Source organism: Cryptomeria japonica, chromosome 3 (assembly GCF_030272615.1).
Source record: "Cryptomeria japonica chromosome 3, Sugi_1.0, whole genome shotgun sequence".
NCBI classification, from domain to species: domain Eukaryota; kingdom Viridiplantae; phylum Streptophyta; class Pinopsida; order Cupressales; family Cupressaceae; genus Cryptomeria; species Cryptomeria japonica.
Window position 1 is genome coordinate 616716400 of NC_081407.1, and position 72089 is coordinate 616788488.

A 72089-nucleotide genomic window follows, 5' to 3' on the forward strand; every position below is an offset into this window, starting at 1 on the left:
ACACATTATCTATCCCTAATCAACATGACACATTATGGAGATGATTTATTAAATGGATATTATTGTAAATGTATTGAGCTAACATGATGCATCACATCTTGACTTATTTATAATTGATTTTAATATTCTTAATTAGCTGACGTACACATTTGGCCTTAGGTTTTGGTATATATGTAAGGTCTCATTTGTGAGATGATATAATGGTATGAGCAGAGAAGAAAAATGTTATGGTATTTTAACATGGTATGTGAGAATATTGAATATTATATGAGCAAACCATAGAGAAGGTTCAAGGAAGATTTGAAGATGATTATCAGAGCTTAACCAGTACTGAATTCAGCATTGGAGATGCTATTTTGTGCAATACCTCATCATTGGATTTAATCATCGAATTGTAGTCAGTGTGACTCCTATTTTGTGATTGAGCAATGAGCTCTAGGTGGTTGGCCTTTTTGCATGTGTAGAACCCCATTTGTATACACATGCTATCTGCAGTAGTATCATCTGATTGTGGGTAAAGTTTCCCACCGTGGTGTTTCTCCTTATAGGGTTTCCACATACAAATCTCTATGTTATGTGCTATGAATGTTGTTTCTCTTTCTATTTCATGCATTAAGTTTCACCAGTATTGATATTAACTGTTAATCTATCAACCCACATTAAGTTTGGTTTATCAGTATTATGTATCAAGTTTGATTAAGTTATATTTGGGTTGAAATTAATAGATAACTGATTCACCCCCCCCATCTCAGTTGCCTTTGGGTCCTAACAATTGGTATCAGAGCTAAGTCCTCTTTGTGCAGAAGTTTAAAAACTTGAGGAGATTCTACATATGGCAACTAACTTTTTCAGGAAGGTCAGTCCAAAACTTGATGGAACTAACTATGGTATATGGAAGATCAGAATGGAGACACATCTGAATAGCATCGGAAAAGACATATGAGATGTTACAAGGAATGGCTATGTTGGTCCTACACCGAATCAACCTAATCCACCAACATTGGGTAAGGATCAAGAGAATGATTGCAAAGAAAGAGAAGCACTCTTGAGCACCTTATTAGATCAGCAAATCATGGGATTACCAGACCAACCTACTGCTAAAGCTATTTGGGATAAATTGGAAACATTGAATGAAGGAGATACCACTGTCAAAAATACAAAACTGGAATGCTTCTGGGTCAGGTATGAAAATCTGAAAATGGAAGAAGATGAAAGAATTTTTGCTTTTATGGAAAGGGTTAATGAAATTGTTTTAGGAATAAAATGTTGTGGAGGTTCCTTAAGTGAAGATGAGATTGTTTCTAAAGTTTTAAGAGCTTTGCCACCAACATACAAAATGAAAGTAAATGCTATTAATGAGTTGAGAACAATGCCTAATACATCAGTATCTAGAGATACCTTGGTTGGAAAACTTTTAGCATTTGAGCTTGAAGAACTTGGTCATGTTGCTACAATTATGATAGATTTAGCCTTCAAAGCATCATCATCTACAACATCTTCATCATCAGCTAACAAATCTGATTGGAAAGAACTTTATGCAAGAGAACTTGAAGATATCAGGAGGGAAAATGAAGAACTGGAAGAACTTGAAGCACTATTTGCAAGGAAAATGCCTAAAGGTCCTATTGGAAGTAAGTATGAAGGTAAAGCACCATTTAAATGTTTTAATTGCAATAAAGTTGGTCATATGGCATCTAGATGTCCTAATAGACATGCAAGATTAAGAGAAGAAGCTAAATAAACATATAAGCCTAACCCTGAATATCAGAGATACAGATTTAAGAAGAATAGAGACAAATCATGTTACTATGTTGATGAAGGAGTTACTGATGGTTTTGATGAAGAACCAGTAGACAATGGATGGGATTTTTTTGTAATAAAATAATATCAACCAACACCTACTGTTCCACCAGTAGAGCAAGCCCTCATAGCTAAAATTGAAGAAAAGGATGAATGGATTATAGATTTTGGATGTTCACATCATGTGACTGGTGATAAAAGTAAATTCTTATCTTTTCAGGAATACAATAGAGGTCTAGTAAGATTTGGGGATGAAAAAGATTGTTTGATCAGAGGAAAAGGCACTATATCTTTTGATTGTAAGCACAATACTGACAATGTTTATTATGTTGAAGGTTTGAAGTATAATCTTTTGAGTGTTGGTCAACTAGTTGAAAAGGGATTTCAGTTACAATTCAAGAATGGTAAATGCAAAATCATGAATAGAACTGGTTTGGAGATTGCAACCGGTAATCAAACTAGAGGTAATATCTTTCATTTGAATAACAATTAAAAGACATGCTTGATTACACATATTGATGAAAGTTGGTTATGGCATAAAAGACTCCGTCATGTGAATTTTGATTGCATTATAAAGATTAGCTCATCTAAGGTAGTAAGGGATTTACCTAAGATTGTAAAACCTCATAATCCATTATGTAAGGAATGTCAAATGGGAAAGCAAGTTAGAATGACTTTTAAGAGTATTTCTGAGAAATCCAATAATGTTCTTGATTTAATTCATACTGACTTGTGTGGTCCAGTAAGAACAAGAAGTCGACAGTGAGATAGATACTTTATGCTAATCATTGATGATTACTCTAGAATGTGTTGGGTTACTTTTGTCGGGGAGAAATCGGAAGCTTTGGGGAAATTCAAACTATTCAAGGCAATGGTAGAGAATGGAATTGGTAAGAAAATCAAATGTTTAAGATTAGATCAAGGAGGTGAATTTACATCTAAGGAGTTTAATACATTTTGTGAAGTGAATGGAATTAGAAGACAACTATCAGCTCCCCAGACACCTCAGCAAAATGGAGTTGTTGAAAGGAAGAACATAACTATTCTGGATGTAGCTCGAAGCATGATATCAGAAGCAAATCTACATCATGTGTACTGGAGATAAGTAGTGAATACAATGGTTTACACTTTCAACAAAGTTCACATAAAAAGTGAAACTGTTAAGACACCTTATGAATTATGGTTTGGTAATACTCCTTCTCTTAAATACTTCAGAATATTTGGAAGCAAATGATACATTAGGAGAGATGAGTATATTGGTAAATTTGATCCTAGAAGTGATGAAGGAATATTTATAGGTTATTCATCTAAGAGTAAGGCATATAGATGTTTTAATAAAAGATTGTAGAAAATCATTGAGAGTGCAAATGTGAAGATAGATGAACAATTTAGAGGAAATTCAAGGTCTATGGATTCTGAACCGGCAATTGAGATGATCACAAATGAACATATACAGAGTGCATCGGTATAGAATGTGGATCCAGTCACACCGGAATCATCAGAGAATTCCACAGTGTTTGAAGAACAGTAGCAAGTAAACACACCTAGGTATGTAAGATTAAATCATTCTGAAAGTCAGAGAATTGGGAGTAAGTATCAAGGAGTTTTGACAAGAGGAAGACTGGTAAATGAGGAGGTATGTTTAATTTCTCAAATTGAACCAGCATCTGTTATTGAGGCATGTGAAGATAAACATTGGATTAAAGCTATGGAAGATGAATTAGAACAAATTGAAAAGAACAATACATGGACATTGGTTCCCCTACCTAAAGACAAAAATGTAATTGGAACTAAATGGGTATTCAGAAATAAACTTAATGAATATGGTAAGCTAATAAAAAACAAAGAAATATTAGTGTGTAAAGGATATTCACAGAAAGAGGGAATTGATTACAATGAAACCTTTGCACCGATAGCTAGAATTGAGGCAGTCAAATTATTTCTTGCATTTGCAGCATACACAAACTATAAAGCATATCAAATGGATGTAAAATATGTATTTCTGAATGGTGATCTTGAAGAAGAAGTTTACATTGAACAAATGGATAGATTTTCATTAACAAATGACAAAGATATGGTTTGCAGACTAAGGAAAACTTTATATGGATTGAAGCAAGCTCCTAGAGCTTGGTATGCTTGATTGGACAAATACCTTTTGAAGCTTGGTTACACTAAAGGTAATGCTGACAACAACTTATATTTCAAATTGACTAATGAAGACATCTTGGTTATTGAATTTTTTGTTGATGACATCATTTTTGGAGGAGAAGATGGATTGTGTAAAGACTTTGCTAATAAGATGCAAGAATAATTTGAAATGTCTATGATTGGGGAGATAAAATTTTGTTTAGGATTGCAGATTTCATAGACTGATAAGGGCATATTCATATGTCAAACAAAGTACTTGAAGGAACTACTAAAGAAATTTGGTATGGAAAACTCTAAACTAGTAAGAACTCTTATGACTACAACTGATAAATTGTCATTGAAGGATGAATCAACTCTTGTTAATCCGACAAGATATAAATCTATGATTGGAAGTTTACTATAACAAGATCTAATATAATGACTGTAGTATGTATTGTTTCAAGATTTCAGAGTAATCCTAAAGAAAATCATGAATCAGTATTGAAAAGGATTTTTCGGTATCTACAAGGCACAACAAATCTTGGTTTATGGTATCCTAAAGATAAAAAATTTGATTTATGTGCATACATCGATGCAAATTGGGTAGGAGATGTAGATGACAGAAAGTGCACCATTGGCGGGGCATTCTTTCTTGGTAGCAAATTGATTTCATGGTTGAGCAAGAAACAAAGTTGTACATCATTATCTATAGCAGAATCAGAATATGTTGCAATAGCAACTAATTGTACTCAGGTATTATGGATTAAGCAAATGTTGAAGGACATAAAGGTAAAATGTGAAGAACCTATAATCATTTATTGTGATAATTCAGCACCAATTGATATATCTAAGAACCCGATATTTCACTCTAAAACTAAACATGTTTCTATCAAATATAATTTTTTGAAAGAGAATGTTGAAGCAAAAGAAGTGAGATTGGTTTATGTGAATACTAAAGAGTAGAATGCAGATATCTTTACTAAGCCTTTGCCAAAGGAAACTTTTGAATATCTCAGAGAGTAGCTTTGGGTTATACCCTCACGGGTAGAGAATTAGACAGTTGATGATTGGCATCAAACCAACAAAATTAACAAAGAAAACCTTTTTCTGGCTTTGATGGAGGAGAGCTACTTCTCAGGGGGAGAAGTTGGATATAACAATTTATTATTGTAATTGGTTCTATGAATTGATTGTATTTGGTATTTATATTGCTTTGGCATTTGATGTCAATGGGGGAAATATATCTATGGAAAAACATTATCCTTTGAAAAGAGATTACTTATTGGGGGAGTGATATATACTCTCTGCATTTGTATTTTGATTTCCGGTATTGATCTATCCTAGAGATTGTTGGTTTTTGGCATTCTGTTTTGGCACTTAGATGTTTTTCCATCTTGTGTTTCCATCAATGCCAAAGGAGGAGATTGTTGGTATTATGGATGTGTTGCATTGGTTTTGTCATTGATGTCAACACTTATCAACACTTATCCTTCTGGAGATCTTTGGTTATGTTGAACCATCACATTATGTTCACCGGTAAGTTCAGTGACTTATGCACAGTCACCGGTATATTGTTCACCAACACTGAGGATGATTTGTTATCATTTGGAGATCACTTGGTTATGTCGAAGACATGGTTTGGACACTTGATTTTGGTATTTTGGTTATTGGTCTAATCGGGTTGACATATTTGATGTTACCGACAAATTGGTCTAGGTTATGTACCGACACACATTATCTATTCTTGATTAGCATGACACATTATGGAGATGATTTATTAATTGGATATTGTTGTAATTGTATTGAGCCGACATGATGCATCACATCTTGACTTATTTGTAATTTATTTTAATATTCTTAATTAGTTGACCTACACATTTGGTCTTAGGTTTTGGTATATATGTAAGGTCTCATTTGTGAGATGATATAATGGTATGAGAAGAGAAGAAAAAGGTTATGGTATTTTAACATGATATGTCTGAATATTGAAGATTATATGAGCAGACCATAGAGAAGGTTCAAGGAAGGTTTGAAGGTGATTATTAGAGCTTAACCAGTATTGAATTCAACATTGGAGATGCTATTTTGTGCAGTACATCATCATTGGATTTAATCATCCAATTGTAGTCAGTGTGACTCCTATTTTGTGATTGAGCAGTGAGCTCTGGGCGGTTGGCCTTTCTGCATGTGTAGAACCCCATTTGTATACACATACTATCTATGGTAGTATCATCTGACTGTGGGTAAGGTTTCCCAATGTGGTTTTTCTCCTTACAAGGTTTCCACGTACAAATATCTGTGTTATGTGTAATGAATGTTGTTTCTCTTTTTGTTTCATGCATTAAGTTTCACTGGTATTGATATTAACTGTTAATATGTCAACCAACATTAAGTTTGGTTTACTGATATTATGTATCAAGTTTGATTAAGTTATATTTAGGTTGAAATTAATAGACAATAGATTCACCCCCTCCAATCAATTGTCTCTAGGTCCTAACAACTAAAGTATATGAAGACCCCATAACTATGAGCAAAGAACTAGAGCTAGAAACTGTTGCATGGGAGAAGGAAAGAGCCAAATGGGTGGCAATCTTGACTCAAATGAATGACATGCAAAATTTTGGTGTGATGAAATTCCTAACTGAGAAACTAGTGGAAAATCTGGATGATAATGTGCTTTAGGTGTCAAGAAAGAACGTCAAATGGAGAAATTCAATTATTAGGCAAGGCCATGAGGAATCTGCTAAATTATTTAAAGGGTTGAAGGAGTTGATTGATACAATGCAGAAGGATTTAAAGTGCATTGATATACGACTCATGAAGGATGATGGGTAGACAATTGAAGCCACTGCAAATATGGCCAAGATCTTCAAAGAAAGAGTGCAACTTGTAAAAGAAACAAAATCTCTGACCACTGATGACTTTTCAAAAGTGGTGAGGATAGAGTCGATGCTAACAGCTTGCTTTGATCATTTAGAGCCACATAAAGCAAAGATTACGCAGGTGAACATGGACATGGAAGTGTGGAAGTAGTGTATCAAACACATCGGACTCCCATACTTTCAAGTTATCTTAAAATTTTCAGCAGCGCATCTGGAGTGGCGTAATGTGCATGGTTCCATGGAAAAGCAGGATTATGAATACTAAGGGGGGGGTGAATTAGTATGCCAAAAATCTCTGCACTAAAACACTTACATAGTCTAAAGATAAACTGGTAAAGTAGTCTAACAATCAAACCGGTTACCACACATGCAAACCAAAATGCGAATAAAGCACTCACCCACAAAAGCAATACAACCGTAACACAAGATATTTGACATGGAAACCCAACTGGGAAAAACCATAGTGAGATGGAACTCACAAGTCACTATCCGCAGAATAGAAACCAGACCGGTTAAGGTCTTACAATGTTCTTCACTAGAACAGATCCTGTTAGGAAGATCAATCTCAGTTAGGAGATAAGTCCGATTAAAGACTACCTTGTTAGAGGATTTTAGATTCACGGGTGTGAACCACCTTGTTAGAATATTTTACAAAGCCTTTGAGGCCTACCTAGTTAAGGGCTACAGACTTGTCAAAGATGTGAGTAATCAACAAAAGTTTGATCTATCTAATAGCACAAACTACTTGGTTAGATCCAGTGTTGCTCACAGTTAATGCATTCTGGCATTACTTCAATCTTCTCTATCTCTCTCTCAGTTGCAACTTGATCTTCTCAAATAAGATCGTTCTTACAACTCAACATCCACCTTAAACCCTAGCACAACATTAACCCTTTCAGCAACAACTTAAGACCCTAGACATGATGTCCTTTTAAAGGAATCTGATTTCATGTTAGTCCAATAGGATTACATTACAATTTCCTAGGTTCAATGAATCTAGACATACTCAGTAACACGACACAAAAAGCACCGTCAATGTGTTAGCACCATCAAACAATCGGTGGATTGGTAACTCATCACAGAGTATTACCGGTTCATACAAAATACTGGTTGCCGGTTTGACGAAAATGAAGATTGGTAAGAATGTGTTGTGCCACTTTTGTCCCTCATACCGCTTGGGATCAATGAACCACTTGGGGTCGACATGCTGCTTCAAACCAGGAAACACATTCTGCAAAATCACCACTAGTCTAAAGACTAGAATACAACATACCAGTTGGAACAAATACCGGTTGAGCTTGAGCTCATACATATAAAGGGGATCTCAATACAAATGTGTGTCCATCAATGACAATCAGAACATAAATAAACAAAAATGCCAACAATCTCCCCCTTTGGCATTGATGGCAACACTTAGGAAAATAAAATTTTGACATCTAAGTGTTGTACAACAAAAACTTGCCATTAACAAAATTGCTCCCCCTAAGCATATACACTATCCCTTAATCAACACAGTGTATAGCAATTTTGCATATATAGCATATATCATAGCATATATCAAAATTTCAAAATTTCAAAACCAGATACTTCTCCCCCTGTGTCAGAAGATCAAAATTTTAAAACCAATCCCTTAATCAACACAGTGTATAGCAATTTTGCATATAGAGCATAATCATCAGAGCACATAGCATATATCATAGCATATATCAAAATTTCAAAACCAGATACTTCTCCCCCTGTGTCAGAAGATCAAAATTTTAAAACCAAAAACCAGATATACTTCTCCCCCTTTGCCAATAATGAAAAAGTACCACTGAAAAACCCTGTTTCCATATATATATATATATAAAAGTTTATGACAATAATGAATAATACTTGTCAAAAACCAATTTATAGTCCTGCAAAAATTGTTTCATGGATAGAGACCAGGACTCAAGTAGGGAGGTTGCCACTTCCTTCTCTGTTTGCATCTGGGATACCTGTTCCCTAATGGCATCTACTGTGCTTAGTTCTTGTGTGTCTGTCAGGGCATCTAGGTTCAGATAACACTTTTGAAGAATTTGCAGTCATGGAAGTAATACCAATTGAAGCTCCTGCAAATCCCTAGACCATGTACTGATCTCTTGCTCCATCTTGGCTAACTAGATTTGGAACCAGTGAACAATTTGCCCATATGCTGCAAAGGAATCATAAGGTGTCTTAAATGTGCCCAAGTAGGACTGTAAGTCCGTTTGAAGATTTTTCTTATTGGCTAGCACATCATCACAGAATAGATGAGGTTGACAGATTTTGCTGATTAGCAAGTTTCCCTCATCTAAGGCATTCCTTATGTCCTTTTGATCTTTTAGCAGTTCAGTCCTAAGCTCATTCATCTTTTTCACTAGAGCAACATTGAGAGCCTTTTGGTGCTCTTTCTTTACATTGGCCTCTGTTGCTTCTTCCAAACTCTGCACCTGATCATCCACTATAGTACATAGAAGTTTGAGTTGTGCTAGTGATGATTCAGTGTCAGGAAGATTAGTACCGGGGACTAATCTGGTAAGTGTGTCTATAGCCGCCTGAATAATATCTTATTCCTTTTTCTTGTGAATGACTTCAAGGTGCTCTTCGGCAACCTAGATGCTCTACATAAGCTCAGACTCACTTGCAGATTGGAGATCAATAGGACTCGAGATAGCAGCCAGTTTGGCTTGGCTCCCAGTTGCCTTAGGAGTCTCCATCTGTGTGTTCTTCATTGCTTCAGCTGTCTTTTCTGCTTCTTCCTTCTTTTTCCTCTCCTTCTCTTCTTTCTCTTTCTCTTCTCTCTTTTTCTTCTCTTCCTCTTCCATCTTCTTCTTGTCTTCCTCTTCTTTCTGCTTCTGCTATGCTTCTGCCTTCTTCTTTGCTTCCTCTTCCTTCTTCTTTTGTGCTTCCTCTTCCTTCTTCTTTTGTTCTTCCTCTTCCTTCTTCTTCTTCTCTTCTGCTTCCTTCTTCTTCTTCTCTTCCTCTTCCTTCTTCTTCTTCTCTTCTTCTTCCTTCTTCTTCTTCTCTTCTTCTTCCTTCTTTCTCTTTTCTTCCTTATCCTCTTCTTCTTTCTTTTTCCTATCATCTTCTTGCTTCTTCTTTTCTTCATCTTTTCATTTCTCCTCTTCCTCTTTTCTCTTCTCTTCCTCTTTCTTCTTTTTCTCATCTTCATCCCTCTTCTTCTTCTCTTCCTATTCCTTTGCCACTTCCTATGTGTCCTTAGCCTATTCACCACCTTGTTTTGCTTGTTGCCCCTATTCAGTTCCCTCAGAAGGTATGTCTTGAGTGACATCTTCTACATCTAGGGCATCGACATCGATAGTGTCGATTGGTTCTTCCACCAGGTTTCCTTCTTCATCAAAAACCTCATCCGGTTTGGAAATAACCGGTTCTTTTTTCGCTTGGAGGTTGGCCATTCGTGCTTTGTGAGCTAGCACAACATAATTCATGTGCTGATGATTTTTTTTTTCCACATCATCAATTCTCCCCTCCAACAGCCAGTGTCTTCTTCTCCTTGTGAAGAAGAGACCTTTATTTTGATCCAATACATCAAACAATTCTAAATTTGAGAGTTTGGGAAAGTATTGTGAAAATACTTTCTCCCTAATCTCCTGTTCCTTCTCAATGGAAATGCACCATTTATTATCTAATGCTTTAAATAAAGAAGTCGGTGTCTAAGATTTAATCTCTGATGGTGACCAGTCATTCTTGCACAAATAAACAATGATTTCTTGTAGTATTTCCTCCTTCTCCTCATCACTGAAATCATCATAGTAATCTACTAAATCATGAAGTAATTTTCTCCTAATATTCTTAACTTTCCTTTGAAAATGTGTCAAAGGTTTGTATGAGGAGATGTCAATATTTACCGGTGTGGATGCTGTCGGTTCATTCTTCTTCATCTTCTTTGTCTATCTTGCCTTCTTTGGTTTTTCATTAGACTTGGTTTCTTCGGAGTCCGGTTCATTTGTCTTAGTCTTCCTCTTTCTTTCAAAGACTTTTTCCAGTGTTACTTCTAGTTTCTTCTTTACCAGTGACCGCTTGGTCACTCTTGGAGTTGCAGTGGTAGCTGGTGCCGATGCTGTAGGCACTACCTTGGCTTTCTTTGCTGCCGGTTCTTTTCCTTTCTTGACTGATGGTTCTTCAGCAAGTGCAATCCTCTCCAAGTAGGTTCCGGTCCTCTTAGCCTTTGGATCAAGAGCCAAGGCAATAAGGGTTGAGGCATACCCTTCCAGCATGTCATACATAACTTCATAGCCCATTGGCTCTACTTCCTCCATTCTAGGCTCAACAGCCTCCATTAAACATTTGTCCACCTGAATGGTGAAACAGATGTTATCTTCGTATTTCTTCACTATGTCACCTGAGATTCTTACCCTCTGACTCATCTTTCTTCTGAACTCATCAAAATATTTGTTCAGTACTTCAGGGTAGCTAGTTCCAATGGCTTCTACGCTTTCCTTTATTTGCTTGGTTACCAGTTGGTTAGGGGACCACTGGACATCTCCTACACCCAGAAAGCAGCCTTGGAAATAGAAGAACAACCCTACCAGTAGTTGTCCAAACTTAAACCTCAGTGAATTGTCCTGTTTTATTGCCTTAAGATTCAACAAGAGTTGCCTCTGCATACCTATGCATAAGTCAAAAGATGCATCCTCTTTTATCATCCGGTAAGCGACATTTACCGCTGCAGCAGATACAGAATTAATCCTGCTGGCTGAAAATGTTCTGTAGCCTATCACCATGCAGGCGTATTTCACCAGATCATCCTTGATAGGATTAACTGTCATACCCCATGAGTCACTGGTTGAACCGGTGAGCTTGGCTATTTTGGTTTCGCTCACCTTTCTCAGGGCTGGCACTTCCCTTGTGTTGCAAAAGTCGGTGACTGCATGAATTGCCTGAGGCGTAATATCATGCATCCTCTCTAGGTACATCTTGTCACCATGGACTTTGCTCAAAATAATTTTGATGTGATCCTCCATGAAATTTTCTAGAAAATATACTGCATTATGGAATTTCTTCTTCTCTAAGACACTAAACTTCGGTTTGATCTTTTTGTCCTTGCCGCAAAATAGACCTAACTGAGTGTGAATAGCTAAAGACCCTAGGTCTTCTATTTTGCAATCAATATAATTAGAAATTCCCTATTCAACTATGACTCTAGCCAGAACTTGTGACAAAGCACTATATTTGGACTTCCTCTAGATAAAACTTTTCGACTCTATGGATGTACTTGAACTGGTATGAGATACGGAAGCCATTGTAGAGTATTTCAAGAACACGAAAAATACCTTTTCAAATGCGAATTTAGGGCTTCCTGACTCTGCTTCACTCCACTCTCCGTCGGTTGCCAAATCACTGCTTTGTGTTCTCCACTACCGCTTGCAAACTAGATTTGAATCTCTTTCAAGGTTTATCAATTTCTTGAAATCTTAGCTCAAATCACCTTTTCTTCGCTTTGCACTTGAAAACTTTTCTTCACTCGAAAACAGATAGTGAGAAATGATTTGAAAAATGCATTTATACATGTCTCTCACCTACCGTCATTAATGCTCCTCTATTAGGGTGTAAACCCTAATTTGCCTTTTTACCATTTCCGGTCTTCTGCCAAGCAATAGGTATCGCATACCAATTAAGGTCTTTTACCAGTGTAAACCGGGGGTTCGAAAGCATTTTGCCATTTGCTCCCCCTAAGCCTTTGAGGCTTAGTTTGCCAGTTCTAATATTTCCACACTAGGTGCAGAAACTGGTTCCTCTTCCAACATTGTTGGTTTCTTCCTCTAGGTTTTGTTCAAGTCCGTTTGAACTATTTCAACATTAATTTCTCCTTCCTGAGTGATCGATATATCATCAGATATACTTTTTCCGCTTCTGCAAAATCTTGCAATGTGACCCGGTTTGTTGCAGTGATAGCAAACAAGTCCAGGTGCTCTCCAAGGTCCATTGTACATGTTTTCATTCTTCCTTCTACATGTTGCAACTGTGTGACCATGACCATGATAGATCATACAATTTTCTCTCCATCTGATTGCCGATTGATGACCACCACTTCTCGATTGATGATTGAAGACATTAAACTGGTTGTGGTTCCGGTTCACAAAAGGTTCAGGACCAGTTCCTTGGGTCCTCTGAGGATATCTTCCAGTGTTATCCATCACAGACCTGCATTCAAATGCTCTATGCCCAAAGTTGTTGCATGCATAACAATGACCATTGAACTTATTGGATCTAGGTACATTGTTGATAAAATAAGGAAAATTATTGTAGGCTTTGCTCATACATACATTGGGAGTGTGTCCTTCTTTAAGACAGTTAAAGCAAACAGGTTTGAATTTTTGCTTACCTTTTCCTTTGAGTGTCAGTTGCTTCTTTGATGCTTCAGCATTTTTTCTTGAGGATTCTCCTTCCTCATGTCTAGAGAAACCAAGACCATTGGTATTCTTTGCCGGTCTAAATGACTCGAGCTTATGCTCTAGCTTGACAGTACTTTTGCCAAACTTAGCAAGTATTTCCTTTGACTCAAAGAGTTCTTTGGAAATAGCAGTGTTTGTCTCCATTAGACTTGCATTTTCTGAGATGGCTAGGTTTAGTTCTCCTTGCATGTCTTCTTTTTCCATTCTGCTCTCATGAAGGCGAGAAGTCAGTGCACTAATCTCTTGTTTCAACTTGGAGATCTCATGATCTCTATCCTTTATCTGATCTTCAGCTTTTCTCCAGTTCTCAAGCTCTTGACTAAACCGAATAGTTAGTCCTTCCAACTCCTTTCTCAGGTTGGAGTTTGATTCATTCAACTTGTTTACTTCTGCTATCATGGCTTCCATATTAGCTTCATCTTCAGAACTACTTTCAGATAGCTCCATCATCTTTTTTGCATGTTCTCTCCTTTTTGCTTGAGATGCCTTGTATTTGACCTTAAGATCATCATAGGCTTTCTTAGACTTAGTAAGTCGTTGAGTAAGTTCCCTCATGGTGTATTCCTCCATATCTCTTTCCAAGTGGTTAAACTTATAGAAAGGTAGGCTCTTATACCAATTGATGAATACTAAGAGGGGGGGTGAATTAGTATGCCAAAAATCTCTGCACTAAAACACTTACATAGTCTAAAGATAAACTGGTAAAGCAGTCTAACAGTCAGACCAGTTACCACACATGCAAACCAAAATGCGAATAAAGCATTCACCCACAAAAGCAATACAACCATAACACAAGATATTTGACGTGGAAACCCAACTGGGAAAAACCACGGTGAGATGGAACTCACAAGTCACTATCTATAGAATAGAAACCAGACTGGTTAAGGTCAGACCAGTTAAGGTCTTACAATGTTCTTCACCAGAACAGATCCTGTTAGGAATCTCAATCTCTGTTAGGAGATAAGTCTGATTAAAGACTACCTTGTTAGAGGATTTTAGATTCATAGGTGTGAATCACCTTGTTAGAGGATTTTACAAAGCCTTTGAGGCCTACCTAGTTAAGGGCTACAGACTTGTCAAAGATGTGAGTAATCAACAAGTGTTTGATCTATCTAATAGCACAAACTACTTGGTTAGATCCAGTGTTGCTCATAGTTAATGCATTCCAGCATTACTTCAGTCTTCTCTATCTCTCTCTCAGTTACAACTTAATATTCTCATATAAGATCATTCTTACAACAACTCAACATCCACCTTAAACCCTAGCACAACATTAACCCTTTCAGCAACAACTTAAAACCCTAGAAATGATGTCCTTTTAAAGGAATCTAATTTCATGTTGATCCAATAGGATTGCATTACAATTTCCTAGGTTCAATGAATCTAGACATACTTAGTAACATGACACAAAAAGCACCGTCAATGTGTCGGCACCATCAAACAATCGGTGGATTGGTAACTCATCACAGAGTATTACCGGTTCATACAAAATACCAGTTGTCGGTTTGACAAAAATGAAGACTGGTAAGAATGTGTTGTGCCGCTTTGCTCCCTTGTACCACTTGGGATCAACGAACTGCTTGGGGTCGACATGCCGCTTCAGACTGGGAAACACATTCTGCAAAATCACCACTAGTCTAAAGACTAGAATACAACATACCGGTTGGAACAAATACTGGTTGAGCTTGAGCTCATACATATAAAGGGGATCTCAATACAAGTGTGTGTCCATCAATGACAATCACAACATCAATAAACAAAAATGCCAACACAAGACAAATCAACAGTCGCTTCTTCCACGATGGAGTCTTGATCCGCTAACGGATGATCTATCATCCTATCTGAGGCTTTTGATTATTTAGTTTCATAAAGTTCAAAGCAGACGGTTTCTTTGACTCTAGGTTAGAGTGAAAAGGTTTAGGGTTAGGGTTATTTTGTAACAAACTATTGGCCTGGAGACTATATATGTAGAAAAAGAAAGCTTTGTTAGGGTCTGGAAAACTTTGATTCGGAGGAACAAATTTGATTTTCCTTGAATTTCTCAAAACTGATATTTCTGGTACTTGAATGAAATGTTATTTTGAAGCAATCTTTAAAATCTATGTTTGAAGGATTAGCGATCTTTGTTGAGATGTATGTTGTAATTCACCTTTTCACCCAATGTAAATAGTTTTAAAAGTAAGGTAATTTATTAATCATTTAATTTACTTAATGTAATACTAGATAAGTTACTCACAAATTATATTAAATAAACATTAAAAACATAACAATATATTTATGCAAAAAATATATTCAAGAAGGAACTTTTATAAATATCAATTATATCAATAATTTAAATAGTAAAGCATCAATAATAATAATAGTGAAACATTAGGGCAATGACTATAAACAAAATTGATAAATATATATCTGTAAATCATGGAGAGGCTGTTTTCCTACACGCAGAGAGAGGATTAGTTATAGGTATAGGGTTTTTAGGCAAGGGAGCACTCCAGGAGGACATGATTCTTACACAGAACCCCACATGCCTTCACGGCATGAAATAAACATGGTTCTTACACAGAACCCCACATGCCTTCACAACATGAAATACACATAGCCCTAGCCAGGACACTCTCAGGTGTACGCTGTACCCCGAGTTGGACACACATTGTATGCCCCTTCTCCAATTCCCAATGCCCAACCACGAGACCTTAACTACCCCCTCTCTTGTGCTCCTTTCAATTTATCCTTCTCTGTATTCTTCTCCTGTGCCTCCTCCCCCATTCTCTATTAATTTATGGGTTTTTAATAATACCCCAAGGTTGGTTACAAAAGTCACACCCTTTCATTATAATAATGTTTCTTAATTACTTTGAAATTTATATATTCCTTTATTACAAATTCTTTCATGGGAAAAAGTCCCATAACATTTCTCCCCTTTTAATTAAGCTATTATCCTCAATAGAAAGAGATGCATCTGCATCACAACTGAAAGAGAAACATGTAGTTATTAACTGAATATTTGCATACTTGATTAATTTTCTGTTTATATTTTAATTTACCTACATTATTTTCATCATTTAATTCACAAAGCTTCTTTTAAATATGCTTTTTGTTCCATCTTTAAATATCATGCATTTGGAGAACTTATTATAGTTTATGTGTTTAATCATTTTACTCATTCATGTAACTCCTTTTGTGAGCACACAACACTTACCATGCATGTCTTATATATATGGTCACCCATAATTTATAAAAATACAATCTATAGACTCAACATACATTCCAAGATGATATGACAATATTCATGCATTCTAGCCTACATGAATATCCTTCATATATCAAACAAAAACATGTACAAAGTTATTGGGTTGATCAAGTCCAATAAAAAAGTGCAAAATAAATTAAAATATAGGAATCTTACCAAGCATCTTAAAAATATTTTTAAAAATATCAAATTATTAAAACATAATATTGGGTTTAATCATTCCTTTGTTTTAATCCAAGGATGTTTGATGAGATGACACTTGACAAGGATATCCCTAGTAAGATTTATGATTCAAAGAGACCATACACACTTTATTTGTTGTTTTTCCCATTTCTTTCGAAATGTAGTACAATATTTTTTTTAATTTGAGTATATAACTATTATCTACCAAAATATTATTAAGCTTGAGATGGATTATAACTTGTGAAGATAAGCCAAGACCTTGCTTATATATATTTTAATTCTAAATCTGGTAAACTATTATATCATTTTAACCAATGTACTCTAATAGCAAAATATTTGACTAATTTTAGGAGAAAAGCGATCCTGGGACCTAAGGGTTATGGGCCCATGATGTAACCTATAGCTTCATGTATATACCTTATGCAAAGAAAAAGGTGGGAGGGGGGGGGGGGGGCGTTGGGGGGTTTCAAAATGTGGAGCATCTACTAAGAAGATACAATTTGTAATTTCAATTTGGGTAGGACAATTTACTTTGCTGAGTGATTTATACTTTCATAAATGTTACCATGTTTACATTACCCACTACTACAACTTCATGCACCCTTTATATACAATCAATTAAGGGGGATTTATATATGTCATTAATGTTCCATTAATGGGTTATGTGTTGGCATGATAGTTTCATAGATACTTCCATACTAAACGGAGTTTAATCAACCATTTTGAATAGTAAGAACCTTAAAGTCTCTTTCTTGATTTTAATTGTATTTTATTAAGGGTATTATCCAAGCAAGTTATAGTTATTTTCTTATTGTGTAATATGTTCTCTTTATAACATTATTTTATCTTTTACAAATTTCTAACAAAACACTCATTTTAGAAGGGTAAAACACTTGTTCTCCACTTGTTTTTCATCTTTGTATTCTTAAATGTTTTCCATGTTGATTGTTGGATTTATATATATTCATAATAATACACACATACATCAATATGGGATAAAAAATATATATAGGTGAAAATTTCAAACTTGTATAATTTTTTATTATTATTTTTAGCTATCATCACTCATCCATAAAAATTGATTCAAATCTTCCATTTGCTAGCCTAGATAAGATTTGCATGTGGAAATACACCTAGTTGCCTCTACATGAAAACTTGAACTTAAAATTTAAAAATTTCAAATTTCAAATTAAATCCCACATCAACCTTTTAACTTATGTTATTGTACTTATGACTGTTCCCTATTCTATTTGCACACTATCATAGTATCATCATTGAACAATAATAGCATTATGAAACCCTTCATCATCTTATACATTTCTATATGCTTATCTATTGTCTATAATCATTGGATTAGTTTGCTTAAAAGTTTGATAAATTAATACTAATGTAAGTAAATTTGTGCCTGAAAAATTTATTATTATTATTATTATTTTAATTATTTTAAATACTACCCCACTTTAGGCACAAACTCAATGAGGTAAAACACACTTCCATGGTCATTTATTCCTTATCAATTCACTTCCTGTCTTTGTTTACATTCCACTTGACATGTCATAGCTTTGTATGCAGAGATTCAAAACCATAGTGAAGAATAATTATTAATTCTAAATCCTCATATATAGAGTTCTCATCTGCTATGATAATGTGGACATGTCTTCAATAAATTTAAGGAATGGTTCAAGCTGCACACATCTATTTTGTTGGCCAATTAATTCAATAATTTCTAGCCGCATTGTTCAATTAAACCACAAAAAAAACTAGACTACGCACAAAAAAAGAAAGGATTTTTTAAATTTTTTTCCTTCTCATAGCACCAATTGCATCAATGATCAACTCCATTTCTGCGTACAAATATCATACTATTATCTTTGTCATGTGAACACCCCGTCAAATAAATAACTTCTATTCTAGCTTCAAGGCGGTTTGGACATGTGCAACTTAATTTTTACAAAATTTTAAATTAATGTGTTAATGGTGAGTTTGTGACTCATGAAGAAAGGAATGTACCAATGTTTGAATAGCTATTTCTCAGATGAAATATTGGCTGCAATTTTGAATTTTGTTCTAGACTTTGCTCATTTGTGTTTGTCTTAGTTTTACACATAAGACTCCAATGAATTTCATTTGCTAATCAACACATCAAATATTCTATGAGGTGAGTAGATCACAGTTTGCTCAAATGTGTATTTTTACTGGACTACATTCATTCGAAAAATAAACTAACACAGTAGAAAATATTGATGGATTTCATAATTCTTACCGATTTATAATTTTTCTTCATTGCTCCTTCCTATATATCAAGATCTTACTACTATGTTATAATTTCTAATGTTTCACATGTTAGTAAATTTTATCACTCCGACCAATCCAACTTACCATATGTACCAATAGGGTTGTAGATTTAATATTTAGTTTCAATTTTTTGCTTCAAGTTTCTTTCTGTTCAATCTTTTTTTTTTGAAATATTAATTGAAAATATTTAATTTATCAATTTAACATGCTAACAAAGTTTGGCAAGTTTAAATTGTAATTTCTCTTCAAGGTAAAAGTTGGCAAATTTAAATAGTGATTTCTTTTCAAGGTAAAACTTATCATATGGTTATAAGTAAAACTTTTAAGATATATTAATCCTATCATTTATGTAAATCCTATTGTTTGCCTCTAAAGATCACTTTGGCTTTGATACCAAATGTAATTCACCTTTTCACCCAATGTAAATAGTTTTAAAAGTAAGGTAATTTATTAATCATTTAATTTACTTAATGTAATAATAGATAAGCTACTCACAAATTATATTAAATAAACATTAAAAACAGAACAATATATTTATGCAAAAAATATATTCAAGAAGGAACTTTTATAAACATCAATTATATCAATAATTTAAATAGTAAAACATTAATAATAATAACAGTGAAACATTAGAGCAATGACTATAAACAAAATTTATAAATACATATCTGTAAATCATGGAGAGGCTACTTTCCTACACGCAGAGAGAGGATTAGTTATAGGTATAGGGTTTTTAGGCAAGGGAGCACTCCAGGAGGACACGATTCTTACACAGAACGCCACATGCCTTCACGACATGAAATAAACATAGTTCTTACACAGAACCCCACATGCCTTCACAACATGAAATACACATAGCCCTAGCCAGGACACTCCCAGGTGTATGTTGTACCTCGAGTTGGACACACACTATATGCCCCTTCTCCAATGCCCAATGCCCAACCACCAGACCTTAACTATCCCCTCTCTTGTGCTCCTTTCAATTTATCCTTCTCTGTATTCTTTTCCTGTGCCTCCTCCCCCATTCTCTATTAATTTATGGGTTTTTAATAATACCCCAAGGGTGGTTACAAAAGTCACACCCTTTCATTATAATAATGTTTCTTAATTACTTTGAAATTTATATATTCCTTTATTACAAATTCTTTCATGGGAAAAAGTCCCATAACATATGTTGATATGTGTAATATGTCATTTCATTACCATTTCTTTCTGTGTTTGTGAGTTCATTGATTTTCGTTGTTTACAAGAAGTTTCATTGTTGTTTAAATGACACTGATCCCCCTTGTCCTGTGAGGCATGAGTGAGAAACGATCAACATTTACACTACTTTGAGTTTACTTTATTTTGAGTTTATTGAATGAATATATGCAGAAGTAGAAGTTTGTGAGCTCTACACTTAAAATAGATCTTTGTAGCATTCTTTTGTGTTGATGAATGAATGCGAAATCCTTTCGCACTTTCTAGTGAAAACTATATTTGTTTCTAAATTAACTACATAAAAATTCATTGTAAATCTCACGAGGATCTTCCCTCTAATGCAGAGGATGAACCTTAATTTGGTTCACCGAATTCTTGGTTCATTTTCTTTCCTTTCATAAGGGGTGTGCACAAGTCAACATTGTAATATACATATATAAATTAAAGAAAGGACAAATATGTTAACCAACAGATTGATACAAGCCTATTCTTTGGATATGAGCTATTGTTTGTTGATAACAAAAGTGTATGTTTGTGTCAAACTTGGAAATTCCAAGAGAAACTAGACAATAAAGCACATTGGTGAAGTTTCAACACTTTGAGCAAGCACGAGATAAATGGGGGCCTAGATTAACCTAGATTTGAACATAACAAGTTTCAACAATTGTAGACACTTGAAGACATACAACTTAGGCCAGAAAGAGGAATTTACTTGTTGGATCCCCACTTTGATTTTTCCAAATACCTAGACAAAGCGAAAAGATAGAGATCTGATAGCATTGGCTCCTCAACCACGAAACTCACTTCTTGGGCATACTAGAATCTCATACCCAGAATATCCAAATATCTTATGAACTGAGGGATATCTATCTCCACTTTGAAAATTCCCCATAAGCATACCAAGATGGGAACTTTATGAAAAAGTTTGGACGATTGAATATTTAAACCATCTACAAGATTGTAGACAACCGAGCATGCCAAATGTATCATCATTAAAATAATTAGGAAGATTAGTTATCAACATAAATCAAACCATCTTAAAGAAATGTCAAAGAAGAGAATTAGCCCAAACAAAACATAGATAGAAAACATAAACCTTTTACCTCCCTTATGCTCCCTATGCCATTGATCTCTTCCTTTTTTCCCTTGTCTTCATGAACCTCATTGCTCCAAGGTTGATGAATGAAGAGTGGGAGAGATAGATGTAGTTAAATGTGGGTTGCTCACATTCGCATAATAAACTAAGGATGAATAGATGTGGATATGGATTGGGATGCAAACTAAAAGTATAAGCTTGCTAATGGAGTAGATTTCAAATCAAAAGGGCATTATAAGAGTGCAATTAAAAGTGGATGATTTAAGATGAGTGAAGGATTCAATTTATAGAGTTTGGAGATACGAAATAAACGATGAGGATTGGAAGGATGATAAAGGGCTTAGATTAAAAGGAAGTGTGGTCTCAGATTTGAAGGATTAGCCTTGTGACAAGTGTCACAAGAAGTGGGATGCAAGGGCAAGTGTGCTCACACATGTGTGAGCACACATGGAGAAGTTCATGAAAGGGACATGTGTAAGAGGTAAGGTGGCTATGAGGTGACTTGTGAGTCACATGTTGAAAAGGTAGATGGCTATTGAAAGTGACATGTTTACGGCATGTGCAAGAGGTAGGGTGGCTCTATTGGGAAGAGCATTCCCACACATGTGTGAGCACCCAAGGGTCAAAGGTGAGGTGGAGAGGTGAAATGACTTGTGCATGTAAGTCATTTATGAGGGGAGTCACATGTGGAGTCACATGTAGACTTGGGTAGGTGTGTAGTATTTAAAAATAACATAAATGTTAATAGGGATTAGGCTTAGGTTAATTAGATTAATGAGGGGGATTAAAATGTGGGTTTGTAGGAATCACAAAATTAGCTTATTTAATTATGAATTAATTTGGCTAACTAGGATTAGGAATAAAATTAGAATATTTCATAAGGCCGAGTTTGATTTATTGAAATAAATGAAACTTTAGGAGAAATTGAGACATGGATATAATTAATTAATAAATTTATTAATTGGATGAAGGGGGAAATATTTAATTAATTTCAGCTAACATAATTAAATTAATTTATTATGTGACATGGGATGATTAACTAAATATTAATTTAATCAATTTTATGTGTCTACACATGTTTTTTGAAAAATACGTGATGAGAAGTGGAATGGAAATAATTACCTTAGAGGTTGTACATAAAGTTAAATCATGTTTAAAGTTATGTGAAATCCTTGAATAAAATAAGGTATAGTTGAGGAAGAATACATTCCACACTAATTGTAATTCAATGAGAAATATTGCAAGATGATACTTGGTGGAGTTCATATAGACTAATAGGTGTTGACAAACATGATTTTACAACTAGTGTTAAAAATAATAAATACTATCTTGTTGCAGTGTTGTAAATTGTATACCTTTAAAATTTCACACTTAGTTTGGACCTACTTTGGTGGATGTGCCTAATTTATGCTTGATTGTGCTCAATTTCAGGACAGTTTTCATAAAATCTGTTCAGTCCTATATTCATGCCCCTTTTCATGGCTCATTTTGCTTGTACTAAGGTACTAGATGCCCCTATCTAGGAAAATTGAGCTCAAAATTTGAAAGACAAGGGTGCCTCTATCCTAAAATTTTCATTTGTATTTTTAGGAGACAACCATTTTGAGTCTCCTAACTATATTTTTTCTTATCTCTATCATATCTAGACACCTTCAGATTAAGGTCCCTAGAATATGTGTCTACTACTTTCAATTCTAGTTTTTCAGATCTAGGTTCCTTTTTGTACACACTTTCTAGTTATTACTTATTATGTATGCCTTTCATTCTATAATCTATTGTTAATTATTGAAATCACTCATTTTACTGTAATTGACCATAGAGCTGAAACAAACACTTAAAAATCTCAATTCCATTACAATAAAGATATATAACTTTGGTGTAAAATTCTCATATAAGGGCTATAGTTGAACTTATTTGTATTTCAGTGTCATGCTATAGACATTTGAGACCTTAGTGTGCATCTATAGGATCAAGATATTTTTTCATACATATCATTTGGTGAATTAGATGTGTCTTAAAAACTTCCATTTTTTTATTTTGAAGTATAGATGCAATATAGTGTTGTAAATTGTAACTAATGCAAGAGCATCGAGGGTGTAACAACAATCTCGTATCACCAAAAACTATTGTTCTCTTTCAATAAGTGCTAAAAATAGAAAGGTTATGTTTAATTTAAGCCAAAAAAGAAGAAGAATATAAGAAGAGGAAAAAAAGGAGAAAAAAAGAGAAAAAGAAATCTAGTTATCATAAAGTTACTTTTTTAACATGACATTTAATAAAGTTCATGTTAGATATCTTAGGTGGTATTATAGAAGATATGGGGCCATGTATCATTATTTAATAATTGCTTTAATCATTTAATTTTGTATCAAGGGTAGCTGTAACTACTCCATAATCTCTTTCCTATATAAGAAAGGCATATGTTCATTTGCAATTATATTCAAGCATTATTAGTCTATGCATTGTTAACCATTTTTCTCTTTATTTTTCTATTTTGTTGTGTGTTTGGATTTCTAAGGGGAGCACCTTCATCAAGCAGTGTTCTTGAGTGTGTAAGGGTGGAGTGGAACTTCATCAATGGTATTAGAGAATGCTTTTGAGTGTGTATGGGGAGTATTATTCATCAGTGGTATCAGATGGGGATTTCCTACAAGTAGAGAGCCAAATGTGAGGCAATCTGCACTAGGACTTGTGGTTGTGAGCTCACAGTTTTGATTCCCCCAAGAGAAATGTGTGGTATACATGGTGGGAAAAATGTTGGAAGAAATCTAGTTCCAAGTATTTTAGTGTCCTCCATAGACAAGTGCAAGTAATACAAGTAAAGTTGCATTGAAGAGTAGAGAAAAGAAGACAAGATGAAAGTGAAGATAAAACTAATGAGGAAGGACAATTTGAAGAAGAAGAAGAGTTTGTAAAAGATCCTAGAGATGATATATTCCTAAGAGCCATATCTAATATTGGAAAGAGGCCAAAGGTGGAAGTTTCCATATTTTCTAGAAGTCTAAATCTAGAAGATCTGATCAATAGGATCAACGATATGAAAACTTATTTTTAGTATGAAGAAGTGGGAAATCATGAAAGGATCAAGTTTGCAAAGACCAAGCTGGAGGGATATGCAAGTAAATTTAGTGGAAAGAAGTCCAATTGAAAAGAAATAGAGGAAAAGACAAGATAACAAGGTGGGATTAGATGGTGGATAAGTTGAAGAGACAATTCATTTCCATTGCTTATGACCTTGGATTTCTAAAGAAGATGCAAAGTTTGAAGCAAGAAAGTAGATCTGTCAAATTATATACCAAAGAGTTCTATCAAGTCCTAATTAGAATAGGTCATTCTAAGGCTAACAAGGAAAAGGTATCATGTTACATTAATAGGTTGAAGCCAAGTATTCAAGAGGAGCTAATTATAGTTAGAATGACTACTATTGAGAATGCATACTAGTTTTGTTTGAAGGTGAAGCTAAATAGAAGATAAAAAAGCAAGCAAAGAAGGAGAGGTTGATCATATGGAGATTGAAATACAGATCAAAATCTAAGATTGAAGAATCTAGAGGAAGTCAAGGCTAGAAAGGAGATAATGACTACTATCCTCGAGATCAAAATAGTGATCAAAGAGGAAGAGGCAGATTTGGACAAGGCCTTAGAAGAGGAGGATTTTGTGGAACATATTTTGAGTGTGAGGAAGGACATCGATCTTTTGAGTGTCCTCAACATCAAGGGATGACTTATAGAAGAATTGAGGGTAATGCCAAAGTTGTCAATGTAGATGAGAAAGTTGAGTCTACATATTTAGATGATGTGAAAATAGGAGAAGCTCTTGTCACAAGAAGAGTCTTAGTGAATAAAGAGGGACATCCAATTCAAAGGAAGAGCTTGTTTCACACTAGACACAAATACAAAGGAAAATTTTGTAATGTGATAATTGACAGTGATAGCACTTACAATATTGTGTCAAAAGAGATGGTTACTAAGTTGAAGTTAGAGAGGAAGAGACATCAACATCCATACCAAATTGCATGGTTGCAAAATGGTCATAGGATTTTGGTTAATGAGCAGTGCTTTATAAATTTCAAAATTGGGAACTATCATGATGAGATCCTTTGTGATATCATGCCTATAGATGTTTCTCACAATTTGTTGGGGAGGCTATGGTAGTTTAATCAAAGTACAAAAATGAGGGATACACAAATACTTATTGTTTGGTTAATGGCATGAGAGAATTAGTGAAAGAAGATGAGGATGAAGAAGATGATCTACTAATGCAAGTTGTAGTATTATGGCTTCTAGAAAGATCAAAAGATCCAGTAAAAAGGGATGAGCTAAAATTTTATTCTTGTAAGATTGGGATGGAAAATGATATTACGACAATAAATCCTTTGGAAGACAAGAGTACAGTTGGAGGTGAACAAGAAGGTGAACAAGAGAAAGTGGGGTTCTTGATGGTTCCTTATTTAATAAAGAAATTGAAGGTGAAGATCTGGACTGATGGAAGAGGAGATAAGAAAGACTAATACTTTGGTGCAAAATGAAAGTGATGAATCTAATGATGTTTATGCAAACAGTATTTTGAATGCAGGGAAGAATAATTTTTCATTTTACTTTTGAGAAACAAGGGGGGTGGAGGTGTTGGGGCAGGAGGAGGGTTTGGTTTGACACAAGTACAGGATATTGTGCAGAGCTAGTTTACTCCAACCGTGATGTTCTTGCTACTCAACATTGTGAACAACATGGGCATCTTGTCTCAGTTTGTCACCTCCCTCATGGACCTAAAGATTGACAACAAGCAGTCTGGACCCTCACCAAAAGACTCTTTCTAAGTGACATCTTGCTAGAATTCCAAGATGTCCTCAACAAGGCGTGACATGACCCTGGTGCCCCCTGATCGAGCGAGAGAATCCTCTTCAACATCTTGGGAGAGCGGATCAAATTCTACCCATTTCTACTTCACCTGACAGCTAAGGACTTACAAAAGCACAAAACCTTTGCAGGCATGGGCCTCAAATTCCTAAAATGGAGGTTTCTGGGGGACAATTTGGAGGACATGGGCAGGGAAGAAGAATTTTTAGACTTCGCTAGACTCAATGGTATCTTGCCTCCTAAAATAGATGCAGAGGATTCCCAAGCAGAGCAGAGTAGGTGAGGTGGTAGCTGAGGTTCCAGACGTGCTTCTGGCCGAGGAAGGGGTCATCCTCCACGTAGAGGTCTTGGAAGAGGCCGAGCTCCAATGCCTGAAGGGGAGATTTAATCAGATAGGTGTCCAGTTGGTCTTTTCCTTTTTGAGGCTGTTACAGAGCCCTTAGTTGGCTTCTTTTAATTTCTCTATTAATTCTAAAACTTTCATGCCTGCTTTAACGAAGCTCTAGACTTTTAAAATTTTGAATGCTTTATGAGATTTTATGATAAGGATAATGAAATGTAATCAAAAGTCAATTTCCACTTCAAGTCCAGAGATTTTTTAGGGCTTTGGAGTTGGTTTTCTTTTCCTGTGCATACTCATGGACATAATTTCATCTTCACAATTTCTAGGCCCACTGGGCTATTTTGGAAATCTGGGTTTCATGCTGTAAATTTTCTTTAAAATCAATATATTATTCTGGCTATACCTTTTATCAACCAAAAAAAACATCGTGAACAACACCATTGTAGTGACTTCTCTGTGAGAGCATTGAAAGAAGAAAACCAAAATAGAACTCGATATGTTTATTGATTCAAACCAAATAGCCAAGCAAAGACTATGGTGGTAAGGGAATCGATGATTTCTCCTCTTCTTGATAATTTTCAAGAAGAATTGGGCACTGATGGAGTAGATGCAAAGGTAGATGATTTCATTAACAAGTTTAAGCATCAACTCAAGTTGTAGTGCCTTGAGTCCCTCATGCATTGTAAGGAAACTCCTAATATACTTTATAGTCAGTGTTAACCAAGCTTGCTTGCTAATTTATGAATGTGTGTTAACCAAACCCTATCGAAGCAAAAAGATTAAAAAATGAAATGAACCATTAAAAAAAAATAGGTTAAGAATGTATGGAAGATGTGGAAGCATTCAAAAGGAAAATATTTATCCATCTTTCTATACTAGAAAAATGAACCAGAGAGAAATAACTCTCAAAATTAACTCTCAAATAGGACAACGATTCAATAGAGGGTAGACCATATAAATACATATTGGATCCCTTAATGTGATAATCACACTGCCAGGTTTTGTAAAACTTTTAGTTTCAGGTCCATGTAAAACCCGTTTATCTTTATCAAAAACAAAGACATGCCAAAAATTCAATTAGGGTTAGTATACAATTAGAATTAAAAAAATATTTATAATTATAATATAATATTGATTTTCAATAACAATTTGTAATATTTATAATAATAATAGTTAATATTAAACTTAATTAGGTTAAGTCATATTACCCACATTATCAATATTTAGAAGTATGATTGAAGCTTGCAGACATGAAAATCATTTGTCAATCATTTCACTATTTGTCATTTTTCTCCACTAAAAGAACAAAACCTATTGGCATTCCCATATAGGCTTTTTATATGGATCATAATTTTTCATACTAGACTTATATGTATTATAACTTTTTAACAATTTATAATATTAAAAAGTAATACATATTATAATTTTTAGAAAACTAACACTAATGACTACATACTTCAAACAATTACAGTTTGAAATGAATTAATTTGACCACTCAAATGACATTTTGTCAATATTTTGGCAAGTGCAAACAAAAGTCCATCGATACTTTAATTTTAGATGGACGGTTCTATATAAGAAGATTTGATTTAAATGATTTCAATCAAATTCAATTAGATGGAATCTTTTAAATTTAAGTAGGACATTTTTCTAGAAAATGCAATTTTAACAAAATAAAAAATAAAAAATAGCATGTCCCACAAATGGTGCATACAATTGTTGGACTCATATATAAATGATGTGGTAACATAATGCAATCCTTCATAATTTACAAAGCCATAAATTCTATATTTCTAAAAGAATATATTTTACTTTATTTTTTATTTTTTATTTTATTGACATATAGATGTTTTTCCTTTCATATCTATAAAAAATAGTATTGTTAGGTTGAATCACCCTAAATAAAGTAGGATATAAACTAGTTGCCAAAATAACACAATTAGCTCCAAAAAAGATCATATTTTTTATAATTGATGCTGCCAAACATAGGGGATACATCAAGATATAAGAGGCAAAAAAAAAAAAAAAAGACACTGTCATGAATATTTCATTACCAAATCATTTTGACTATACAAAAATTATATGATATAGAATGTAAGGATAGAAAAATTTAATATAATAGTGTTTTTTATATGTAATAAAAATTAGTATTTTATATATGTGTGGGTCATTGTAAAGATTTAAAATTGACAAGAGAATAGAATAAATCTATATTTTAGTCTACTATTTTCATATCAGTAAATTAAGGTATTCTAATGTTCATTTGGTCTACTACATGTGAGTCTCTACATGTCCCTCAAAATAAGATCCAAAATTTATTTTGACTAGCTTAAAATTCACTAGTTATTTTTTATTAATTCTCCCTTCATATTGATCTCTTAATCTATTTTTGTAGATCAATTTGTAATTTTATAAATGACTCTTAAAATGGTTAATGAATTCTTTTTATAAGAAAAAGATCATCATTCATTTAATTTTCTTACTTTGAATAAATCAATATTTTTTTATTTCTTATTCTTAATTATACCTTAAAATCTTTGATCTTCTCATACTAATGCTTGAAATCTCCTCTCTGTACCACCTTCTCAAATAAATTATGATAGAAACTAAATACCTAATCCAAATGCATGTAAACTATATCAATAATAATATCCAAGTATGTTCAAGATTCAACTAAAGGAACCCTAAGAAAGTGCATGCAACATTTCAAAGTCTACCAATTTTCCAATGTGATAGACTTCTCAAAATTTGAACTGTATTTTATGGCAAATATTGCTAAATACGGCCATCAACTTTAGACCCTCCATATAATGTTCTTAAAAAAATCAAGTCTATCAATTAGAAAAAGTTAAATATGCTCTATGATATTGTGTGCCATATGCAACCATTCATTTATATTCTCTGTTTTATACTATCTTATCCCAAGCTCCTCTTCAAAAGTGGAATTTCCAAAGGACTCTGAAGTTTTCATGTGCCTGTCAACAAAAGCAATAAATTTGATTCTCTTTTCTAAGATTTTTAGAATCCTTATCTGATCTACTTAATCATTCCCTTCATTTATATATTTATCAGCGCTTGGAATACTGACAATTTAGAGGTAGTTTTTCAATCTGGTACTGCAAGTCTAAACTATTCAACTTCTATATTCTGGTTTTATCCGATCTTATCCCAAGATTGTGGGACGATTAGCATCATTTGATTCTTCAAAAACAACATTCTAAATATAAATATTTCTCTTTTCTATATAGTGATATCATTGTCATATTTCGGTTTTCTATATAATGATATTATTGTTTATGTAAATCTCTTTTTTTTTATGATGAAAAGATTACAAACAGTTAAAATTATTTTGATTCTTATCTAATATAAGTATCCCTTTTTCTATATAATGATATCACTGTTCATGTAACTCTCTTCTTTTCTTTGTGACGATAAGATTGCATACCTCCATAAAAATTGAAATTATTTCAATTTTTATGTAATAAAAGTATTCCCCTTTTCTGTATAGTGATATCACTGCCCATGTAACTCTCTTCTTTTCTTCATGACGTGGATAGGATTGCCGACCTCCAGAAAGTTGAAATTATTTCAATTCTTACCTAATATAAATATTCCCCTTCTCTATATAGTGATATCACTGTCTATGTAATTCTTTTCTTTTCTTCCAAAGAATTACTGTTTTGTGGGACCTGGAAAGCTAAATATGTACAACTAGAATCTGTGAAGTGAAATCATTTTCTATAACTTTTAAATTACTTTTATTATTCTCATTTTCCACATAATGATATAATTGCTCTAGTAAATCTTTTCTTCTTTTTGTAATGAAAGGATTAATATCTTGAGAAACCTTGGAAATGAAATCCTAACATATGTAAAGATTAAAACTAGCAGAGAATTGAAAACAAAACAGCAGAAAAGAAAACACACAAAACAAGGTTTAACGTGGTTCACCACTAAGTGGCTACGTCCACCAGAAACGCAGGGAATTATCTTATTAACCAAATATCGAGGTACACAGTACACCAAGTATGGGCTGCACTCAGCCATTTATATAAACATGTCAGATACGAAATAAAGAATCTGGGGAATACAAACAGTCATGTAACCTTTGAGCTTCATATACCCCACTAGAATCTCTGAAAGTGAAATCTTTTTTCTATAACTCTCAAATTGCTTTTATTATTCCTCTTGGATTCAGCAATCCCAAAGGCAGTCTATAAATAAGGTGATCTACAAGATGGGAATTCATACCTGTCTCTTACAGTTTGAGTCTCAAAAGAGAGAAGAAATGTCTAAGAGAGTTAAAGTGAAAGTGGTAAAGGGTGCAGATTTGGTTGTCAGAGACCGGCGAAGCAGTGACCCCTATGTTGTGCTGACACTTGGTAACAATGTTCGTAATCTTCCACTCTTCTCATCCCTTTTAATGCCACTATCATACTTTTGTTGTTATAAAATTTCATTCTACGTAGAAATTTATTCTGCTTTTATGTATTCCTTGTGACAGAAAGCTAAAACCAGGGTTGTCTGGCAAAACCTAAATCCAGTTTGGAATGAAGAGTTTGTATTTCCCATAACAGATACTAATCGCTGCTTTCTCAAAATAGTAACTATTCCAAATCTAAACTTGTTTTCATTATTTTTTAACAGAAATTTAATGAATGATACAGGTTATTACTTCTCATAAAAAGTAAAGGAAAACATTTAGGTTTTTGATCTAATGATGTTGGATGGCTTGATTTTTTCAGAAAGTGTGGGATAAGGATAAGTTTTTGAGCATTGATCATCTTGATCCGGATGATTATATGGGAGAAGCTGAAGTAGATCTGAATCAGCTTGTTAATGGAGTCAGTGATGTCAAAAAAGACAAAATTGTGTTGCCCACATCAAAATCAAACTGCTTTTTCAGAGACAGTTATGTCACAGAGTCTGCAGATGGTAAGAGAGTTCAAGAAGCGTGCTTGAAGCTTCGTAAAGTTGATTCTGGTGTTGTGGACCTGCAAATAGAATGTCCAGCTTAGAATAAGTAATGAAAGTACCAATCTTAATGTGTAATGAAAGCCAATACTATTACTTACAGTCCATCCTACTTTGGTATAGCTACTCTTAAATGTCACTGCTGACATATTTCTGTAAGCTACTATGCTATTTTATAATATATTTTAAAAATAGATGTTATATTAATGTTTTTTCTTTTCATTAGTATATGGTAAATTGATTAAGAAATAAGGATTTCAAGAAGAAAATATTTCAGTATCTTTTATATGGATTTATCTATACCATACTAATCTTGTGGAAATATGTGAATAACATTATTTAATAAATCAATCATATTTCTTTGGGTAATAATAGAGCAATAATTTATCTAAAGATAACCAAACAACAAATTTAAAATTGAAAATAGTCATTGAAATTTTATTCTATTTTTTTAACAATCTACCAATATTTTTTATTATCAAATTTAAGAAATTTAAAATAATCATACAAAAATATGCATGACAAAAATAACTCCAACATAATCATACAAAGCAACGTGAGATGATAGTGATTCATCCATAATATGTAAAACATTATTTAAATTTTTTGGTTTTAGTTAAATTACTATTAAATTTTTGATTGATTACAATATAAAGAAACAAAAAAATTAAGAATAATATAAGAAAGAACATTAAGAATAACTATTTTTTAAGTTTAAATATAAATCTTTCTTTTGATCTCCATTTCAATTTTCTTTCTTATTTTTACTCAATATTTCACCACTATCAGAAAAGAAAAGCTCTGCAAAAATGCAGCGAAAAAACCGAGCGAAATTCCCATCACAATTTCTGCTGCGGAAAGCGCCAGACTTGGCCCAACAGGAGTGTTTTTTTGAGTGAACCAAATATGCGCTCAGGGTTCGCAATCTGGGGATCAGGGCTCCCCTGCCTTAGGAGCAGTCAGATTGGCAAGTGGTGAAACCTTGGAGGTCACGCCAGACAGCTATGAAACACTCTCTGGGGGTTGTGAAAAGCAATGACCAAAGCCATGGAAATACTAAGTCAACCATCTCCAATAGGTTTTATCAGTTGCAGAATCTTGAGGAAGGCTTCATAAAACCAATTCCCTGGGTTAGCTCTCACTCCAATAATGTTAGAAGAAGAAATAATAATAACCACATAAGACCGACAGATATCCAACCTAGGGCTTTCGGGGCAAGGGCAAGATAGTTGTGACGCCTCCTAAACCCTCGATGGCCAAGCCGGTTATAAATAGGAACCCTAATTTAGATGTTGCAAATATTTTAGAGATTAATGGTAACTTGGTAAAGAGGATTCAATAGTCCTGTAAAGCTTTTGGGTTTTTCACTAGATGACAAGGACTCGAAATTCCGCCAGAGGTCATTGCAGACTAATTTATGTCTTCCTTCACATGGATAGTAAGTATAGCTATCTTGACTGAAGGTTTTCTGTATATTGATTGTGGAAATTCAAGACATAAGGAAGAATTCTTAACAGATAAATCTCCAACTTTCAAATGTTTTGATTTTAGTTTTTTAGATTGGCATTCGGATTTTAACCCTAACAATTTGAAATCTTTTAAGATAAATAGACCAGTTTTAATCCCTAACTTACAGATAGAATTAATGGACACCGATATTATTAAGAAAATAGGTAACCACTTGGGTAAATTTGTAGAGCTTAGTGATAAGAATAGAAAATACTCGAACTACGTTATGATAATTAACATTTAAAGATGGGATGGGTAGGGAGATGGAAGCTCTTCCTCTTCCCTCGAATCAGGCTACAAGATTGGATGATCAAAGCAGCTTTAATGGTTCTCCCCATCTAAAGGAAGGGGAGAATATTAAGGAAAGGGTTGATCAAGAGGAGGATCTAGCCCACAAAGAGGAAGAGGTTAACTGTATCATTAACTATCTATGTGGCTCAGTTACTGAGGAAATTATGGACAAACTATTGGATGAAATAATAGACAAGGACAAACTTGATCTTCAGAAAAAAATGCTTAGTAAGGTAATCTTGGCCAGAACGTCTTTTAGAGTTAGATAACAAGGAGAATCAAACCTTAGGCATCAAACTTTGGGCAGATGATAAATCTACTCCGGATTGTGCCAAGCTCTGAAAAAAGAGAGGTAGGGAATCCTTATCGGAGCTAAGAGCCAATGATGGAATAGCGAAAGGTCAGGTTAAACTCGCGGACATGTTTCATGTAGGGAAGGGGAAGGTCCTTCCCAAGGCACCATGAAAGTTGTGTCATGAAATGTTAGAGGTTTAAATGCCCCTAACAAATAAAGGTTAGTCAAGCGATGTCTATCCTCTTATAGTCCAGAATTAGCTCTATTACAGGAGACTAAATTAGGGAGCAAATATTTAGTCTCCTTCGGCAAGCGATTAGGCTTTAGACAGATTATAGGGGCCCCAACCAATGGGGCCTATAGAGGACTTTCTATAATTTGGGATCTACGTAGTATCCTTTTCTCATTTATGGAGTCTCACAATAATTGGATGAGTGGGAGGGCAACCAGCCTCAAAAACAATCTATATTTTGTCATTATTAATGTGTATGGGCCTATCCTTAATGAGGAAAAAAAAAAGAGTATGGGAGGAAATTTGAGAATTTCACAAACACCCTTAATCAGCTATGTATCTTAGGTGGGGACTTTAATGCAATTTTGCATCAACATGAGAAGCAAGGAGGCTTAGGTATAAATGCTCGTGCTTCTCTTGACTTTACAGATTAGATCCATCATAGTGGCATGAGTGAGATTAATATGGTTAAGGAAGCCTTTACCTGGAACAATCGTAGGTTAAGGTTTAGTAACATTGCAGAGAAACTCGATAGATTCTTTGTTTTCAATAGTCTCATCAACTTTCCCTATACCTTGCATGCCTCTATTCTACCTTTCTCAAGATCGGATCACTTTCCTATTCAGCTTGACATTCAAGGGGAGGTTGGTCCAAAATGATGCCCATTTAAATTTGAGAATATGTGGTTGAAAGATGATAACATCCTCGAGCTTCTAAAGGAGTGGTGGAATGTGGCCAAGGTCTCTAGGTTTGGGATCTTTAAGATTGTTAACAAACTTAAGATCATTAAGTAGAATCTCATTCATTGGAATAAAGAACACTTTGGCAATATTTTTGACAATAAAGCCCAAGTGGAATTTGAGTTGGCAAAAGTTAATGAGAAAGTGCTGAGACATGGGATGGATGAGACCCTGTTTCTTAGAGAAAAGAAACTCCTTGCCGATCATAAATCAATTCTTGCCAAAGAAGAAGTCTTCTGGAAACAAAAATATGGAGAGAGGTGTCTGGATGGGGGTGATAAGAACACCAAATTCTTCCACAATAGTGTGAGGATGAGAAAAGTCATAAATCATATCTCCAAGATTAAGTTAAGTGATGTTTCTAATGTGGTTAATCCTAAATCCATTGCGACAGAGGTTGTTGACTTCTTTTCTCTTATCCTCAATTCTAACTGGAGCCCTCATGGCTGTATCCAGGATAAGTTTATCAAGTGTATCCCAAAGCTTCTAAGTAAGGACCAAACCGATTCTCTTATTGCTAAATTTTATCTAGCAGAATTAGAAGCATCTCTTATGCAGATGAGCCCAGTTAAATCCCCTAGGCTAGATGGCTTTCCAACTAGCTTCTTTCAAAAATGTTGGCCCTTCCTAGGTGTGGAAGTAACGAAAGCTCTAGAAGGAATGAGGAACTCAGGTAATATCCTCAAAGAAATTAACAACACTTTTTTGGCCCTTATCCCTAAAAAGGATAAACCTGAGCATTTTGATGAGTTTCAACCCTTTTCCTTGTGCAATCCTATCTATAAACACTTTTCTAAAACTCTAGCTAATAGGCTTCAAAAACTCCTTCCCCTATTGATTAGTGAGGAACATATGGGTTTTGTTTCTGGTAGATCTATTTATGATGGGGTTATTATAGCTCAGGAGGCTATCCATTATGTCCAAAAGAATGGCAATCTCATTATGCTCTTAAAGCTTGCCATTAGGAAAGCATATGACAAGGTGAATTGGAGATTTCTATGCAGATTCTTAGAAGATTTTGTATTCCCCCCTGTCTAGATTAATTTGATTTTTGAATGTATCTCTACACCAAAATTCTCAATACTGGTTAATGGCACTTCTGAAGGATTTTTAGTTCCTCTAGGGGTTTGAGCCAGGGAGATCCTCTATCCCCTTATCTCTTCATCATTATGGTTGAATCCTTGGGGAGATTGATTTCTAGGGCCAGGGAGAATAGTCAGGTGTTGGGAATTAGAATCACTAGCAACCTTGACCCTATAATGCATCCACAATTTGTGGATGACACTATGCTATATGGGCTTAGCAATCTAAGTGAGGCTCAGGATTTTAAGCAAATCTTGGACTCTTACTCAATTGCTTCAGGTCAGGAAATCAATCTAGCTAAATTGGGAGTCTTCTTTTTAACACTAAGCTAAGTATACAAAAAAGACATATGTGGCATTCTAAATTTCAATCTAGGAAGCCTTCCCTGCAAGTATCTAGGCTTGCCCTTGGATAAGGGCTCTAGGTCATCTAATCTATGGGATGGAGTAGTAGAAAATATTAAAAGTAGGGTAGCAACTTGGAAGGGTAAGTGGCTATCCTTTGTAGGCAGAGCTACTCTGGTTAAATCGATTATGGCTGCTATGCCTATCTACCAGCTTTCATGTTTCAACTTGCCCCTGTCCAAAAAGGAAATACTAAATAGACATCTAAGATCTTTCTTTTGGCAAGTGGCAAAAGAGATGAAACAGATCTCCCTAATGGATTGGGACAAGATTTGCAGGCCTAAGATAGTAGGGGGTATTGGGATTAAGGACATTAAGGTCTAGAGTAGGGCATTAGGGGCCAAATTAGTATGGAGAATGTTCAGATCTCCTCATCTTAAGTGGGCCCAAATCCTCTATCATAAATATCTTCGTGGTAGGGATCATATGAGCCTCTTTAGGGACTCCTACCCTCCGAGAGGCTCGCATATATGGAACTTTATGCTGGACTATAGGAAAATCGTCTTAGACAAATTATCATAAAATCTGGGAAAGGGGGATAAAGCCCTCTTTTGGTCGGACTCTTGGGGAGGTTTTCCAGCCCTTTAGCACATAGTTAACTTGGAATCGTCAAGGGTAGTGCTTGAATCTATGTGGGGTAGGTATGTCAAGGACTACATCATGCCTTCTGAGGGAGACTTAGCTAAGGGTTGGTCTTGGAGATCCCTTGATCAGGGAGACATCCCTGCTGGGGAGAAATTGTTGCTTCAAGACATCCTTAAGGATAGGATGGTCACCTTAAACTTAGGGTTAGATACTCTTGTCTGGGATGGGTCAAAATTGAGAGAATATACCTCAAAAGATGGTTATAATCTCCTCCTGAGTCAACAACTTTCCTCTTCCACCTCTGTCCCTACAACCTTGTGTTGGGACAAGATGTGTCTACCAAAAGCAGGATTGTTCTCATGGTTAGCTCTCCAAAATAAGATTTTAACAACACATAGATTTAGAAAGATGGGCTATGCAGGCCCTAGAAAATGTCCCTTGTGTGAAGTGGCTAAAGAAGACAAAGAGCACATCCTTCTCAATTGCAATTATGCCTCTAAGTGTTGGTTGTGGTTGTGCAACAAATTAGGATGGTCCTCTGCCTTTCCCAATACCATCCTTGGGATGTTTTAGGCATGGCCAATCCTTTTTTAGAATTCCCTTTATGGAGGACTTTGGAACCTATCCCCCTCTCTGGTTATCTAGGAACTCTGGAAGGAACGCAATAGGAGGCTCTTCAAGGAGAAAAAGATGGAGTGGACCCTTCTAGTGAATAAAATAGAAGCCTCAATAGTGGATACTTTAATTAGTAGAACCTCTAAATTTCCTAGTAATCTTTTAGAGATGACCTACTAGGATGAGAAAATGAGGGGGAGGTGGTTTTGTTTGAGGATCCCTCCCTTTATTGGAATTGGCAACTCTAACAATCAGGAGTTGAGAAAGGCCTGTAAGTGGAGAGCCCCTAAAAAGGGTTGGGTTAAACTAAACTTCGATGGTGCTTCCCACGGGAATCCAGGTCCTGCAGACATTGGATGTTTTCTGCATGATATGGGTGGGAGGGAATTAGCCAAGGTAGCAAAACCCATAGGGTTTGAATCCAATAACAAGGCTGAAATCTTAGCCCTAATTGAAGGTCTCCTTCTTTATCAAAATAGAGATATCCACAAACTGGCCATCAAAGGAGACTCAACCATTATTATCAATGGCCTTAAGAAAGGTTCTTTGTTTGATTGGAAGCTAAATGTGCTCTTATCTAGAGCTCTTGGTCTCCTTAAAGATTTCAAGAAAATGACCTTCAACCATATATACAGAGAAGAAAATTTCAGAGCGGATGAATTAGCCAATGTTGGAGCTGATGGGAAGTTCATTAGTTAGGAGGGGCTAACCCGAGATCGTAGAATTTAGTAAACCTATCCCTGAGCTCTCAATTTTATTTTCTAGCTCTCTTGTCTTTTAGTGGAAAGCTTAATTTCTTCTTAAAATCATCTCTAAGAGCTCCTCAAGATTTTCTTCTATTAGTATGCATATGTATATATGGATATGCATATATATATATAGACATGCATGTATACAATTAATAATATATATATATATATATATATATATATATTCATGGATACATGTGTATTAATATTCATATAGATATAGTGTATACTAATAGGAAGAAGAGATTATGGTGCTTTAAGAGTTAGCTTTATCTACATTATTATTCCATTTTTAGCAACGATTTAGATCATATTTACCTATGGCTTTTAGCCATTTTTTAGAGGCAACCATTCCTTTTTTGGGATTTATCTTGTCAGTAACTCCCCTCGATTAGTACCATCTGGATGTAATTTGTATGATGTTGATGTGACCCCCTTTCTACATTTTGCAAGCAATTGCTTAATAGTTTGTTTGTGTAAAGGTGACAACAATAATTACCATGATCGTGGAGATTGCTTTCATCATATCTTGACCCTCTGATCTTTGTCATCCATCAATAGCTATCATTCCTCTATGGCAAGTTGAGATGTATTTCTTGATACATTTAACTCTAGCTCTATTTAAGTTTGTCTTGCCTGGGTTTTGGCCTATAAGTTTTTTCAAATAGCTCTTATGGATACGTCGCTAAGACTAATAGGGCTCAAGCAACAAATGGATTTCATGGGACAAGTTAAGGAGGAGATATTGAAAGGCATCTTGGTCCATTCGAACCCTTTGGTCATCATGGTGGTTATGAAAACCCTTGGGAAGGACTATATTATGAATGAAGACCGCACTAGAGCCAATTCAGATATTGCCACAATTTTCTTGGTCATGGCTATGCATTTTGAGAGTGACACGAATGTGGTTATGAAACTCTATAAAATGGTCTTCAAGAAGGAACTCCTTGGTGAATTGGAGAGGGTGGTGGTCAATATTGACGAAAAGCGCACTGCTCCAAAGCCTCATGACTATGATATTCTCATCAAGATGAATAATCCGGTGTCGAGATACATGATTCTATCAATAGAGGACCTGATAGCTTATGAAGCCTACAACCCCATCAGATGGAGGAATCTCTTCTTCCTTATGTGGCTACTACAGGCTAAGAATCCGACGTGCAACAGATGGTTTGCTAACTATCTAGAACCTGAGAATATAGAAGTAGTTCCAAATGATGTGGCAATTCCTCCTTCCCCTGCTTCCCCCCTGCCAATTTACCAACTAGCTCTAGAGAAAAGGCCCCATAGGAGCAGGCTGGGAGAGGTCAGGCTGGTTAGAGGGGATCGTCTTTGTGTCAAGCCCTCTACCTCCTTTAGTCTCTTAAGTGTTTATAGTTCACTTTTTTGTCCTAGACTAGTTAATACTTTTTCAAATCATATGACTGTCAAGGAAGTTATTGCATTCTAAACTACAGTTCTGCTTCTTTTCCTTTAGTTGGGTCATTCCTTCAAAAGTTAGACTTAGTTTTTTGAACATAGTTGTGATTAAGTATATCATTTTTTCTTGCAGTAATTTTCTTATCCTAGATAAATTTATGGTCTTGATGTCCGATAACTCGTTCCTTCTTGTTCCAAGCTTGTAACAAGTTGATAAATTTAAATTTAAATTGATTTTGTATTATATATATATATATACACACTCCTGTATATTTCTATAAATTTATTTATATATATATATAAATCAATATTTCTGGAGATGAGATTATATTAGTAATTTTTTTAATATAATTCTCTTGTGGTTTCTATCTAGTTCTGTCCAAGAAGAGCTTGGCCTTGCTTTCTTTCAAAAAGTTATTGATTGATGCAGTAAGGTGATTGTGCTTATGTGCTACTGTAAGCTTCTATGGCGATTAAGTAAGCTTCTTCCTATATATCAGCATTGGGTCTTTAGCTTTGTATGACATGGGCTTTTATTCTTAACATCTCCTATAGTCTCTGAGGATGTTTTAGATTTATTGTGAAGTTTTAGCACTACATGTTGTGAGGTCTTTTTTTGGGGGCTAACTTCTCATTAAGTGCTTGTTGTAGGATTAGCCTGGTAGTTTTTATGCAGGTTTGGTCATGATTAGCCTTGCAGAGCCCTCCCCTTGAGGCTTCAGGTTTCCGGTCATTTGTAACCTACTTCTGAGGATTTGATTCTGGCTATCATAGGTGAAGCGGTTATCATTCTTAGGTTGAAGCAGCTTTTCTAGAATGTCTAGATTTCTAGAATGGTATCTCTCTGTCATATAGCACTGACTGGATGGGATGTCCTAAGGGCCATTGTATCTAGTTCTCTTTCTTGTTTTTTTGGTATCATTAGATTCTGATCCTAAGGGATCTATGCGAGACCAGAGGTTTTCTTCCTCCATTCTTTCCTACCAGTGCCCACACTGAATGGAGCTTGTAGTCATTTTCATTAATTAATAAAAAAAATTCAGGCTTTGGCCTTTTATCGATCAAAAAAAAAAATTCACCACTATCACTTTTTTTTTATTATAAAATATATTTTCATATTCTCTTCTTTTTGTAATGTAGCCATCCCTTAATCTCATATGTATAAGCAATAATCAATATAATAATATATATAAAATTTACAATTAATATATATCTAAATAATATTATTTATATCTATATAACTTATAGAATTTGTAAATATATATAATTTAATAATTATTTATTTACAAATATATTATATATGGAGTGACATCTAAAGACGTGGAAAAACTCCTTCAAGTCTTCATTATCTTTTATCTATGTCACATTGAACACACCCTCGATCATTCGATCCATCAAGACAACACATATTATAGCTTCATGCAAGCATTAAGTATTTGCAATCATCCTAGATTAAATCTTTCGCCCCATAATGAGTACTATATCTGTCAACAATATCTTTAGCAAACAACCAAAATGAATATACCTTCCTTCAACTAGGTCAAACCAATTATGACCTTCAATTTGAATAATGCTCTTCCCAAAAATTAAATAAATCCTACACTGGGATAGAGTGTATCATAAATTGGTGTATTGGGATGGCCTAATCTTATAGAGGGTTAGATTCAAAGACAGTGTAATCCATAAAGATATAGTCATGATTCTCTCACACTTCCATCCTTTATGCAAGCTCTAGTAGTCTAGTACTCCATTTCATCATTAGTTGTAATATATTTACAATTCATAATTATTTCTATTTGGATTATTAGATATCATTACCTCCTTGGTTTGATTAGAAACATAGTTTGCCAAATGATTAGCATCATGGTTAGCCTTTATATGATGATGTCTTATGGTTATATTTTCCTTGTTGTCAACAATTGTACAAATAATTTTCAATATATTTTATAATTTTTAATGAGAAATTTTTATATAGAAAATTGGATTAAATGTGCAAATGAATGAGTTATTGAGTTGTTTCTCGTTACAAAGTTGTAGCCCAACCAAAAGTACTTGTAATTTAGATTCATTCTTGGTTATGTTATATTATTTGTAGGATATGATTCATTTTAACTCTCTTATCTTTAATTATACTATTAATTAGCATTAGGTATTTTTAAGTTGTTTCAAGTAGATCCATAAAAAAATTCCCTTCTACTTTTAGAAGAGAGGATGAACGTATCAACCATACTAATAGGGGATATCTTGAGGTTGTTCTAGAATCAAATAATATTATTATCTGAGTCTATGAGGGAGGAGGCTTCTATTGTTTGTTATGCCCTAGATTGTATAATGTTTATTAGTTAACGAGTCATCAATTTATGACTACCTTTACACTTAATTAAGTCACATTATCATTTTTATATTCTTATTTAGTTTATTCGATTGACCTATAATTTTATGCTATTTTCTAATTCAACACATTATATTCTAGACATAATTGTGGTATATATAGAAGGTATAGGTTAGTTATTATTATCATGTGGAGCATTTTATAATTGTTGAAGAATAAATGAGGTATCTTCCTTAAACAAATTTGGAGGTTTTTCCCTCAAAGATATAAATTATTCTTAAGTTTTTGTAGCATATTTGACATAATTCCATTCCGAGGAAACAAGCCAACAAAACCTAGAATATTTTTTGTCAAACATTCCAGATAAACTTAACAACTTCAACACCAAAGATATGACACAATATGTCTCACTTGCATGACAATGTGCACATATTTGTTGCAAGGGAGACCACAACACATAGGAACATATACAAAAGACCACACTATTGTGTAACACCCCACCAAGGAACCCCAAAGGATCTAATCTAACTAACTCAACTAAGAAGAGAAATATCTTTTTTAATTTAACATCTTAAATTGTATTCTAATGCAAAGCTCTATTAGAGATAACATTATGAACTCAATGCACAAGTGGAAAGAAAGAAAACCAAACCATCCTCTAAGGATCCTTATTGTTACTTAACAACTTATAAAAGCATGAAAGGAAACTACATCTAACATAATTACCAACTTAACCATTCATTATGAAATGAATATCAACAAGCAAGTTGCCATATTCTGAAAGATTCATTTCCATTCAATTTCACTATGATAAGAAACTAAATTGCATTCATTTAATATTTAAGTCTAGGTTCATTTTAGGACCCAAATCCAAATGTTCCTATTATTCCTTTTAATAATAAATAACTAGTATATATTCTATCCATACATGTACAATAACATCATTACAACTAGTTGTCATAAATCCTACAATAATTTTACTTAGATTACATATCATAATTATATTATTGTTTACATCATCCACCTTGTAGGCATGTCTAAAATTACAATAACATTCTATATCCATAAAAAATAGCAACAATATAGAGAATGTATGAATCTACCTCTAATCTACATAGTAAACTATATCCAAGAGAAGCAACTAGAGTGAGAAGAAAAGCTAATCCACACAACAAATAGGTCCAAAATACCCGATGGAAGTAGGCAACCACCACCCAACCATGTGCAACTCGAAGGCCCACCCCCCATGCTAGGAGATAGAAACATGGACCACATTCACACAAGAAAGCATTAAAGGAATACAAGGTCACTACCTACATCCATAGGGTAATAACAAGAAGCAAGGAATATAAAGATAAACAAAATAACAAGAACAACTCTAGAGGACTTACAAATTACAACACAAGAGTAGAACACTAGTGCTCACAAGGGAAGAGTGTCATCAAATAGCCTTGGTATGGGTTGTCTTGGTAGTATCCATAGACCACGGTCCCCATCATGGGTTATCATGGTAGTCTATCTTGACCCTGCCCCCCATACAAGACTCATGTGGAACCAACATACTTTTCATGAGGATAAGGCAGTTGATCTTGCCATTCTAGGCCTTCCCAATCTCATCCTGAGCCTAAGAAAGCACTCAAGGCCATGAGTGGGGCATTACCATTATCTTGTTTAATGTGAAATACTCCCCAAACCCCTATGTACATTAATTAAGGTTATGACATGTTAGAATAACTCTCCTTATGGTTTGTCCTAGCAATCACTTAGTATCTCGGCCCCCATGGAGAGCTACTCTCCCTTATGACACTATGCCTACCTAAACCTAAAAATAACCATAAGATGAAATATGGGTCAAAAATAAATGAGCATCATAACATGATCCACTTAAGTCTCACAGCGGAGATCTAAAACAACATTGCATCCATAGAGCATCAATATCAATATCTCCACAACAAAGGACATAGGAGCTCAACCCAATGAAGGAATACAATGATACAACACCAAATACTTTCAAGAAACCAAAGAAAACCATAACACAAGATAATATAATAAATCTAATCCTAATTTTACTGACAATCATCACTAAGACCCAAAACCCAGCCTCTAGAGCCCCTAGAAGACACCTAGGACCGAAAAACAATTGAAAAAACACAAAACCAAAACACCTACGCACTTGTAGGGGTTTCCTATGCACTTGAATAGAAAACTACTTAAGTTTGGGCCTTTTATACACCATTGTGGGCTTGAATTCCACCCTTGTTATCCTGAATTGAGCCCTTGTCTCAAAAAGAGGGTTTTCAGAATACTCGAACTTTGGCCTTTCAATTGAATTAGAAAATGACTCAATTTTAAAAATCTAATCAAGACCCATTTGATAAAATTGAATTTAATATCCAAAAAAGAATTTAAACAGAGAAAATAGAAACATATAGATAGTACAAGATCTCAATTACTAAAACTGCACATGTTTAAAACTATGCAATGGTGAAGAGAAAATCACTTTTTCAAACAACCAAACACACTACCATAAAAATTCATTTCCATAATTTTATATAGAAGTAACACACAAATAAAAAAAATTACCAATCATTTCTTTCATTGTTATTTCCAATAAAAAACAGAAAAGCATAGAAAACCTACCTCAAATAGGAGCAAATAGGAATGAAATTGTAGAAGACAAATGTTGCAAACAACTCTAGCCACAAAAATCCAATCTCAAATCTATTCCAACAATCCAAAAGCTTTAAAAAATCCAATCCAATACAAAAATACAATCCTCAACTCATCTCTCTCACAATCTCCCCAAAATCCAATTCAAAATCCTAATCCAAAACTATCAACAAAAAATTCAGCAAGCCTTCTGTCCTAAAATAAAAAAACAATGAATAATAATCAATCTCTCAATCATATTAGAGGAAAAACCAACTCTCAACACCCAAAAATATTAATTAAAATAAAAAATCTTTAATACACACTCAACCAATCAAAACTCAAGAAATAACAATCATAAAATGTTGATTCAAAGTTTGGTATGTAGAATTAGGGTTTCCCACCAAACAAAAATTTAAAACATAAAAATATAAATGCAAATTATACAAATATACTTTCCTTAAAAATAGCCACCGTAAGAAATAAATGCTAAAATATTATTGAAAAGGGAAATAATACATTATACACATAAATAGAAGCACCTATAATATGCATATTATTATTATTAGTGTTGTCACAGGGATTTGCACCTGATGCAAGTGTGAATTCCTGCAATCCCATGAAACATGGGAATACTCTCAGGCTGTGGGTAGCTCTAGAATTGGATAGGCCAAATGGCGTTTTCTTATAAGCCATGGTTCCCCATTTGGTTGTGTTTGTTGTTTTAAATTGATCCTCCTCTTTAACTAAGACCTAGTTATAACCTAAGAAGCCATCTAACAAAGAAAACCTCTCAGAACCAACAACAACTTGAAGGATCTTCTCCATGGAGGGCAACAAATATCTATCTTTAAGGGAGGCCCTATTAATGTCTCTAAAATCAACACAATGTCTGATTTCGCCAATCTTTTTTCTCAGTGGGACAAGGTTTGACACCTAAGAAATGTGTTTAATAGGGAAAATAATGTTGCTCTCTATGAGTTTATTCAACTCCTTGACCATAAGGGGCTCAAGCTTTGCATTAAGAGGCCTTTGTTTTTGCCTCACATGTTTAGCATTTGGTTCAAGATCTATGATATGTTGAGCAATGCTAGGATCAAATTATTTTAAATCAAAATATTGCCAAGAAAAAATATCACTAAATTCTTAGTAAAGTAAAATAAATGCATGCCTTTCTTCTAAAGTGCATACCTTGCCAAGCTTTAACAATTTGTCTTTGAAAATTTGAACATTCTCATAATGTTCTTCCTTAATCTGTAAGCTAGATTTTTCTCTTCTCACTTGGTTATCCTCATTGAATATTGACTCCAATGTGACCAAACCTTTAGGTAGCTTGTTTGATTTCAGTTGTATGGTCTGATCATCATACTGTTGTTTGAGCTTGTCTTGATTGCTACTTGAAAACTCTGCTTCTTCTCTTAAAAAATTAATAATCTATTGATCACTATAAAAAACTTGCCAATGATCAGAATTGTTAGGAATAGAAGACCTTACAATCAGTTATACATATTGTTGTTCCTTAATATTGTTGATATCACTGGGAATGTCATACTATGCTCCTACTATAGCCATTCTATCAGCATGTTTATTCAAATTTATAGGAATAGACAATAGATTAAAAGCCTAAAAATCCTCAGTGAGATCCCATACCCTATGCTTATAAGACTTCAAAGTTCATTCTTAGTGGTATGAAGACCTCTTACCTGGTTGACAATCAACTCACTATCACCATATACCTGCAAACAACTAATTCCTCTCTTCTTTGCCCATTGTAGGCCATGAACTAAGGCCTCATACTCAGTTGTGTTGTTAGTGCAGCTGAAGGAAAACCTGAAAGTTGCATAATACTTATCATCATTAGGAGAAATTAGCATACAACCACCACTAGCATCATTCTTACTCCTTGGACCATCAAAATAGAGCTTCCAAAGCTCATTAGGGTGTTGGTTATCTTGTTGTCCTTCATCCTTGACCAATTTTGGGACAACATAACCTTGTTCATGAAACATATAAACACCAAGGCTTACTTCATCCATATGCTTGAAAGTATATTCATCAAGATTTTCAGATGCCCATTCATCCAAAATGATATTAGGGATGTCATGAACAGGGGTGTTTGGATCACTTGGTATAGGCCGGTCTTCTAGCTCATGAATGGCCAAATTAGCATTTACAACACTAGGAAAATATGTCTTTATGTGATTATTAGCCAAGGCTTCTAATTTGATAGTGACCTTAGTCCCATACCTTGTCCTAAAGAAAAAATGTGACCAATTAGATGACAAAAAAACCCCCAACTTAGTTGTAAAGTCTCTTGACAGGCAAATAGGAAAGTTAGGTGGTAAATCTATGACAAATACATCATATGAGATTGAAAAGTTAGGAAAAGCATGAAGGGTAAGGCTTAAATTTTTTATAACTCCAAGAGTGTTTACAACAGTCCCATCTAATTGAACTACTCCCTTATTCAATGTCTCAGAAGTCAATCCTAATATATCTACTAGTTGCTTTGGCATGACTAAACTACTTGCACCTAAATCTATCATGCACTTATGTGCTAGGTGTTGGCCAATGATTAAAGTAACATAAAAAGGGGGTGGCTCGATTACCTTGGTTTACTATTCACTCTTTTGTTGGGGGTTGTTAGTGAGTACATCCCTTGAAGCTTGTTGATTAGGTAACTAACCAAACAAAGAAATGTTAGATAGAGCATCATGTAACAAATCCTTTTGCCTAGGTAGAGTTAGGGAATCCCACATTAACACACTAACATGAGGCTTCTTTAACTGGTCTATTATATTAAAATCACTTATACTAACCTTATGTTGTCCTTTAGTAGCAACATTATCTGTTTGTGCTTGTGCTGGTTGTGGTTGGATTTTAGGATGATCCTTGGCCACTATAGGTTGTGCTCTTGGAAGCACTTGAATATTTTGAGTAGAAGTAGACCCCTTTTGACCTTGTATGCTTGTAGAAGGATGATTCACATCCTTATCAGTTTGCTGCCCCATGTCAACAACCCTTTTCTTAGATCTTATGTTTGTTTCCATAGGGGTATAATACTGATTTTGTGGTTGATTGACCCCACAAAACTCTTCACCTTGCCAATTCATCAAGGTAGCATTTGTGGTGACTTGTTTCATGTGTGCTGATTGATGTTCATCAACCTCATGAGATGGATCTCTTTGAAGAGCAACACTATTCTGCACCATTAGTGCTTGATTTCATAAACCATTAGGACAAGCATTTTGGTTATGTTGTTGATTGCATGGATAACACCACTCAAGATCAGCTGCTATGTAGTTCTGGACTAGAACAATGTCCCTTGAAGAGCTAGGGGTATTAGGATTATACTACTGGTAGGGCCTCTAGTTCACATTCCTCCTTTGAGCTTGAGGATTGGGTTGAAATGGGGCTTGGTAAGGGGCATGATAAGGTGGCTAGTTTTGTTGCCTTATCAAACTAACCAGCTCATTGCTAAAATTATGCAAAGTCTTTTGCATATTGGCATTTTTCTCCTTAATGGTTATTAGCTCTTGCAAATGGTTGGGAACAACAAGTTCTTGAGCTGCAACTTGAGCATTATATGCTGGAAATGAAGGGACAACAACTACAATAGGTGGAACTATAGGGGTAATTGTCTCCATATCAATTAAAAATGGCATGGGAGGCCTAGATGCTATTTTCCCTACCTAAATAAGACTATTCTTAGCCCTAACAATAACATCAAATGCTACTAGTAGAGTATTCCCCCCATAGACTGGATCATGAGTGCAATGTCAATGTTTAAAGCCTTAAGGAAAAGTAGGAAAGAAAAATCATTACAAGGCTTTATCGATGCTGGAATTTGACTCCATATCCGTTGAAACTAGTAGTTGAAGTCCATCATGTGCTCATGTGGAGCTCTTTTGATGGTAGTGAGATGCTCCACCAATGAGAGATTATCCGACTTGTCTTCAAAATGTTGGTTCAAACATTGTCCCAGCTCATCCCATTTAGAAATTGAGTTCACAGGTAAACCCCTGAACCACTAAATGGCTTTCCCCTTGAAATAAGCTATCAAAAGCCTTAAAGCAACATTTTCTACAACAACATTATGTACTCCACACTAGAGGCCACATCTCTAATATGTTCTATGGTTGTTGTATGATCTTCACCAGTGAAAAATGGTAGACTCTTAAGTGCTGCAGCTAGTATATCATCATATTGAACCAAATTGAATGGATGGTTCCTATGAGCCATATTGCTGCTTGAGGTAGTAGAACTACTAGAACTAGTAGTATTTGTTGTGTTTTGACTAGAATAGCTTGCAAAAAGCGAGTTATTGTATGATTTTACAATAGGAGAAGAATTGGGAATAATAGGCAAAACACCACTCACTAGATTTGGAACCTTATTAACCATTTTAACCCTTCTTTTTGGGGGTGATAGCTGGGAATGATTGATCGGGGTTGTACTTTGCCTAGTCTGATATTTTTTTATATGCTAAAAGGGTGGATTGCTGAAAACCAAAGACTGTGAGTCGCCAAGTGTGAAATTTTTTATATTGTTGCACACACCAAGACAATGTATGGTGGCCTTCTATGAACTAAAAAGTCCAATAGTCCCATTAGGCGTGCAAAAAACTATTGTCATGGGTATTTGCACCCGATGAAAGTGTGAAATTCCTGCAATCCTATGAAACTTGGGACTATTCTTAGGCTATGTGTATCCTATTAGGAGAGTAGACCTCCGGATTATAGGATGACTTCCTATTTGATCACCTTAAACTAACTTAATTTCTGAAAAAAGGATAAGAGGATATGCATAAAACCAACAAAACTTACTCTTAAGGTGATGCACCAATGGATAAATCACCTGCAACCTACCTACAAACTCACAAAATATTCATATAATGAAGCTATTTAGGACACACAACTTAAATACACTTATTTTCAAAAATGATTCTCATGAAAGGTCAGTTATTTGATGTTCACAAAAAGGAGAACAATGAAGCTCTCATAGTTTTGATGCAACAGAAACACTTACACAATCATAAACTTGCACTATAACATGTACCTTTTGTACTAATCATCTGAAGAAACTAAGATAAAATGAAGGATTCTATAAAAGAATCACAATATTTTAATCAAAATGCTTACAAACATAACACTTAGACAAAAAATATCAAGAAGGAAACTCAGCTTCTATATTGAAAATAAGGAGTTTCCTACATTACAAATCTGGAAAACTCATAAGAAAATGAGTTACAAAGTGTGAAATATTTTCTGCCACACAAGTCTCCAAACTCAAAACTCCCTGAGAAATGAGTGACAAATAGTCACTTATACAATAAGCTTCCCAAAATTCAAATTTGAATTTTGGCTCTAAAAAATGATGCGTTGTCAAAACTCCAAGCTCCTCCTCAAATCAAGGGCCTAACTGAGAGAAAAACTCCTCCAAAACTGTATAAGGAGTTACCAAATTGAAAACAGCCTCTTGGGTTGAATTCAACAAGAAATCTCTCAAAATTAGAGATATAACTGCAATTATCAAGTAGTTGACCTCCTCGAAATGCTCCTTGACCAAACCTTTATCCACTAGGACTCTCTAACTGAAGCTAAACTCACAATTAGGTGACTAAATCACCTATTTTTGCTCCATATGTTTGTAATCCTCAACAAGACCCAAAGATAACTCACTCTTTCCTGTTGTTTATCTCTCACAATTACTCAAAGATACTCCACTTTGTATTTCAAAAGTATCTTTTATCTAAAGGGATTTATGATTATCACTTTATAATAAATATTTGCAAGCTTTAATGCAAAAGTAAGGAGTTTTATAAAACCCTAAAAACCTAGTGACTATTTCTTATATGAGTGTTTAATAAACACTTGAGAGAATTACAAAAAGCAAAGAAAAAAGCCACGGTTTAATGATGAAAACAAAGCTTTTATTCAAAATAAAGGCAAAAAAGCCAATTACCTATCAGGTGCCTTAGTGTTTGAAACCCTAAAAAAAGAATGAAAAGATGACTTGACTTTTATTTTATTTCATTTCCTTCTCTTTTTGCTAACAGTGGTTGTCATGCTGGTCTAGGGTTTTGAGCTTGAATGCATTGTCGAGTCGCTGCCATTGAAGTTTTGTGGAAGATTTTTGCAGGAAAAGAAAGGTAAGTTTATTTATGTTTTGGGTTTGGTCTTTTGGCCTCTTCTCACTGTATCTCATTCTCACTTTTACTTGTTTTTTCCTTCTCTATGGATTTCCTCTATAACTTGCTTCTAAGAGCCATAACACAAAATTCTTATCGACTTCTTCTCACTGGCAAATAACTGGGTAAGTAATGGGCCTGCCCCTAGATTTATTGTTTTTGTGTATCATCATTACTTGTGCTCTCGAACCACATTCTAGCCATGCATGACTCCTTATGAAATATGGAATATCCTAATTTTCAGATCATTGTTGTTAGATTGTGAAAGGGTTTTAACAAATCTGCAACTAGGGTTTCACCATATATTTTTTATGACTGCAAAATATCTCTATTACACTTATTTCTGAAGCTTGGTAATAATAACTTAGCTTGAATGGGGTTTTGTTGAAATCAAGGGTCGCTGAGAGTGGGGGTGAATCAATGATCTATAGATTAGCAGATTTTCAAACTTAACTTTAAACCATTGGAAGCAAACACTTGAAATTGAAATACAAAAACATATAACAATCAACCACAAAAGCATAACACTAGATTTTTACATGGAAACCCAAATGGGAATAACCACAGTGGGATTCGAACCCACAATATTATTCCACTATGGCTAGTAGAAAAACAATATTACAATATGGGAATGCATAGGCATTCAGGCACACTACCTAGAGCTCACTACTCAATTACAATAACCTGGAAGTCTACAACCCTCAAGGAAGGCTCACTGCCTTACAAATTAGTTATAGTAGTGGATTATAGTGAATGAACTCTGAAATAGCATATACAATGCCTGGATGAGTTTCACTTGAGTTCTAAATATACTAATTGGATCACCACTCACTCGCATATAATCCCATCATACACCAAAAATATCATCCACACCAATCTTATATATCGACAATCACAAAATAGGTCATTTACCATGTCGGCCTGCTAGGGGTAATGTGTAGTCTCATGTCGGATTGAATAGATCCCAAAGGATAAATGTGGATCACCATAACAATAGTAGAATGATGTGTCTATGTTGGCCCAATCAATCAAAACATGATTCAATGCACCACAATCACCAGAAAGCTTCCGAACCAAGAATGCTCTGTTCACCCTGGAATATCGATTAGTCACTTACCAATTAGCACCTACTTCCGGATAAGAAAAATTAAAACCACCGGATCGAATCTCTATGAAGAGTTTCCATCAACAACAACCCTAAACCAATAATCAACAATTAGAAACTACCGGATGAGTGTCAATTGCCAACAATCTCCCCCTTTGGCATTGATGGCAATACTCGTGGAAAATGACTAAGTGTTGAGCATTGTTCACCAGTTCAAAAGAATTTCTAAGGCTCCCCCTTAGACAAAGAATTATGAAATCTATAATTACACTCTTATGTACATTTTTCACCATTCCTCTCCCCCTTTGATAGCAATGTCAAAGATGGGGTGTTGTCCAAAACTTATATACAGATATATTTGTCAGATATATTATATAAATACTTGAAGATGTCAGCATAAATAGTCTTCAAAATTCCTAGGTGAGTATCCCACCCACTCTTAAGTTATCCAAAACTGTGATGAATGCACTGAATACAATGGCATGGATTTCTAATTCCTTTAGATCAAATGGCATAGCTCGAGCCATTTCTTTCATGCAATCTACCTTAGTACTCAACATGGTGTCCAACTGGGGGGCACTTAGGTTTTGGAGTTAACCAACTTTTCTCAAAATTTTATCCTTGTCCACTTGGAGGCTTGATATGTGATCATTTAGAGCTATAATCTGCTATTCAACACTACTATTTAGAGTCTACATTTGGATTAAAGGACTATTAAATACTGTTTAGAGTCTACATTTAGATTTCGCAAGAACATGGAAAAAGTACACAAACTGTATGAGGAAATTAGAAAGCAAGAAGAGTTTGAAGCACTATTAGCCAGAAGGTTACCGAGAGGCAAAAGTAAGTATAAAGGAAAATTACCTTTGAAATGTTTCAATTGTGATAAGATAGGACATATGGCTTCTAACTATCCTAACAAAGATTCTACTGAAAAGAGAGATTATCGAGATGATAGATAGAAAGATAATCATTACAGAGGACACTGAGACTTCAGAAGAAAAGATAGAATGTCATGCTTAATAGCCGATGAGGAATCCAATGATGATAAATCAGATGAAACTGATACAGAGGAAGTAGTTTATGTGGCTATCAAAGATGGATCAGATGAAGAAAGGTATGAAGAAAAATCCTTAATATCTCACATAAATACTAATGATTCTTGGATCATAGATAGTGGATGCTCACATCACATGATAGGTGATAAACACAAGTTTGTTATATTAGAAGATTATGATGGAGGCTATGTAAGATTTGGTAATAATGCACCATGTCCGGTAAAAGGTAAAGGATCTATAACACTTCTTGATAATGCAAAATGCAATGATGTTTATTGGGTTGAAGGTTTGAAATACAATTTGTTGAGTGTAGCACAGCTAAACAATATAGGTTACCGAATAGAATTTCAAAAAGGAATTGTCAAAGTTCATGACAAGTATGGAAAGTTAGTTGTTATTGGGACACAAACAAAAGGTAACACATTTCACCTTGACTCAACTTGGAACAAGTGTCTGTATGTAAAGATAGATGATACCTGGTTATGGCATAAAAGGTTTTGTCATGTAAATTTTGATAATCTAATCAAAATAAGAAAGAAGCACCAAGTAAGAGGTCTATCGAGTCTTGAAAAACCTGAGAATATTATGTGTCGAGGATGCCAGAGGGGTAAAATGACAAGATCAAGCTTTACAAGTAAGTCCTACACTTCTAAGGGAATTTTAGATCTTGTGCACACTAATCTTTGTGGTCCTATGAAAGTTCAAAGTTATTATGGTGATAAATATTTCATATTATTTGTGGATGATTACTCAAGGATGATGTCAGTAATGTTTTGAAAGAAAAATCAGAAGCTTTTCAAATGTTTAAATGGTACAAGGCAAGAGTTGAAAATGAAACATGAAGACAACTTAAATGTCTTAGATCAGATAGAGGAGGAGAGTTCACATCTGATGAGTTCAACTTATTCTGCAATGATCATGGTATAAAGAGACAAGTCTCTGCACCGATAACTCCACAACAAAATGGGATAGCTGAGAGAAGAAATAGATCTATTGTGGATTGCGCCAGAACCCTGATGATTGAAAATAAAGTGCCACAAACATTTTGGAGAGATGCAATAAGCACAACAGTTTACACCTTGAACTGAGTACAACTGAAGAAAGGAACTTTGAAGACACCATATGAGATCTAGTATGACAAGAAACCTAATGTAAGTTATTTTAAAATCTTTGGAAGTAGATGCTATGTTCACAAAGATGATAGAAATGGCAAGTTTGATCAGAAAAGTGAAGAAGGAACATTTCTTAGTTATTCTTCTAGAAGTAAAGCATTTAAATGTCTGATCAAATCATCTAACAAAATATTAGAAAGTGCAAATGTGAAAATTGATGAATTTGCCGAAAGAAATGATGAAGGGAACTCCAAAGAACCAGAAGCTTATGAAGGATTTGTCTATGTTCAACCAACAAGTCTTACCGAGAGAACTATTGAAGAAAATGAAGAGAATATCTAGTTACTGAGTGATGAAGAAGATCATATAGAGCCTACCGAGCCTATATTAGCTAAGTATGTCAGAAGACATCATGCATCAAGTTAGATTATAGGAGATAAGGATGATCTAGTGATGACAAGGAACAAACTAAGACAGAACACATGTCTGATATCTGAATTTGAACTGAGGATAGTGAAAGAGGCATTTAACAGTGAAGATTGGATAAATGCTATGATAGAAGAGATTGATCAAATCAAGAAGAATGACACATGGACACTGGTCCCAAGACCGAAGGACAAAAATGTAATTGGTACAAAGTGGATTTTCAGAAACAAGCTGAATGAAAAAGGTGAGGTCATTTGAAATAAAGCAAGATTAGTTTGCAAAGGTTATGCCCAAGAAGAAGGAATTGATTATGGTGAGACTTTTGCACCTATGGCAAGACTTGAAGGAGTAAGAACATTTTTGGCATATGCTACTTACAAGAATTTCAAGGTATATCAAATGGATGTCAAATCTGCATTTCTGAATGGTATATTAGAAGAAGTTTTTTTTATTGAACAACCTAAAGGATTTGTTGAAGACAAGAATAATGATCAGGTATGTAAATTGAACAAAGCTTTATATGGTCTGAAACAAGCACCTAGAGCATGGTATGAAATATTGCACTTTTATTTAATCAAGATTGGTTTTATAAGAACAAGTGAAAACAACAACATATACATGAAGAATGATGCAAATGGAATACTAATCTCAGCCATATTTGTTGATGATATTATCTTTTGTGGAAATGACTCTCTATACAAGAACTTTGGAAATGAAATGAGCAAAGAATTGGAGATGTCATTAATTAGAGAGATAAAGTATTTTATAGGTTTACAGATACTACAAATGAAAAATGAGATTTTCATTACTCAATCCAAGTACATAAAGGAAATCTTGAAGAAATTTGGAATGGAGGATTCAAAACCAGTAAGTACTCCTATGACTACCAACTGTAAATTATCAAAGAATGATGAATCTGCATTTGTTGATGAGACACTTTACCGATCCATGATTGGAAAGCTACAATATGTTGTTCACAATAGGCCAAATATAGCACATGCAGTAGGTATAGTTGCAAGATTCTCTGCAGATCCCAAGGAAACACACATGACAACAATCAAGAGAATTTTCAAATACTTGAAAGGCACTGAGGATTATGGCTTAGTATATCAAAAAGGAAATGTTTTTGATTTAAAAGTTTATACTGATGCTAATTGGGTAGGTAACATTGATGACAGAAAAAGCACAAGTGGAGGAGCTTTCTTTTTAAGAGAAAGACTAGTGAGTTGGCTTAGCAAGAAACAAGGATGTGTTTCACAGTCAACAGCAGAAGTTGAATACGTTGCTGTAGCATTGAATTGTACCAATATAGCAGGGATCAAACAACTGTTGGAAGGTAAAAATGAGAAAGTTACCGAGCCAGTAACTATATTCTGTGACAATACTAGTGCCATAAACATTTCAAAGAATTCTGTTATGCATTCTAAGACAAAGCACATCTCTATCAAATATCATTATCTTAGAGAAGAAGTTCAAGAGAAGAAAGTGGTGTTGGAGTATGTTAGCACAAAGGAACAAATAGTAGATATCTTCACCAAGCCACTACCAAGGGACACTTTTGAGGATCTCAGAAGTAAGTTAGGGGTCCTAACCCTATCTTCCATTCACTCGCCGAGTTTGGTGAAAGCATCAATCTGATGACTTTACAGAATATCTTTTAGGAGTTAATGTTGATTTACACACTTTAGGATGTTTTCTAAAGGTGTGCAGGAAACTTTAATAGGGAACATGTATTGAAGTCAAAATGCTATGACCGAGACTAAGTTGACACATAACAATAGGAAATCACTTCATACAGGAAGAAATTATGTTTTAGTTCTGTACTTTTTGGCATTGTTGTTAAAGGGGGAGAAGACTGAAGAAAAGGGGAGAAGACTAATGTATGGGGGAGAAGACTGATGATAGGGGGAGAGCATTTCAGAATCTCACAGCAATCCGAATCAATTAGGTCATATCAATTGGTCTTGCCATCAATGCCAAAGGGGGAGATTGTTGGCATTATAATAGACAAAGGGAGATTGTTGGCATTCCAATTACAATAAGAGATTGTTGGCATTTCAATTAGGATATTGAGAAGGTTGTTGATGATTATGGATATAACTGCTAAAGGATGTTTACTATCTTAATATTATTATTTTGTCATTGATGTTAAGAAATTGATTTTCTAATTCAGTATGATGTTGCCATATCTTAAGAAGTATGATTTGGTGAGTATAAAGATGTCGGTAAAAGACACAGAAAGAATGTGATGAATAAGGGGAGGAATAAGTTATTCAATGGGCAACTATTACCAAGTTAGACAATGATGAGATCATGATGTTTAGATTGTTTTGATATCCTACATATGTTGGTTATTGTAAGGTTAATACTATACTATGTTACCGAGCAAAGAACCTAGTCGGTAAACCCTAAGGTTATTGCTATTGGTTAATGAAGGCAGTATGTCTACCAAGTGAAGTTTAGTATTTACCGAGTTGCAACCGAGTAATAATATAATGCATTGAATGAATAAAAGCATTATTTAATGAAGGAAGCTGATGAGCTGGTTATGATTAAATGATTGTTACAACATGTATAAAGGTTGTTAAGGATCTATGGCAAAGGAAAATCGGCAAGAAGATCGACAACTCAGATTGAACCGCAATACCCTAGCACAAGTTCCAAGAAATGTATGCAAGTTCCAAGGTGGGGTAAAACATTTTCAGATCGAAGGATACATTGAACCTGGTCAAGTTTGAAGATTTGATGGCTATGATTGATCATGGGATATGTGATCAAGGAGATTAAGTGATTGGCAAATTGTTTATAAATAAGGAACTATTGATAAACAATGTATGCAAGCAAGTGTATGCACAGGGATGCTACATAGTGATTATCGAGCATAGAAGCTTGAAGACCTATTTGAATAACAGAGTATAGAGCCTAGCAGATGGACAAGATAAGTCCTATGACTAGATTGCATTGAGAAAATAAGAATCTACTTTAGCATTTTTAGATGTGAAGTTGTAGATAGATTTTTATTACTATTATTTTGTAAAGTGACAGAAAATCTCTTAATCGAGTGGACTTAACAGTTTTATTTGTAAAACCTTCTAGCAAGGTGACATTCTGATTGAGTGTTTGAAATCCTTTAACAAGGTCACTTCTAACAAGGTGAAGATCCTAACAGATCTAAGGGAAACCCCTTAACCGGGTCACATGGAGCAATGTGTTTGTAATCTTTAACAGGATTCGCTTTTAACCAAGCATACTCTAGAAGAGTATATTTCTTAGTGGGTCCAAAATCCCACAGTGGTTTTTCCTTATTTGGGTTTCCATGTTAAATATGGTGTTATGAGTGTTATGATGTTTATATGCTTATGAGTTTGCATGTTTAGCAGTTTTGGTTATATTGCTGAAGTATATGTTACCGAGGTTGAATCTGTTGTTTTTATGGAAGATTAAGTTTGTATGATTCACCCCCCCTCTCATCTTGTTAGCTTGGCATTTGTACTTAACATTAAGTATGAGAACTATCACTTACAAGGCAAATTATGTCAATTTTTATTTTTAAAATATTGCCCAACATTCGTCGGAATTTTGACAAAGCCAGTTATCATTGGAATCTTTCCTTACATTTGGCGGAATTTCGACGAAAAATAGATAAGTGAAAAAGTAAAAAAAAACCGCGTGTGAACAATGTTTTCTGTACTTGCAACATCGTTTTGCTTCATTTGTGAAGGTTATAGATTGAATTTTCCATAGCTCGATTTTTTTGCAAATGAAGAAAAATCATATCAGATAATATCAACGAAGAACAAAATAAGGAGACAATTTCTAGATTGTGGTCTAGCTTGAAAAGAAAAGGTGATGGGAAATGTTATTGTCCTTACAAAAATTAGAAGGGCTTAAAGAGTAGAAGACTTTTAATCACAACAGTTGAGAAACATTGTAGGCAGCATGGTCACATTGAAGGGGGGCATGATTATCATGCATTGATAAGTTGTTCATTATATGTGTTTATATTGATTACATTTGTAAATGTTTATATCATTTTAATAATTTATATACATAAAAAATCACTTGTTAATGAGATCATGATCATGGTTTTTTTTTGTCGATCATTTTTTTATAGGTGGGGCACCCTAGGGCACATGATATGGACTACCATGACCTAGAGAATGTGGTTTTCCAAGTGGAGGAACATGGAGGTGTGAATATCAAAGTTGGAGATAATGATCCTATGGAAGAAGATGATCATGCGCTAGAAAAAATAGTAGTTGAAGATGATGGTATAAATACATTGATCCATGACACATTTAGTATTGGTGCAGCTGATCATGATGATCAAGATGACTTTGATGTTGTTCATGATTTACCTGTACTTGAGAAGGCATACGATCCCCTTTACGAAGGCTCTCAAACTACTCTTCTCTCTATTTTATTGTTGTTGGTGAACTTGAAGTTTATGAATGGTTTATCCAGCATAACAATCTCACATATGTTAAGGTATGTCATATATGCCATCTTTTTTCATCTATTTTTGTTGTTATTTCATCACTAGTAAATAAAAGGTGAAATATGTACCATTAATATTCTTTATATTAACAAGTTATTTTTTTTGTTCTAGATTGATAGGTTATTTTTTGTTACCACCATCAAATATTCTACCTCGCTCATATCTATAATTAGCTGTCATTATGAAAGATATTGGAATGGAGTATCAAGCAATAAATGCATGTCCCAATGATCATATTATATATCATAAACAACATTAATTTGAAATAGAATGCCCTGAATGTCATATCAGTAGATATCAAATAGATCAACTAACAAAAAAGGTGCCTCACAAGGTTCTTCGTTATATTCCCATTATTCCACGTTTGCAACGATTATTTATGTGTGAAAGCTTGGAGCAATTTATGGATTACCATGCACGCAATAGAAGTAGAGATGAAATTCTTTGAATTCCTATGGATAGTTCTACATGTACAGACATAGAGGAAAAATGGCCACACTTTAAAGAAGAACCTCATAATCTCAGGCTTCCATTGGCAGCGGACGGTGTCAATCCATTTGGGGAGCTGAGATCTATTTACTTGATGTGGCCTATTTTTGTTATCAACAATAACATTCCTCCATGGATGTCAATAAAGAGGGAGCACATAATGTTGGAAATGATTGTTCCAGGTATTTTTTTCATTTTATAGTCATGTACATTAAATTATATATATTGTAGTAAAATGGTTATAATAATTATGTAATGTTTTTGTTCATTCAACTAGGTACGTACCAAGTTAAAGATATGAATGTATATATCGAGCCTCTTATTGACGAGTTGTTGGAGTTATGGAATGGTGTCACTATGTATGATGTCTCTAGACCAATAGGGAAAAGACAATTTCAATTCCATGCAATGCTTGTATGGACAATTCATGATGCCCTAGGGCTAACACATGATTTTTGTGGTATGTTATAATGTTCAACTTGCACACTTTAATAATGTTTAATTTTTTAAAGTATAAATCATGGATTTTTAAAAAAAAATCCATTCAATATATATAATTATAAAAATTAACATATTTAATCCAATTATACATGATCTTGAAGGTCTTCAAACAAAGGGAAAATTTGCATGCCCAGTTTGTGGTTCAAACATGAAATCTCTTCATTCAAAAAGTTGAGGAAAGCATGTGTTTGATGAGTATAGACACTTCCTCCACAAAAATCATAAGTATCAAACCACTGAAAAATATCTTTTCAATGGGAAAACAAAGACTACATTAAAACCACAAAAAATGACACCTCTCCTATGGAAGTTGGAATATAATAGAATTAATCGTCAAGGTAATGTCATTCAATCTAATTGTTTATCTATCATATATGATATGTTTGGAATTTATATTTTTATATTGTGTTTTGTTTACTCGTGCTATAATTGATGATGATTGTCGTTGTTAACTTTTTAAACTTATATGCTTCATGAAGGTCGTCAACCTGCATTAATTACCACCTTCCAAAGAGACTAAAACATTATCCTAGACAATTTAGTAGGCTACCCTACTATGAGTAGCTACAAATTGTGCATTTATTTGATACCTTGCATATTGGAAAGAATATAACAAAGATGTTATAGAAAATATTGGATGGAAGGCGTGAGAAAGAAAAAACTGTCAAAATTTCTAGTGACATTTAGGAATCCAATCATGCAATGAAAAATGCCATTCAATTAAATAGCGGTGGAGATAGAATTAATATAAGTGCTCTTCCTTGGTTATTAATGGAGCAACAAAACAATTCTATAAAAGAGGTCATACGAAAAATTTCTTTTCCCACAAGATTTACTATGAACATAAACAATCTCATAACAAAGAAAAGTGAATTTGGGTCAGGGATGAAAATGCATGATTGGCATACCTTCATTAAGGTAATTAATGTTCTTGTATATTTTCTATATATTTGTATACTACATGTACTTTTCATTGTATTATGTTTAGTACTAGTTTTGAAAAAACAATGAAAGGATCATTTTATAATTGTTGCAGTATGTTCTACCTCTATCTCTCCTAGACCACTTCGACAATAATGTCAAGAAAGTTATATATGATCTTGGAAAATACATGAGGTAAGTAGTGTTATTTGTTCAATTTGTTGTATAGGTATTATATTTGCCATTTGTTTTACTTGCTATGTAATATATTATATATTATTTTGTTAATTCTCATTAATATATTTGCGTCTCGAATCACTTGTAGATGGTTGTCATCTAAAGAAATCCATAAAGAAGATATAAAATATTGGAAGACAAAAATTCCTCGTCTAATGTGTGAAATGCAAAAATGTCTACCTTTGACATTTTTCAATGCACAAGAAGACCACCTCATACACCAATTTGAGGAGATTGAATTGTGTGGACCTATACACACAAGGTCAATGTGGATGGTTGAAAGGAACTTGAAATTTTTGAAGGCTTTGGTTCAACAAAGAGTACATCTTGAGGGTTCTATGGTGGAGGTATATATGGTATACCAGACTATGGTGTACATTACTAAATATCTTCCTAAGTTTGTGGTAAGGATCCATGTAGATCACATTTGGGATCCCAAATCCATTAACAAATTCAAAGGGGAGTACCTAATGGGGAAAGGTAGATTGATAAAAGTGAGAGGTAATTATTGGATATTCATGGACATTAATCTGAATACATTTTACATTTGGTTTTTATATATATTGTAGTTAATTAATTCTTAATCTTTAATATACATTAGTTTTAAATTTCTAGTTATTTTTTTTACAGTTGCTCGAGAGTGGGATGTGCTACATTTGTATGTCGCAAATAATCTTGATTGGATGATGGTATGGATTGAATGATGTCAACAATTTGGTCGCACATTAACATGGGAAGGTGTAGCTTCATTGGTTAAAGAAGCTCATCGTAATGGAGATTCCAATGTTACACCAAGGGAAATTGATTTGGCATATGGTTTAAGAGATAAATAGGTACATTTAAATATATTAATCATCCATATTATTTAATTTTTTTTCAGCTGTAATGATGTGTATATATTTATGTGTGTGTGTTGTTTTTTGCATACATTCGACCAAGAATAAATATGTTTATCAACTGGCGATGCAATAATTTTTACATGTTTGACATATTGCAGGTGAAACACCACATGACTATGCGGTGCAATGGTCATAAATTTCGCATCAAAAAGTTAGATGACACAAAGAAAACTTGTGATTCTGGGATAACTATAGTATTTCAAGTGACTAATGTTTTATCTAGAAGCAACAAACATCCTCAAGTCTCATAAAATCGATACTATGGGATTTTGGATGATATACTTGAGTGTGACTTTGGGTCCTTCAAATTAGTTCTTTTTGTCGTCCAATGGTATAGGCTACGATTGAATGAAAATGATCCTGGCAGAACTGCTATAGAACATGATAATAAATTTATAATGGTCAATACAAGGTCATTTGAGCGAGCTGAAAATAAGCCCTATGTTCTTCCAATCCAATGTGAGAAGGTATTTTACTTAGAGGTTCCACATAAACCAGGTTGGTCATTTGTTGTTAGACATGATCCTAGAGGAAGGCCAGTAAAGTATAATGTCATGAAAAAAGAAGATACAAAATAACTAGAAGATGATGTACATGATGATCGGGATCAATAGTTAGTTGATGATGTGCCTGATGAAGATGTCAAAGAAGAGGAACAAGATCACGATGATGTGGGAGTTAATGTTCTTGAAGATGATAATGATGATGATATCAATGATGATGATGATGATGATGATGATGAGGAGGATGATGATGATGATGATGATGATGATGATGATGATGATGATGATGATGATGATGATGATGATATGACCAATAATCCTTACAATGTTGATTATGGATCAGAAGATACAGACAAAGAGTTTGATGAAGAAGAAGATCAATGACATGATTTAAATGTATGATGTATGCAATTAGTATATTATCTATTTGATATTGATTTCTTGATATTTTTTGGTGAAATCTAAATGTTGTGATTATGTGGGAGAAATTGTTTGCAATTATGTAGGAGGACTTGTACTTTGTGATTATCTTTACATGTATCTTTACATGTCAAGTCATTTATACTTTTGCATTACAAATATTTGCATCATGTTGTGTTCCCTGCTGAGATGTTTATGGAAAATTTATTGGATAAATTATTTTAATGGTTTGTTATGAAATAATACAATAATTCCTATCATGATGTTTGATGCACCTGATACTATCTAGTTCATTTATCTTGAAATGAAACCCATCCAAAAATACACATTCCCCCTTGGAGAAGACAAATTGCATATGTCATTAACACAAAAATTCATACAACATAGCACAGAAGATATGAGCCAGAAATGAATTTTCTCTTTATTGATTTTCAATATAAAATTGATACATTCATGAAAATATTACAGCAAGTCACCAAAACTGCTAGAAGACTCTTTTCTATTATATTAAGGTTTCTCTAATGCATACAAATCAAGAGTCTAGAATCCTTCTTCTTGGCCCTAAATTTCCTTTTATAACATAAGGGAGAAAATCAAGCCTTAGGCCAAAGAAGACACATGTCAAAATCTAATTACATTACAAAAAAGACCTAAAGCCTTTGACCTCTCTGTGCAACCTGCATTGAATGATGGCGGCTAAAAAGGCATCATCCTGGAAGCTCAACTTGTGGGTTTGCAAAAGATGTTGTCACATCTGTACTTCTTATCTGCTTATGTCAGGATCAAAAAATGCAATCTGGCATGCGGTGGCAGGTGTCTTAGAGACTGATCCTTGTCGGATGAGTGTTCTAATCATTTTCCCAAAATGAACATCCTACACAAAATTTCTAGGAATAGCAAAAATGGAAAGACTATGACTAGTCCTCCTCTTCATGCTGCTCTTCTTCCAAGGAGTAGTACTTTTTATGTAGTGCCTCATTCTAATTAGCTAGCCAAGAAAAACCCTTTAGGCTATTCAATTTATTCATAGCTTCCTTTGTTTTGTGGGTAGGCACAACTACTATGCCTAGGGCAAAGCTATGATACATTTTCTCTACTTCCATAATTTTATCAACAATATTAAGAAATGTATCTCCTTGGTTTGTATCACCTTCCAATAATGTTAAGATGACATTTATTGCTTCATGGAAACCCTGTTTCCATTCTTCTAAGCTCTTAATTTTCCCATCATCTGTCAAAATTGTAGGGACATGCCACTTTTTGAGTTCGTGGAAAGAATTAATCATTCCCATCAATGCTTTCCTTTCCTCCTCTATGTTGGGTAACTCTTTATTAAATAAATTATAATTATTCCAAGTTACCCCTACAATCTGAGGTGGCTGAGCCACATTTTTCACTGCTAACATAACCTCCTTCAAGGTTTGACCCTTTGGCACCCACACAGCTCTGATTGGTTGAAACAATGCAATGAATTCATCAAGCTGACTCAAGAGCTTGGATGCCAAAGAATATGAAGTGTAGACTTCATCCAATTTATCAATGATTTTATTTGAAATTATCGAAATCGAATCTTTCCTAATTTTAAAATAATTTCTTATAGCTTCATCTTTGGCCCTTTGCATTTCTCTGTTTATCTTCTCAAGCTCCCTAGGTCTAATTCCTCCAGAAGAGTCAGCTGACATCTTCTTTATTTTCTCTTTCAATACAATGCTCTCAACAAATAATTCATTGTACTTGGTAATAAAAAACAACATGGATATCCTTTAGATTTATATGCTTTTTCTCTAAATCCTCTACTGCCAGCTGAGCAAATTGGACTGCATGCTTAGAAATTGCTATAGCCTCTGAAGCAGTAGTGTCATGTAAGGTCCTTACAACAACATCCCCTATTTTGTTTCACCCCTTGCAAAACCATGGTATTTTTAGTGCTATGGGCCTTTGCCATAAAGAAAAATATTTGAACTTATATTTACACTGGAGCCATGATCTCCAAAATCTCTAGCAAAATTGGGGTCCTTTTGCCGCATGATCTGATCTAAAAAGAAAATTCTCTCAAAATTCCACCCTGGGACAAGGAGCACTCCACTTTTCACTACCATTTCTTTGGCCTCTTGAGGAATGCAATCAAAATTATTCATATCAAAATTGTTGATTTCTTCATCAGACATGTTCTCCAATTTCTCCCTTAGCCAAAATGATCTAAACTCAAGGGTATTAACAAAATTGTCATTCATCATAAATTTGTTTGAAGCAATAATACTCTTATAATCTTATTCTTCTATAGGGATTATTCTTGGGATGAGAGCCATGTCTAGATCATTGAAAACTTTGGTATTTGCATCATCTTTGAATGTTTCCCTTAGAGGAGAAGGTAGCGGCACTGAAGTATCAAAATCCTCCTAGATATTTGCAAAGTTAGATATTTTAGCCTTTCCTCTTTCAATCTTCCTAACCTGCTCTATTGTTACCTCCTCATCCTTCTGTAGACCCCCTTTAGAGGAATCTATAGGTGCTTCCTTAGTCCAAGCCTTGGGAGATGGATCAATTGGTTTTCCTTTGTATTCCACTCCCTTTTCATTGGCCTCTCTTCTCTGCAACTCCTCCTTTATTATATCATCTTCCTTTCTTAACATGAAAGACATTCTAGCAAAATCATCCCTAAAGTGCCGGAAAGAACCTACAAAATTGGGATCCTCTTATTTCCTTTCCCTTTTAAATTTAGTCATGAGGCCTCACTTCTTCCTCCTTTTCTCTACCTCACATGGATGAGCATTCCTAATCAGGTCTTCTCTTTCTACAAAATAGTGAAAATAGCCATTTTCCTTCAATTTATTTACTCTAATGTCATTTATACAGCCTCCAGGGTCAAAATGTATGGCTTGGGAAACCCTCAGCTTGTAATTCTTCACCAAAAAATCCTCTACCTTCTACAAGGTCTCACAACCTACACTGAATTCATTGAAAACTATTTTCCTGGAGAGAAATTTTCCCTTTCTATCAGATTTGATTTTCTCCCTCTCCATCCACATCATTTGTGAGATGAATTCAAGGAATGCTAACCTTGGAGAGACAACAATAGGAAATACATGGGGTCCTTGCTCACATCCATAAATTCTTATTATTGTACAATTGCCATTTAAGAAGAAATCCCCCAAATTAGGGTCAATGCACCCTCAACGTAGACATGTCCATCATCCCTGCAACTCTTTATTCTCAATATTTTGATTATCTCTTTAGGAAGCCTCAGTAGTACTACCCCAATTCTTATGAAAATGTTGATCACAAAATGGTCAAAGAATACACAAAAATCACCAAACTTAGATCCCTTGTCCCAAACCTGCGTCCAATATCTTTGCACTGACCAATGGAGACCTACGTAGGGATCATTTATCTTTTTATCAAGTTTGGGCTCCAATATGCTCTATTTTGATAAAGAATTAAGTGGCACACCAATGAATAGTGCAAGAATACCAACTTTTCATCCTTATTTTCAGCTCTCACTAATCCCTCATGAATCTTCTCATTAATAGCACTTTCCAAATCATACAATTCATTTATCAGGGGGTGTTGAATGGTGATGGACATCATCATAAAATCAATGGGAAATTTGGTGAGCCCACAATCAACTCCAAGGACCTGCCTTAGTGTATAATAGGTTTTAACAAAATAGGGCTCAAAACAGTCAAGCTTGAAGAGCTCCCTATCAGATGGCAGGACATAATTCTGTGAATATTTGTAAATTTTCCTCATGAAATGAGGAACATGATCCTTCATGTACTTGTCCTTTTTGTTCTCATAGTCCCTCTTCAAATTATCCCTGCATATAATTGTGAGGGCAGACTTATCTAAATCAAAACATTGAATGATAGCCCCAGGAAAGATGTCTAGTAAGACATATCCTTCAGTAGTCCTAACCATTCAACTTGGAACATCATATGCCTTTGACAACTCCCTTATGAGCATAGGCTCTACAAAAACATTGGGAACCACCAATTTTCCAAGGTTCAATGTCCAGGGGTTGCACACTGGGATGGCCTTATCTTTGTTGCCATAGAATGAATGAAAAAATGTCCCAGCCCCTTTCCTTGGTGAAGGTACCCCTACACCCCACCTCTTTATCATTGAAGACAATCCTTAGATGATCCTACAATGTGGATCCCTCAAATGATTCCAATAGGTCTTGGGATAGGTTCCTAGTCTGTCTGGCTGCCCTCCATGCGATTTCTTCCAATCTCTATTCAACCTCTTGTTGCAACTCTTTAGGGGTCGTGGCAAGAGCAAGAGGAGTAGTAGGTTGTGTTGGTGGTTGCTCCACCTGAGCTAATGAATCCCCTTTAGATGGATTCCTAGAACGCTTTCCAGGATTGGGGGTCTTTTCTTTTGTTTGAGTAGCCTCTTTGGCTAGCTCCTAAGGGTTTTCTCCTTGTGGGATTAGATTTTGAGGAATTGGGGCTTCCTTAGCACATGGATTAACTAGAGTAGGAGCATCAAGTATAGGGGATAGGGTTTCAATAGAGGTAGCTTTGATTGAAGCCTTCTTGGTGCTCTTCCTCTTCTTTAGAGTAGGCTTCCTTGTTTTAGGAGTGAGAGAGGGCTCATCTGAAGATTCACTATCATAAATGATAGTGACAATCTTTCAGACAGTTTTTCTTTTTCTCTTTATGACATTCTCTTTTGAAGGGGAACTAGCTTTGGCCTCCTCTGATACTTGAGGGGTAGTTCTAGGGCTTGGTTGCACATAAGGGGCACCTACAATTTCCTGTACAGGGAGAACCATATCTAGAGGTGTAGCCTTAGTGATGGAAATTGAGGAGCTTGCGTCAGTTGCACAAACTTTCTTGGCACTAGGGGTAGTAGATTGCTCAGCAGGGGATGTCATCTTAACAAATTGAATTGATTAAAAACTTGGAAAGAAAATACATGAGTAAAATCTAGTGACTTCTAGGGCACACATACAAGAAACTCAAGATATTACTGTAACAGTCTAATAATGCACACAAGTGGGAAAAAAGAACTTACTGGTTTTCTCTTCAATTGAAAATGCTAGGAAGCACACTGGAATGCTGAAATTTGCCTTTTTTCTCTCTCTATGTTGCTCTTAAATCTCTCTGGATGCAAGGTAAGAAATATTTCCACTGAATTTTCAATTTATTGTGATGCCATTAATTCATTAGAGGTAATCATTGGCGCCAATTTTGAATTTCATCCATTGATCTAGCAATTGATGATTAGGATTGCTTAATGGCCTTCCTTGAATAATGACATGGAATTCTCTTAAAGTTCCTCATGTTAAATTAGAATTTCATACTCCATGGAGCCTCCATGGCCATCTTAACTTTCTATGCGCGATAAGCTTTTGTTGTAATTTTCCTTTGTTTTACTTATCCCATGGTGTCACTAGCCATTCCTTCTATCTTCATGGGATAAGATTCTATTTGCTTTCTTTGGATATCTTATCCCGTGTTGATCTTAACCCTTCCTTTCACCTTTCTCCTGCAAGCCCCTTTCTTTGTCTTTTTATCATCTGCGGGATAAGCTTTTGAACTAGCATTTTCTTATCCCGGAGCATCTTTCTTATCCCCACAGGGACACGTGGGACAAAGCTTTCTCTTATTTCCCCTTCACAATTCTTATCCCGCGATGTACCTTTTAGTTTCACCATTGTTCTGGATCTTTTCTGCCTCACGGGATAAGCCCTTTTACCTTTATCTTAAGTATTTTGTTATCTCGAGACTCTTTTCTTATCCCCACGGGGACGTGCGGGAAAAGAAAAGAATTGCATCCTTCATTGTTGACTTATCCCATGTTGCCTTGCAATGCTATTCTAGTGGCATGGAAATCTTGTGGGATAAGATTATGTTGTAATTTTCCTTTGTTCTACTTATCCTATGGTGTCACTAGCCATTCCTTCTATCTTTGTGGGATAAGCTTCTATTTTCTTTCTTTGGAGATCTTATCCTGCGTTGATCTTAACCCTTCCTTTTGCCTTTTTCTTGCAAGCCCCTTTCTTTTTGTTTTTATCATCCATGAGATAAGCTTTTGAACTAGCATTTTCTTATCCCTGTGGGGACGCACAGGATAAGGCTTTCTCTTATTTCCCCTTCACAATTCTTATCCTGCGATGCACCTTTGAGTTTCACCATTGTTCTGGATCTTTGTTGCCCCGCGGGATAAGCCCTTTTACCTTTTTCTTAAGTATTTTTTTATCCTAGGACTCTTTTCTTATCCCTGTGGGGACACGCGGGATAAGAAAAGCATTGCATCCTTCATTGTTGACTTATCCCACGTTGCCTTGTAATGCTATTATAGTGGCATGGAAATCCTGTGGGATAAGACTCCCTTTATATTTAAGTCATCTCTTATCTCGTGGACATTTCATAGTGTTCCCGGTTCATTATGGAATAAGCTTTTACTACTTGTTTTCTTAGACCACTCCTTATCCCGCGTTGCTCCTTGCTCTCTTTCTAGTTGTCGCGAGATAAGGACTTTTTTGTAATTCTTTCTTTCTTCTTATCCCTGGGGGTGGAAATTCACATTGAAACCACTTGCAGGATAAGGAATAGGGGGCACTTCCTTTCTAAGTCTTATCCCGTGCAACTGAGTTACTTGGAGTCAACACTTAAGTGATCATTTAGAACATGTGGAAAACTTCATGGGTTAAGTGGTCATGCGCAGGGCCTTCCTAGGAAATAAAGGACTTAAGACCCAAGGTTTTTTAGCAATACTTGAGTCCCCTTTATCACTTTAGAAATTCATATTCTCTGAAGCTCCTTTAGCCATTTCATCTATCTCCATTGGATAATCCTCTATTGTAGATGTCCCTTGTTTTATTTATCCCGCGGTGTCATTTACCCCTTCTTCTATCCTTGCAGGATAAGCTTTTATGTGTTTTACCTTGGAAGCCTTATCCCATGTTGCTCTTATCCTTCCACCTACAAGCCCTTTTCCTTTATGTTCCTACCATCTATGGGATAAGCCTTTCAACTAGCTTTGTCTTATCCTACAGTAATCCTTTTATCACCATGGGAACATGTGGGATAAGCTTTCCCTTATTTCCAGCTTATAACTCTTATCTCGCAACCATCTCTAAACAAGAGGAACACATCGTGGGATAAGATTTCTTCTTCTTTCCTTCAACACTCTTATCCCGTGGTGCACCTTTGAGTCTCACCCATTGATCTTTCATTCACCTTTGTTGTGGATCTCTGCTCCCCATGGGATAATCCCTTTTACCCTTTTCTTAGTTATTTTCTTATCCTGTGACTCTTTTCTTATCCCCGCGGGAATGCACGGGATAAGAAAAGCATAGCATCCTTCTTTGTTGACTTGTCCCACATTACCCTCTAATGTTATTATGGTAACTTGGACACCCTGTAGGATAAGATTTCCCCTTTGTGTCTAAGACAACCCTTATCCCGTGGGCCTCTCATAGTGCTCCTGGATCATTATGGGATAGGCCTCTACTACTTATTTTTTTTAGCCACTCCTTATCCCATGTTTATTCTTTGTTCACCTTGTAGTTGTTGCGGGATAAGAATTCCTTTGTAATTCTATCATTCTTCTTATCCTGCAGTGCCGGATCTTTGATGCAACTGTGTCGCGGGATAAGATGCACTCTTTGGAAACTATCATTTCCTTATCCCATGAGGTTGAAAATCACATTCAAACACCTAGTGGGATAAGGGACAAGGGCTACTTTCTTTGTAAATATTATCCAGTGCGACCGAGTCACTTGGGGTTGGCACTTAGGTGATCAATTTTAATTTTTACATATAATTATAATATCCCATAGGTCAATTTGAATTTCAAATTACTCTGCAAAGTAAAAGTCTTTGAAAAACTTCATTCCCAAGAGGCAAAGCAAAAGACTTCTAGAAACTTCATTACCATCAAGTAGGAGAGGATCAGATTCGTAGATGGTGGTGAATGAAGAGTTCATTTGTGCGCATGAGAGTAGATTCACAGGCGGAGGAAATTAGTTTACAGGTGAGCAATCACTTAGCTTCATCTTATGTGCATTTCAAACATAATCAAAATTATTATTTTCCCATTTCAATGATCTTCTAGGGTTTTTTAGGGACTTGTTCTTGGTATTGCAAGGGTTTGTATGCTTTATGAAGGCTTTGAAGGATGTCCTTTGAATGTTGGGATCATCTGTTTGCATGCTTCCTTGGAATAAAGGATGTCAACCATTGGGCACATAATCACCTCATAGATGAAACTATCATACCAATGCTTGTCTCCACCCAAAATAGTCCTAGCCAGATGCCACAACGCATCCCAAGTGAGCTCATCATATTCAAAAATTCTCTTGGATTGTTGTTGAAATATCTCCTCCACACAAGAATCTCAACCTAAAGTGATGGACCATTTTCCCTTAGTTCTCCTCCTACATTGATTTCTCGATCTGCCTTCCTATTTAACCTCAGCCTTATGCTTTCATGTCCTTATCTAACATCGAGCTCTATCTAAAAGAGAAAGAAATCTGATATCCCATGAAAACTAAATCCATCTTTGGATTTGGAGTGTCCTAATCTCATGCCACCTTCTCCTAATGTCCCTTCATTCATGGTAATCAGAGCCTTATTTTCGTCTATCATGATCACCTCTAACTCTGGATCCAAATTTGTGGTTTGGAATCCAGATCAGTACCCTCCCTTAGTTGTACCTATCCAATGCCTTCTTTTTTCTCCCTCCATGAGGCTTCATAGTCATCCACTAGAATCTATTCTAAATCCTCACTTGAGATCGCCTCGAAAACCTAGTCATCCTTTATCCTTAAATTTATTCCCATGTAATCTACATCCATGTTTGCCTCCCTGAAAAACATGTCTGACCTCGTAGTCAAGAACTTTATTTACAGAATCCATAATGTCTCTCAGAATCCTCTGTATTTTCCAATTTGGTGTGGAACCATTCTTAATAGCGTTGATAAGTATCTATGCATCACCTTCTATCAGTATATAGAGTTCAAACCCTTCTCTACACATTATCTATGTCCTCTAGCAATATAGTAGCTATAGATGATGCTAGGCAAAGGTATATACGGGCTTATAAGATTGCTACAAATCAAGGGTCAGGTGTTGAAACAAACAAAGCCAATATAGACTTGATTAGTTTCTATGATGGTGATGAAATGCAATGATGGTGATGGAATTGTAGATGTCTAAAACTAGTCAACGCTTGCGGAGTCATATTTTAACATTGGCACATTGCCTTATTTTAGGTTTTTGCGTCACATTAACATTTCTTCTATGTTGCGTACTTGGTCTTTATCATTTGTGAGCATCGAGTCCTTCTTCTGCATTCTTCATTTGTCTCACTTTCGAATTTGGTCTTGTCGATAACAATCTTCAGTCATGATTTTGGTCGATCTTATCCTGTCGCATCAATGTGCGTGCT

The 72089-nt window shown here is 34.9% G+C and overlaps 1 protein-coding gene across 1 annotated transcript; it reads left to right on the forward strand.

Annotated features, from left to right (window-relative positions):
- The first annotated feature begins 30661 nt into the window (after positions 1 to 30661).
- Positions 30662 to 31632, forward strand: LOC131060143 (GTPase activating protein 1). The gene is made up of 3 exons (XM_057993254.2): positions 30662 to 30841; positions 30956 to 31054; positions 31197 to 31632. Exons 1-3 carry the CDS (start codon positions 30689 to 30691, stop codon positions 31467 to 31469), a joined length of 525 nt encoding a protein of 174 aa, XP_057849237.2. The 5' UTR covers positions 30662 to 30688; the 3' UTR covers positions 31470 to 31632.
- Positions 31633 to 72089: the final 40457 nt, after the last annotated feature.

Bases quoted from the DNA above. Each gene is read 5' to 3' on its own strand.
- LOC131060143 (XM_057993254.2), top strand. From the start codon at position 30,689: ATGGGAATTCATACCTGTCTCTTACAGTTTGAGTCTCAAAAGAGAGAA. The intron at 30,842-30,955 runs GTTCGTAATCTT...TCCTTGTGACAG, and splicing joins TGCTGACACTTGGTAACAAT to AAAGCTAAAACCAGGGTTGT. The intron at 31,055-31,196 runs GTAACTATTCCA...TGATTTTTTCAG, and splicing joins ATCGCTGCTTTCTCAAAATA to AAAGTGTGGGATAAGGATAA.